Source organism: Petromyzon marinus, chromosome 55 (assembly GCF_048934315.1).
Source record: "Petromyzon marinus isolate PM22_M1 ecotype Great Lakes invasive population chromosome 55, UKy_Petmar_22M1.pri1.0, whole genome shotgun sequence".
NCBI classification, from domain to species: domain Eukaryota; kingdom Metazoa; phylum Chordata; class Hyperoartia; order Petromyzontiformes; family Petromyzontidae; genus Petromyzon; species Petromyzon marinus.
Window position 1 is genome coordinate 595627 of NC_133721.1, and position 72089 is coordinate 667715.

The 72089-nt window shown below is 44.2% G+C and overlaps 1 protein-coding gene across 1 annotated transcript; it reads left to right on the forward strand.

Annotated features, from left to right (window-relative positions):
* Nucleotides 1-22597: 22597 nt before the first annotated feature.
* Nucleotides 22598-44478, forward strand: LOC142905580 (exosome complex exonuclease RRP44-like). The gene is made up of 6 exons (XM_076052207.1): nt 22598-22703; nt 23055-23222; nt 29832-29959; nt 41950-42036; nt 42445-42601; nt 44257-44478. The coding sequence occupies exons 1-6, from the start codon at nt 22614-22616 to the stop codon at nt 44476-44478; spliced, it is 852 nt and encodes a 283-aa protein (XP_075908322.1). The 5' UTR covers nt 22598-22613.
* The last annotated feature ends 27611 nt before the right edge of the window (nt 44479-72089 follow it).

The following is a 72089-nucleotide window of genomic DNA, read 5'->3' on the forward strand; positions in this document are numbered from 1 at the left end:
GGTGATTGATTATACAGATGGTTGGGATGATGATAATGATACATTTGGTGATGATGGTGGTGATGATGGGACTGTAAGAGTGGTCCTTGAAGATATTTACTGTGTAATATTAAGACACACTAATCTAAAATGTAATCATTAAAGCACAATATATAACATTTGTAATTTCTGTTGAAAGCATGTGCTTATAATGGTCACATGTATTTGTACGTGGTTGTGCATGAATGCACGTGTTTTTTATTTTCTGTATTAGGTGCTTGACGACAGCACTTGGCCCAACATTCTATATTGGTTGTCCAGCAAATCTTTGTGTTTTGATTTGCGAATGTTCCATTCACGAAATTTAGTGAAAACGAAATTGACAAATTAAGGATACTTTTCGACTTACGAAATAGAATTTCAGCGGAAACAATATATCACATGGCACGTGCCATGAGATCATCAAGCAAGAAGCTGTCATCCATCCACGACAGTGTCACGGTATCCCCATAGTGCAAAAGTAACGCCTCGTCACCTCTCCAGTCACTCCAACATGCAGATCTTTTGGTGAGTTCCTTGAAGATGTTAATTATTTTTGTCTTAAATTGATTGTTATTCAACCGTTATAATATTTGTTCTTAATTATTTTTTGTATTGTGAAATATTGGTGTATATTTTGGGTGTAGGAGCATAGCAGAAATGACTGTCTGAAACACATCGCAAGTTTTTCGTATTCAATTAATGGGAAAGGCCATTCCGATTTACGATATTTTGTTTTGCGTGCGTTTTCAGAAGAACGCATCCCTTTCGTAAATAGAGGCATACATGTACAGGAATCCATTTCCAACCGCGAATTTACCAACCACGAGATTTTAGTAAACACGGATTGACTACTGGACACCTGTTTACTAAACACGAGCATCTCGCTTTGAGTATTCGCGAGTTGCGCCGAGTCGTGAAATCAAAACAACACGATGTACCTTATGGGGGGGGTTCTTGTATTTGTTCTTGTATTTGTACGAGCTGTTGTTTGTTTATGTTACCGATGTTTACGGGGAGCGTTAGTGCAGCGGGTTAGCGAGGTGTACTATGAAGCCATAAATCCTGGCATAATTCCTGCTCATGGCCAACACCAGTGGCAATTATCTGAACCATTCCTGGACCTACCCTCGGCCTCAAATGAGTACTTGGTGCATTGTGAAAACATCAGCACTGGCAGAGACAAACCCCATATGCTGTGCTGGCCTGCATAAGTGCTCATAACGGCACTTACCCAACAGTCTGTTACATGGGGGGATCTTAGTCTTGGCGTGTATGTGAGAGTTTGTGGACTTTGCATGTTCTTCCCCTGTTGTAATCTCAGCTCGTTACCTGTATCAAAGACATCTGGGAGCCAGAAATCTTTCTGATTGAGAGGGGGTCACATACTTATTTCCCTCATTAAAATGCAAATCAATTTAATAACATTTTTGACATGCGTTTTTCTGGATTTTTTTGTTGTTATTCTGTCTCTCACTGTTCAAATAAACCTACCATTAAAATTATAGACTGATCATTTCTTTGTCAGTGGGCAAACGTACAAAATCAGCAGGGGATCGAATTCTTTTTTCCCTCATTGTATGTGAGGAGTCTGTGGGTCGCAACAGCAAGTACGGCTGGAAGTAGGACATTCCAGACTAAGAGGGTTCATAATGGCCTTGTCAACGAGACTGAACCAGCCAGCACAACTCACTGCCAATAACACATCACGTAATTCACCCTTAAGCAATTGTTCAATCAATTAATTGAATCACTACAATTAAAATCAAAGAATATCCCAGAACAAACACTTCGCACTCTCCTCCGTCAGCCACCTGCATCCACAATAGAAACGCATCAGTCCAGCAGTGGATAAAACCTGGTGTGGGAGGTATGGGGGGGGCGGCTTACACTTGCGGTGGACAGCAGGGGGGTGGCTGCATGCAGTAGCCATCGCAGATCAAGCGGTAGAACTTGTCATCGACTGCCATGCGCCAGGGTAAGGGGCCTCTCCTACACCCACACACATCACACACCGAGCGGCACACACGTCACACCAAGGAGCACGCACATCACACACCGAGCAGGTTGCACAGGGCTCCTTTATCAAGACAAACGTGGAGCAGATTACAACTACAACTCTACGCCTGTCACAATGCCCCCCTCTCCCCCCCCCCCCCAGTTTATGGGGGGGCACGGGCCTCACTCCCCCCTTCGCGTCAGCCCCTACTAATAAATGGTCCGGTTGCATTGTGAATGCACCACTCGAATGACGTGCAGTCCCGTGGCGCACTGTAACGGGCTCGTGATTTACTCACTAAAATTCAACGTAAAAAAATAAAAACGATCCCAAGACATTTAAAATAAAGTATGGCCATCGTGTGTCAGCATCACAGGCGAAAATTGGCATGTAAAAATAAACTTCACTGCGACTCACTCAATTGGGATTGCTCGCAGCAAACAGCACTTGACCTGCTTACAGGTTAGGTGCTGAATAACCGTGTGTCACACAGAGAACAGTTGCCACTGAGGGTGCCCTTTTCAAATGCTTGAGATGTGATTATCGCGTGTAAATGTGCACACTAAAATAACGAAAAAATTCTAAGCGAACTATTATCGTTTCATGTGGCAGGGTGGTGCAGCGGTGATCTTTGACCCTGGCAACAAGAAGGGCCTTGGTTAATTATCCGACTGGCACTTTGCGGAGTTTTCTATGTTCTCCCCTTTGTTCTCTATGGGTTATCCAGTTTGCTCACATAGCTATAAAACACACAATCACAATGTAACTGGGTATTGGCCAAGCATCCCAATGCTAAAGTTACCTGGAAATTACTTCATTGGGATGACACTCGGCAGCAGAGCCGGATGATGGCATTGCTGGGGCCCTATGCCATTGTTAAGCTTAAGAGGCCCCTTCTATGAATGCCTGTATATTTTTGTCAGCAGAATGAAAATAACTGCTTTGGAGAGTCTTTTTTTCTCACCGATCTTAATTTTTTTAAACAATTATGTTAAAACTCGAAACATCGTGTCCATTTCTTGTTTCGTATTTAGAGACCCCCCCCTCTCTTAATGCGAGGCCCTAAGCTGTAAGTGTAGCCGGTGTGAGCTCGCCTGTGATGAATCACACGTATAATTGTGCACTCTTATTTTCTATGGGTGGCCAGGAGAATTTATTATTATTTAAGTGAATGCAATGGTGATCAGGGGATTGGATCCAGAGCCCCACGTACACAGTAGAGTACAAGGGAACGCCCACAATACAGATTTGAGCTGACCTCCGGATTGAGAAATTGACTGGCGGTGTTGTGACGTACAAGGTGTTTCTGATCGCTATTGCGACCGTCCTGTCCCGACGGGAGGAGAGAGGACAGGGTGGACCGGCTGCATGAGCTTACTCTCCGGCACTGCACAGCACAACATCGCCTCCCTACTGCAAAAATACTCGGCAGGACCCTCCTGAAAATAAAAGTCTTCGGAATCAGTGAGGCCTGTCCTTGGGAGGACAGGCGTAGTCTTGGTTGTCACAAGCGAACATTTGTTTCTCCACATTAATTTGTATCCCCGGGTTACCATCAGGGCTGGGCGCTGCAAGCTTAGCTTCTGAGATCTGATGAGACTGGTAGCCGTTTTGTAAAAGGTAATTTCGGCATCTGGAGCCCAAGCATGCAACAACTCTATGCAACTTCTTGGTTCTTTTGGTAAAGTCACGTAGAATGGAAATAAAATAATAAAAATAAAACATAATAAATTAAATTCTCACGACGTTTCGGCCACAACACAAGTAGCCTTCTTCAGGTGAAGGAACAGAACTCTAGGATGACAGCGCTTCAATAACTGCTGCTAAGATTCGCAGCGTCTTTTAAGCTAGGTGGGAGAGGTAAAGCGCCTTGACAAAGGAGTTTACATATCAAACAGGATAATTTAGCATTGAAATAGCTGTGTTAAAGTGTTGGATCAGCAGGGTGTTAAAGTCAGAAATTAGCATGTAACTGGGAGATTAGCATGATGTTAATGTGAGCGATTAGCATGCGACTGGTCACGGAAATAGCTATGTTAAGTCAAAGTTTCCATCTCAACAGAGGCATTTAGTATATGGACGCTAAAGGACTGCAACTACCCAACTATTATACAATTAACCGATGTGAAAAAAACTAAGTATAAACAACATCAATATAATAAATGTACTCAATATGTTCTTCAATACGTTGAGCTATAAACATAAAGTAACTGAGTATACACTACACTATATAATGAATACCATATAGTAAACGAATTAATAAAACTAAAATATAAACTACATCAATGTTATCAATAAACTCTATATACTCTCCAATCAGCTGAGCTACTAACAATAAGTCATTATACATTACAATGCCCTATGGCGAAAAAATGGGTGGCGGTTTTTTCCTTTCCAACGTTAGCACCACGGAGAGCGACGAGCCTCGTTCAGACGGACGAGTCCATCCATGCTCGGAACGGAGGAGGGGGGAGAAACAGCCACGATGTGCTGCTCTGTCCTGTGTTGCGTTACAACCATGCCATAAACTAGACTACTATACATTGTACCGTTATACCTTCCAATATAAACTACATTGTATAATATCGTATACGCAGCCCAATGTAAGCTCTAACATTATGCATTATATTGATATGTCTTCAACTAAACTTTTTCCTACATTACATTACTATACACCGTAATATACACTACCATAGACAAACCCACCCTTGAATTACACAATGCGTTACTTTACACTACCCTATACTTTAGACTGTAAAATGTTAGACTTGTAATATTACACTATGTATTATTCTACCAACCCTACTGTATACCACACTGCTGTATATTCACAATACAATTACGATACTATATATTGCCTTATGAATTATGTTAAACATTACAATGTTATACTATTTATTATATAACATGCTATAAACCATACCATTGACCGTCGTGTGAAGAGGCAGTGCCAGCGAATGGACTGCAGTCTGAATGTCACCATAAAATACAATCAATTAAAAACTGAAATTGTTTATAACGTCTTTCCAATGAAATTTTGATTTAAAGCTTTCGTGACTGCAGTAATTCATATGCTTAGTTCTTTCGGTAAAGTCACGTTGAAGGGAAACAACAAAATAATAAAATATATAAAACAATAAAAATTCTCACGACGTTTCGACCATAACACAAACCAATTCCTCGACCACATCAATTCCATACACCCAGCCATCAGATTCACCATGGAGGTCGAAAAAGATGGCAAGCTACCCTTTTTGGATGTCCTAATTAAAAGGAGACCTGATGGTTCAATGAGCCACTCTGTTGACAGGAAAGCTACGCATACGAATGCTTACTTAAAACCGGATTCCCACCACCATTCATGCCAGAAGAACTCCCTCATCAAGACTCTATACCATAGAGCCCAATGCATTTCCGACCAGGAAAACATTGCCAGTGAACTTAAGCACGTACACCAAGCTCTCAAGGCTAATGGTTACTCCGACTACACAATCCGCAAAGGCATCACTCCAGCCATGAAGAAGGATCCTCTTGAGGAGCCATTCAAAACCATCACCTTACCCTACATTGCGGGGGTCACAAAAAAGATCTCCAAAATCCTGAATAAACACAAGATCCAGGTCCGATTCAACACAGTACATAAAATCCGTGATCTGGTTCCGTCTGTAAAAGATGTGGTTCCAGACATACAGTACCCGGGCGTCTACAAACTAAGTTGCCTCTGTGGTAGCAGTTACATTGGAGAAACCAAACGACATATCTGGGACCGCATCCGTGAACATAAAGCAGACTTGAAACACGGTAGGACGAGCACCTCAGCCGTGGCAGATCACTTATAATTCAGTGGGCTCACATGACATTGACTTCTCCAAGACGGACGTTCTCTGCAAGCCATCCGGCTACCATGAGAGATTCGTTCATGAGGCCATCCACATATACAAACACAGAAACAATTTCAACCGAGAAGATGGATTCTGGCTTAGTAACCATTGGAAAGACGTTATAAACCATTTTGGTACTTAATTGATTGTATTTTATGGTGACTTTCAGATCGCAGTCCATTCGCTGCCACTGCCTCTTAATACCTTTCACACGACGGTCAATGGTATGGTTTATAGCAGGGGTGTCCAAACTTTTTTTCCCGAGGGCCACATACAGAAAAATATACGAAGGATTGGGCCACTCACTAGACGTGAGGTATACTGCCTCACTTCTCATGCACTAATATTGTCAAAATCAATCAAATGCAGGTAAATTACGTTTGATTATTGAACATGTTTGAAGAAAAAAAGCCTCCATCATAGCTCTTCATTAGTAGATATTAATTTTATTTTTTACAAAAAGGTTGGCAGGTAATTCTCTCAGTGACAGCCTCAGATTGGTTCTTAGGGTGCTGATCCCCCTTCATTGTCCATATGAAGGGAGAGACAAGAAGACAAATAGGGGATGTGGATATTTCAGCCTTATTACACAAATAAATTATTGGGCTTGTTAACACATCAACTAACGTTTGTTAAAACAATTGTCATCAACTTTAATTGACTGAATTTATGAAGTAATTGGGCTTATTAACAAATGAAAACGGTGTGTATATTTTTAACTCACCTGTAATGGGAATAATGTTACGCTCAGTGGGAGCAGTGATGCTGCACTTTGGTCTGAAAGATAGCTGGCAGGTCAGGAGTAAGTTTGGTGGTTGAGATGCGAAGGACGTCACGGAGATGGCTGTCGGTCGTTCTGGTTCTCAGCCTGCTTTTGTTCAGCGTTAACAGAGAGAATGTCTGCTCACTTATGTATGTTGAGCCGAACAGACTCATCATTCGTTTTGCATGGCGTCTCGTCGGAGGAAACTTGGCCTTTTCCAAACTCCGGTAGAAGTCAGGTAGGGAGAGAAGCTGATGCTGATTCTTCAGAGAATCATCACACTGAATTTCGATCAGTTCTAATTGCAGACTCTCCTCCACTTCTTTTGCATCCATTGAAAACGGAGCCGCAAACAGTGTGATTTCCTTCTCAATGACAGAAAAATCTTGGAAGCGCTGACTGAATTCTGTCATGAGAGATGTGATCACAGACACATATTCTCCCATTTTTGCAGAGAGCTTGGCATTTGGAAATGCGCATTGATTTCGGTCAGCGTGGGGAAGTGCGCTACATTGAAGTTGCGCAGTTGTGATTCGAAGAGACGGAGCTTCGCACGGAATGCTTTCATGTGCACATACAGCTGTGGTACCAGCTGCTCTTTGCCTTGTAGTCTCGTGAGATCAACTAAAAAAGCCAGGCCTGCCAACCATAAAGGGTCACTGATCTCATGGAGAGGTCTGCCCTTTTCTTTCAAAAACTTGTCGATATTTGATCTCAGGGAATAAAACCACTGCAGCACGGAGCCGCGACTGAGCCAGCGCACTTGGGAATGGTAGAGTAGGTCCCCGTATTCAGCATCGACATCAGAGAGGAACGCTTGCAATTCTCTGTGGTAAAGCCCTCGGGCCATAATTTTTTGACATTTTTCACAACTGTGTTCATCACATCGCCAAGCTGGATTATCTTGGCACAGAGGGCTTCTTGGTAGATGATACAGTGCATTTTAACAGTCTCACCTCCGCTCTCCTGCACCTTGGCACTCACCATAGAAGCCATTCCTTTGCGCTCGCCTGTCATTGCTGGAGCCCCATCCATTGTAATTCCACACAGCTTGTCCCATTTAAGTCCAGCCTGGTTAATTGAATCTGACACAGCTTCAAAACATATCCTTCCCAGTTGTTGTCCCCTTTAGACTCCGAAGATCAAGCAGTTCCTCCGTAATGCAAAAATTCTCATCAACTCCCCGCAAAAAAATTAACAGCCGTGCAGTGTCCGTGGCATCTGTGCTCTCATCACATGCAATCGAGTAAAAATCGAAAGCACAAGCTTTATCTGACACTTGCTGTTTTAAGTTAGCCGACAAGTCTTCAATTCGCCGCACAACCTTATTTCTGGACATACTAACATCGTTAAAATCCTGCATTTTCTCCAGGCACATTCCCACGACTTTAGTGAGGCACTGTTTGATGAAGTCACCGTCTGAGAAAGGTTTCCCGTGTAGGGCAATGAGTTGAGCTACTTCATTGCTGGCTATTGTTGCATTTTCTTGAGCTTTGTTAGCACGGAAAAAAAAACCCTGCTGCTGCGTTAGCAGGCTAGCTTGCCATTTGCTTTACCTTCTCTCTCCGCTCGGCGCCAGTGTAGGACGTGAAGGTCTGATGTTTCGTTTCATAATGCCGTCGTACATTGTACTCTTTCATCACGGCAACACTCTCATTACAAATCAAACAAACACACTTCCCCTTGGTTTCTATGAAAAAACATTCATTTTTCCACCGAGTCTGAAATTTTCTGCACTCGCTTGCAATCTTGCGTCTCTTCGGTTCCGGCATTTCTGGTGACCCTGAGCAAATGTTTTCTTCGATTGCTTGCTTTGTGGAGACGCTGCCTTGTTCAAGACAATAGCGCCATCTAGTGTTTAAATTAAGAAATGCAATACAGTGGGCCATAGTCCATTATATTTTTAAACTTTGATACGGGCCCATTAAAAATGGATGGCGGGCCGCAGTTGGCCCGCGGGCCGTAGTTTGGACACCCCTGGTTTATAGCATGTTATATAATAATAAATAGTATAACATTGTAATGTTTAACATAATTCATAAGGCAATATATAGTATTGTAATTTTATAGTGAATATACAGCTGTGTGGTATACAGTAGGGTTGGTAGAATAATACATAGTGTAATATTACAAGTCCAATATTTTACAGTCTAAAGTATAGGGTAGTCTAAAGTAACGCATTGTGTAATTCAAGGGTGGGTTTGTCTATGGTAGTGTATATTACGGTGTATAGTTGTGTAATGTAGGAAAAAGTTTATTTGGAGACATATAAATATAATGCATAATGTTAGAGCTTACATTGGGCTGTGTATACGGTATTATACAATGTAGTTTAGATTGGAAGGTATAACATTACAATGTATAGTAGTCTAGTTTATGGCATGGTTGTAATGCAACACAGGACAGAGCAGCACATCGTGGCTGTTTCTCCCCCCTCCTCCGTTCCGAGCATGGATGGACTCGTCCGTCTGAACGAGGCTCGTCGCTCTCCGTGGTGCTAACGTTGGAAAGAAGGAAAAAACCGCCACCCATTTTTTTCGCCATATGGCATTGTAATGTATAACGACTTATTGTTAATAGCTCAGCTGATGGAGAGTATATAGAGTTTATTGATAACATTGATGTAGTTTGTATTTTAGTTTTTAGTAGTTTACTATATGGTATGCATTAGATAGTGTAGTGTATTCCCAGTTACTTTATGTTTATAGCTCAATTTATTGAAGAATATATTGAGTACATTTATTATATTGATGAAGTTTCTACTTAGTTTTTTTTTCACATCGGTTTATTGTATGATAGTTGGGTAGTTGCAGTCCTTTAGCGTCCATATACTAAATGCCTCTGTTGAGATGGAAACTTTGACTTTAACATAGCTATTTCCGTGACCAGTCACATGCTAATCCCTCACATTAACATCATGCTAATCTCCCAGTTACATGCTAATTTCTGACTTTAACACCCTGCTGATCCAACACTTTAACGCAGCTATTTAAATGCTAAATTATCCTGTTTGATATGTAAACTCCTTTGTCAAGGCACTTTACCTCTCCCACCTAGTTTAAACGACACTGCGAATCTTAGCAGCAGTCATTGAAGTGCTGTCGTCCCGACAGTTCTGTTCCTTCACCTGAAGAAGGCTACTTATGTTGTGGCCGAAACGTCGTGAAAATTTTATTTTTTATTACGGTTTTTTTTTTCCATTCTACGTTACTTTACCGAAAGAACCAAGAAGATGAATCCCTGCAGTCACGAAAGCTTTAAATCTGAACTTTACGCAATTAAAAATCATAGTGTAAGATAAGACTACAATCGTTGTCTGCTGTGAGGATCTTCTGTACTCAGGGCCCCGAATGTTTGTGGCAAGTGAAAGTTTGTCTCAGCAAAATATAAGATTTCTCACAGTAGCATACCGTATGACCACACGTCGCTCTGCACCTTGTAGAGCCCATGGAACATGCTTTCTGAAGACATCCACTTTACAGGCAGAGGCACCTAATGGACATGACCGCATGGCCACAAGCACAACAACAATACGTTCAGTAAATTCAGTTCAGGCCGATGCATCGCGATTCGTCATACGTTTTTTGTGTCAGGCCATATTCATCTGGCCAAATTAGCGTCATCTAGCCCTCCACTACCCTGAAGGGTTAAATGTGTAGTGACATCACGGGATGGCACTGTGTAGTGCCGGGCCTAGAGAGGCACGGCGTGCGGTGTATTGACATCGCGGATACCACTCTGGTGTGGGTGTAGTACCGGCCCTAGAGGGGCTCGGTCAGCGCTGATTGATCCCGCTGGATGGCATCACGCTTGGCGTGCAGTGCCAGCCCGACAGGATAGGGTGTGGGAGTGCCGGCCGTAGGAAACGGGTTACTAAATGCCATGGCACTCTGGTTGACCCGAGAGGACACGTGACCGGTTAAGTCTACAAAGGGGCCCCAAGTGGGGGCTAGGGGTGGTCACGTGGTCAGGGTCCAGATCCTGCTGCTCGATGATTCTAGAAGGTGGTCGTGGCCAAGGGCGGAGCCAGCCACGCCACAGAGAATATAAGCTGGGTCCCCCAGAGGGACCGGCGTTGTTGTTCATCCTGAAGAAACCTTTGTCTACGTCTACGTTCTACCGAGTCTCCAACACATGGACTGGGACCCGAGCTGTGGTCCCGTTCTGTCGTAGCTAGTCATGTTGTAATTAGTGTAGTTAGCCTGGTGGTCACCACCACAGGTTGTTATTCTGGGCCAGTTACCCCGTGTACCACATTGGGGGGGGGAGGAGGAAGGGGATTTGTGAAATTGCCCCATATTTTGAACTGTCGGCAGAGCAGGGAGATTGAATCCAATTGCCGACCTCTGGATTGCAAGTCCAGGGTGGGAGAGCCATTGCACCACCGTGTGTGGCAGCACCCCCCACTCGCTTTTTCTTAGGGGCTGTGCAAAATAAAATAAAAACATTGAGTACAATTAAAGTGATGGGCCTTCCATTCCGATGATGGTGATGACATTGGCGATACTGATAATGATGCTGATGATGCTAAGTAAGGTGAAGGACTCACTTTGCCCTTCACCACGTAGTTGGGGTCAGTCTGGACGTTCCGTGCCAGCCCAAAGTCGCAAATCTTGGCGATGTGTCCATGCGTTACCAGCAAATTCCTCTCAGCCAGGTCGCGGTGGATGCACTAAAAAAAAGAAAAAAAATCCCTGTGTGGCCTTCAACAAACTTGGGGCAACTTCTGTGAAGGTCGGCCACGGTACACGACGGGGTGGGTGCCCAGCACCACGCCCGGCCGCCTTTGTCTCCCCAGTGTAGATGTTTACACACCGCACCAGGTACTCATTTGAGACTGAGTCCATCTGGGGAGGCCCAAGACCGGTTCAGATAATTGTCACTGGTGTTGGCCGTGAGCGTGAATCGAACTCTGGCCATTGGGTTCGTAGTGCAGTGAACTAACCACTGAGCGACCACTCGCCACCCAGACAGACATATTAAGGGCAACAAAGACGTGCACCACAGACACAGTCACATACAAAGACACAGTTAAACACGCACAGTCACAGAGATACAGTTAAACATACTCTTTGGTTCTTTCGGTAAAGTAACATAGGTATAAAATAAAACAAATCACGACGTTTCGGGCGCAACACAAGTGTCCCTCATCAGGTGGGAAAGCATGATCTGCTGCTGAGGCAGACTGTTTTAAAAGGTTTGAAATAGGTGTAGCCTAAGGGTCATAAAGAAGTGGGCGGGGCTAGTGATGTTAATGTGAGAAATTAGCATGTAAATGTAAGATCGGAGAGCGGCCTCCTCGACGAGGGCTTCAAATCAAGACAGTTAAACACGCGCAGTCACACATGGTCAAATTGAAACACAGAGGTGAATTTCCGCAGGTTCTTAAAGATGGTCATGGCCCTGTAGGGATAGAGACAGACAGGCACGGAGATACATACAGAGAGACACAGAGACAGGTTAAAATCATCACGTATTTTCATCATTATGTTCCACCACTCTTTTAACCGAGGAGAGAGGCTCACTGCTGATTCACTCCTCTCGCGACTCACGTTCTTGTGAGCGAGGAAGGCCATACCGCTCGCGACCTGCTCCGAGAAGCTCGGGAGGTTGTCCACCCCGGATGGAGTAGAGTCGCTCACGATCGCTTCTCTCTCCGACGACGACGCGTCCCAGCCTGCGGCGCACAAGGAAGCCCGGACGATTCAGAAATGCCCTAACTATAGAGTATCTATAGTAGATCATCGATTATTCGGCGGCTACGGGGGGGAAGGGGACGCCAAATTTTTTAACAACGCCGGATATTCACTACATAATAATTTTAAAAAGCTAATTTTTTGCACATTCTTGCATAGCATTGTTTTTAAATGTTGTGAATGTTTTGTTGTGTTTTAAATTAGTTTACTATATGAAATTGGTGTGAATAAACATACAAATACACAGAAATAAATATCCTACTGTAAAATGTAACCTATTTACTGTACCGTACTTACCAATCCAATCTCGAAGACTCTGAATGGAGTGATGTATATACGTGCAGTATTGTCATTTTTTAAAGTTGTATTTAGTGTATAATGTACCGTCCGTAATATTTAACACTGAAATGAAGTCGGTGGCCGCTCTGGTTAATAACGCGGTCTACTTCGCAGTAGACACAGTTAGAGCGAACACGTACATGATTAGAAAAAGAGAGTCGGCCAAGTGTTGTGTCGTGTAATTACCCAAATTTGAGAAATTTACTCGCAAATTATTCCATCGGGGAAGCTGCCTAATAACATCACAAACCCACGTGGCAGGGTAAAGCCCGCTTGCAAGGCTGTGGCTGCACAGGGGCAGCTGCCCCCAGTCCATGGAAACTGGTACTGATGTAGTTTACGAATCGCCATGGGCGGCATGGTGGCACATTGGTAAGTAACCCTTGCGCCTTGCAGCAAGAAAGCTGGGTTTGATTCCCGACTCGGGCGCGTTTCGGCGTGGAGTTGTCATCTTCTCTCCCCCTGTTCGTCAGAGTGTGTAAGTGCAATGAAGTGTTTGAGTGAGTGTGTGAGCGAGTGAGTTAGCGTGAATGTGTGAGTGTGTGAAGATTGTATGTTCTCCCCCTCTTCTGGGTCTCCTCCGTGTTCTCGAGTTTCCTCCCATAGTAAAAAAAATACCCAATACAACGAGTCTGGCATTGGGCAAAACATCCCAATACTGAAAAATCACCTGCAAATTACTCAATTGGGACTACACTGACAGCAAAAACTTCGCAGGACCCTCATGAAGAAGTCTTGAGTTTTTGCACAGTAAACAAATGTAATAATAAATCTTGACTTAAAGCTTTTGTAACTGCAGGAAGACATTCTTTGGGTCTTTCGGTAACGTCACGTAAATAGGTTCAAATGAAATAACCAAAAATAACAAAAAACTACGACGTTTCGATCACAACACAAGCTTTTGTCATCAGGAAGAAAAAAAGAGAGGGGGACACCTGCTGAGGCAGACAGTCTGCCTTATCTCAACCGGTGTTGTCCCTATCCTAGGTAAACTCTGTCTTAAATGAGTACCTGGTGCAGTGTGTAGACATGAGCACTGGGGAGACAGAGGTGGCTGCATGCGCGTGGTGCTGGCCACCCACCTCCTCGTGGGCCACGCCGCCTAACAGCAGCACAGTCTGTTAAGGCTTATTTGGATGATCTTCATCTTTGTTGTACGCTTGTGCCATCTTGTGTGTCCGCTGTCACAGATTCCAGGCTACAACCCTCCGGAGTCCACCCCATGGGGCTCCCCTTCTCCCCGGCCCAAAAAACCCAGACAGTACTCGTGCATCATGCATGCGGTGTCAGCAAGAGGTAAGAGGTGCATGAGTGGGCACACACTCTGGGTTTTACATCTGCAGAGTTAGTTAAGTGTACATTGTGCTCGCAAGCAGAGGTGAACAATACAAAAATCAGTGGCGGTTATGAGAAACGCTACCCTGAAGTAACGGGCGGTTTGCACTCTGAACTTGCAATCCAGAAGTTACTGGTTCGTTTTCCCATCGCAGCGTTTGAAACAGTGGCGCAATTTTCTTAAATTTACAATTTTTACCTTGCCAACCAGTACAAACAGCCAGGTGAGGTGTATAAGCGTCACTATATATGAATAGTTTAGGACATCTTATGCTCACAAACTCACCCGTTCACGCACTCAACCACCAACTCAATCTCACTCAAATCACCAACTCACTCTCACTCAAACCACCAACTCACTCAACCATCAACTCACTCAACCCACCATCTCACTCAAACCACCAACTCACTCAACCATCAACTCACTCAACCCACCATCTCACTCAAACCACCAACTCACTCAAACCACCACCATCTCACTCAAACCACCAACTCACTCAAACCACTATCTCAAACCACCATCTCAAACCACCAACTCACTCAAACCACCATCTCACTCAAACCACCATCTCACTCAAACCACCATCTCACTGAAACCACCAACTCACTCAAACCACCAACTCACTCAAACCACCACCATCTCACTCAAACCACCATCTCACTCAAACCACCACCATCTCACACAAACCACCAACTCACTCAAACCACCATCTCACTCAAACCACCATCTCACTCAAACCACCATCTCACTCTAAAAGGTTGAAGGTTAAGGTGCAGGCAGCCCTGAAAATATATTGGCTCGTGCCACTGCAAGCTCCCTTCTGGAGGATATGTTGTTGAGCCAGACGTTTGGAAGAGGTGGGAGTAACCCACATTTTACCCCACCACACACGACCTGCCGATGGACTACCCATTGACAGTGCTGAGTGGACAACGGCAGGGCCAGTGAGGGGGGATTTAAGAAACGGTTCAATCACCTGCCGCGCTTGGAGGATGAACCGGCGGCATTTGGGTTGCCAAGCCCAGTGTGATAACCGTCACATTATGGCAGCATCATAATCTGAATATTTTTCCTGGATCAATCCGATGAGCTATAAAGCTCTTTTTCACAGGTGTCCAGCACCACTTCATCATATGGATGAGGGGTTCCTGAATCAGGTGAGAGACAGATTTGTCCTCCTCTACCAGGTGAGGTCAGGCAATTTTACTTCTCACTTCACCTTCCTCACCTCAACTGGTAAGGTAGGAAAATCATTGCTCCTGAACTAGGTGAGAGCCCAATCAGGTGTGACCCGTGGTGCATAAGGGGACCACACCAATGATAAAAAAAAAATACTAAACTATTTTTTATTTTCTTGGTTCTTTCGGTAAAGTCTCGTAGAAGATAAATAATAAAAATATAAAACAATACAATTCTCACGACGTTTCGACTGCAACACAAGCAATCATCATTCCTTCTACGTGACTTTACCGAAAGAACCAAGAATATGAATGCCTGCAGTCACGAAAGCTTTAAATCAAAATGTATTTTTTATTTATTTACCAAGGTCACATCTATAACAGCAGCCACTATACCTGACCAGTGTTACTCATTTCTACTGTTACCTATTATTATGATTAGTGTGTGGACCCACCACAAAATTTCATACTTAACTTGCAGTTCATCAATCTTTGTAATAGCGTAATCAACCAGACTATGCGTTAATCGTGTTTTGACCGACCGTCTGTGTTGCTTTATATGGTTTCCAAATTTTGCTAAATACTGTTTGTTTGGTATGCTTCTCTCTCTGTGTCCCCTGTTGTATCTGTGTTAGTTTCCCCCTACTTGTGTGTCTGTATATACATATGGGGTTATGTGTTTCCTCTCTCTCGTAAATTTAGCTCTTCCGTACCTGATGATGGCTGCTTGTGTTGCAACCGAAACGTCGTATGCTATTATGTTATTTTATTATTTCTTATTTATACGTGACTTTACCGAAAAAAAACAAAGAGTAATTCCTGCAGTCACGAAAGCTTTTAATCAAGTCTGTAGTACCTCTTGTTAAACAGTGCTTCAGTTAAACAGGAAAATTAATAAATCCAGCAGGCATGACTTGAAAAGTAACACATTTACATTTTGGGTGGCACTCTAAATCGTCCGGTAAATCGTGTCGCCAATTATAATTTCTGCGTTTATCTGCGCGTGTCTGTGTACCCCCAGTGGAGGAATACGTGCGCAGCTTGCTGGACAACCCTGAGTTGATTGACCGTCTGGCACTGGCCTCGGAGCAGGTGAGACTCCGTATGCGTGCATCAGCTCTGCCCCCCCCCCTCATATTTATGGTGCGGGCCTGTACCCTTGTCCGACCCCTCACTTCCGCGTTGCATCCAGCTGCCTCACTGAAGAAAGGGACACTTGCCTTGCGCTGAGTACGACGTTTCGCTGGTTGTAATCGCCAGGGAAACGATATACTCGATTTGTAAGTGTTGTGGGTTTACTCTCCAATACACTGGCGTGCTGCAGTAGTAACTAATTGACACGTTTTGTTTTACGTAACAAACCTTACTAATTGTCTGTGCCGGGTTAACTACGCACATTTACGCGCTCTTACCCAAAAAATCTTTATTATGGATAATATTGGTCGCAAAAGAACACGTGTTAAACAGCTCCCGTTTAGAACGTCTCATCCTCACCATCAATGGTCAATCAATCAAATAAATCTTAGATTTATAACGTGGCATATTTACCAAAAAGCAGAGACGGAAGGGTGAAACTCTAGAGGTAGCTCTATGATATCCGCTTTTGTGGAACGTTCTCTAACACGGATGGCCGTACTGCTCTGAGATAAATCAGACTGGATCCTTCGTCTCGTTACGTGATGGCGGTTGCAAAATTGTTGTTGACGCGTGCATGTGCCGTGCGTGTGCTGTGTACGTGTGCAGGATGTGGTGGAGTCCCGGGTAATCTTCCCCGAACATCTCCCGCTGTCCCAGCTGCAGCAAGGTGTGCGCTCCGGCCGGTTTGTCCAGGGAACCTTCCTTGCGAGTCGTGAGAATTACCTGGAGGGGACTCTGAGGGTGCGAGGGGACGGTGACAGTGATAAAGAGGTACACGTTTCACAAGCCTGCGTCTGGAAGGAAAAATGCTGTCCGATCGTATCTGTGTGAGTTTTAAAAACACATTTAGCGTTCTTGGCATGAGCAGTAGCTCTTACTGCAAGGCTGCAGTAAAGGTTAAGAGCTACTGGGCTAAAATATTTGTATTTTGAACGTCTTTTGCACCCTACGTAGGTGTCATAGCCTGGCTCCTGCCCCCCCGGCCTGTGAGTCTTGGTGCAGTTGCACTGCCTGCACACTCGATAGCTACGCCACCACAACTACAGTATATACGTTAATTGTGACTACTTTAATAATAGGGTTTTTCCCTTTTTTTTCTGGCAACAAAACTGAAACCTTTTACAAGGAATCATGTGTGCATTAACCACAATACTTGTGGTCAAAATGCAAACAAAAAACACACTATGATAATATATGCATTGTCCTTGAGACTGATTGGTTCACACCAGGGACGGCTTTCTTTTGAGCCTCGACCCAATTGGTGCGAGACCAGAGGACGCCAAAAGGCGTACGCATATATTGCAAATATTATCAGTGTGTTTTTGTTTGCATTTTGACCACAAGTATTGTGGTTAATGCACACCTGATTCCTTGTAAGAGGTTTCAGTTTTGTTGCCAGAAAAAAGGGGAAAAACCCTATTATATTTTGGTACTGGCAAAGGAGGTCTAATGATGGTTGTGACTACTTTGTTAACAAAATGAATGGTCTATTTCCACCTCCAAAATGTAACGTTAAATAACAATTAGGTACATTGGCCCTTTGTTGGAAAAAAAAAACCCAGTCTAGAAATTGCCCTACTTGAACATATGTTACTGAAAAACATTGGTTTCAGAAGATTCATGGGCTCATAGTCCTACATTTTAAATTGTTTATTCGTGGTATTAAAACTCTTGTACAGTAAAACCTTGGATTGCGAGCATAATTCGTTCCGGAAACGTGTTTGTAATCCAAAGCACTCGTATATCAAAGCACTCGTATATCAGTTGTGATCACGTGACGCTCGGCAGTACAAAGCTGCTCGTATTGCAAGACCCTCGCTCGTTTATCAAATTAATATTTATTAAAAATTTTGCTTGTCTTGTAAAACACTCGCAGACCAAGTTACTCGCAATCCAAGGTTGTACTGTATATGCTGCTCTCTAACAGCACTTGGCCCAGCGGTCTGTTAAGACTATACGGGGGATCTTTTTTGTCTGCGTGCAGGTGTTGATCCAGGGGCTGCAGCATTTAAACCGCGCGATGCACGACGACATCGTGTGCGTGGAGATGTTCCCCGAGGAGCGCTGGGTTGCCCCCTCCTCGCTGGTCCTGCACGATGAGGGCGTCGCAGGGGACGTTGCAGAAGAGAATGAAGAGGATGTGGTGAGTGGAGCGTCAACACTGCCGAACCAAAATCAAAACCAGACACCTGCAGTGTGCGTGTCTCTCTCCCCGTGGTCGCATGGATTTTTCTCCAGGTCCTCCGGCTTTTCCCTCCACAGTTACAATCTGACATGCACTTAGAGTATGTGGCTGCTATCAATTTCAAATGTGATAAGATACTTCACTGAACGATCATTTGTGGCCAGGTCACTTAAAAAGAGCTATAGAGCTCTCAGGGTCCTTACCTGGTAAAGTTATTTAGTTTATAGTTTTTAAATAGTTTTAATCTAAATTTTGATTTAAAGCTTTCATGACTGCAGTAATTCATATTCTTAGTTTTTTTTCGGTAAAGTCACGTTGAAGGGAAACAACAAAATAATAAAATATATAAAACAATAAAAAAATTCTCACGACGTTTCGACCATAACTCAAACGGTCGTCTTCAGGTGTGTTGGTTTGCATAAATTTATTTTTAAACGGCGCATTTATTTACTTTATAAAAACGTTAGCGCCACGCGCAACGATTTGGCAGTTTATTTAGGACTAGCCCATCTATATTCTGAAAAGAGGAGGGGGGAGACGAAATTTTTTATAATGTATGCTGTCTGAAAGCCACTGTAAGCGTGAACAATCAATTAAGACCTGAAATGGTTTATCAAATCTTTCCAATGATTGCTAAGATAGAATCCATCTTCTCGGTTGAAATTGTCTCTGTGCTTGTATATGTGGATAGCCTCATGAACGAATCTCTCATGGAAGCCAGATGGCTTACAAAGAACCTCTGTCTTGGAAAAGTCAATGGCATGTGAGCCTACTGAATTAGAACAATGATCTGCCACGGCCGAGGTGTTGGTCCTACCGTGTTTAAGGTCTGCTTTGTGTTCACGAATGCGGTCCGAGACATGGCGTTTGGTTTCTCCAATGTAACTACTACCACAGAGGCAACTTAGTTTGTAGACACCAGGGTATTGTATGTCCGGAATCACATCTTTTACAGACGGAACCAGATCACGGATTTTATGTAATGTGTTGAAACGGACCTGGATCTTGTGTTTATTCAGGATTTTAGAGATCTTTTTTGTGACCCCCGCAATGTAGGGTAAAGTGATGGTTTTGAAAGGCTCCTCAAGAGGGTTCTTCTTCATGGTTTGAGTGATAGCTTTGCGGATTGTATAGTCGGAGTAACCATTAGCCCTAAGAGCTTGGTGTACGTGCTTGAGTTCACTGCTTATGTGTTCCTGGTCGGATATGCATTGGGCTCTATGATACAGAGTCTTGATGAGAGAATTCTTCTGTGATGGATGGTGGTGGGAATCCGGTTTCAGATAAGCATCCGTATGGGTAGCTTTCCTGTAGACAGAGTGGCTCATTGAACCATCAGGTCTCTTTTTAATTAGGACATCCAAAAAAGGTATCTTGCCATCTATTTCGACTTCCATGGTAAATCTGATGGCTGGGTGTATGGAATTGATGTGGTCGAAGAATTGGTCTAGAGCAAGCCGGCCATGTGGCCAGATGACAAAAGTGTCATCCACGTACCTCTTCCATAAGGTTGGGCGCAGAGTGGCAGTCTGGATGGCGTCAGTCTCAAATTTCTCCGTGAAAATGTTAGCTATAACTGGAGAAAGGGGGGAGCCCATTGGGGTGCCCTCAGTTTGTTTGTAGAAAGTTCCATTCCAAGTGAAGTATGTATTGGTTAAACAGTGTCTCACCAGGGGGGGTACCTCAGTGTTTAGTCCTTGATGAACCAAGTCTTCAATGATTGCAATGGTGTCAGGTACAGGAACCTTGGTGAATAAGGAAACTACATCAAAACTGATAAGCAGGTCGTCTGGGGACAGGGAAATACCCTTGATTGTCGATACCAGGTGAGTCGAATTTTGTACCACAGAGGTGGTCTTTCCAGTGAAAGGACGCAGGATTTCAGACAAAAAACGAGCTTGTTTGTAGGTGGGGGAGCCGATAGTAGAGACTATGGGACGAAGGGGTGTATCTACTTTATGTATTTTTGGTAAGCCGTATAATCTTGGTGGCCTGGCAGCAGAAGGTTTCAACGAAAACTGTTTAGATTGATCAATTAATGCGGTTGAATCAGAAATTTTTTTGTTGGTTTGTGTGACGAGGCTGTTGGTGGGATCTCTTTTTATTTTTGTATAACTACCATCGTCGAGTAATTCTTTAATTTTGTTGTTGTATTCTATTTTATCCATGATGACAGTAGCATTGCCTTTGTCAGCTGAGAGGACTACAATATCATTCCTCTTTTTTAATTTATATAATTCAAAACGCTCATCTTTGCTGAGGTTGCTAGCTGGCATCTTAGCGTTTTTGAGGGTTGCAGCGATTTCAGATCTTGCTACGTCTGCAGCGATGTGACCCAGGCCCCTGAGAGCAACGTCTACTTGGGCAATTATATCATTAACTGGTATGTGTTTAGGTGTGACTGCAAAGTTTAGACCTTTAGCTAAAACGGATTTCAGACTATCGGAAATAGAACTGTTACTGCGATTAATTACGACTTTGTTAGCGTCTAACTATAAATGCACCGTTTAAAAATAAATTTATGCAAACCAACACACCTGAAGACGACCGTTTGAGTTATGTTCGAAACGTCGTGAGAATTTTTTATTGTTTTATATATATTTTATTATTTTGTTGTTTCCCTTCAACGTGACTTTACCGGAAAAAAAAAACTAAGATTATAGTTTTAATATAGTTTAAACAAAGAATAACAACAAAAACTCAACCACTTCAAGAGAGACCTTAAACATAATGAACACCGTGTGACCAGACAACAATCCACATTAGAGATGCTGTTAGCTTGATTTTGCGTTTATTAAATGACTTTACATTACATTACTTCAAAATCAAGTCAGGAGTGCTAATCATTTCATACTATTTTTGTATGTACGTAGGGGTTATTTGACCATACTTCGATGCGGGTTGGTGAACGGGGGGGGGGCATAGATCAGGAGCATAGAAGGACAGGACAACAGTTCATTTTGCTGTACTGCGCTCTGCTGCCTGCCATTTTGGCGCAGAGCCTATACCACCTGTTATGCATATCCAGGCTCAACACGGTGGCGCTTCCACGGTCTGAGCTCCTTTTTAATGTTTATTTTAATTAACTTAATTAGAACTCAAGAGATCAGGACACGTATCATTTGCGAGAGTGACCTGGGTCACAGGGTGGCCTCTATATTGAAAACTAATTTCTTTAGAACTGCTTTTTGTATTTAGATTGTTGTCCTTTCCGCGCACCTCCGATTAGCATGGTTGGCTGTGTACGGTGCGAAATAAGTTCTACATGCATACATACCACAGTGACAAAATGCAAAACATATTAAAGTACAGCAATGAAGTTAATTGAAATTGGCACGAAAACAACTGTGGTTTATGAAAAGTCGACAATATTGCACAAACATAAACAAGTGTTAGATATTAAATCGCATGTAGTGCAAGTTGGCTTGGGCAGATTATTTATAGGCTGATCATTGCACAGTTATACTTATTAAAACGTTACGTAAACATTAAACACATATAGGGTGACTGATGTGCTAAGCAGGTAAGAGAAAATGTCAATCAGTGAAATCATAAAGAATCGAGAGATTAAGCATCAAATTGTGAATTAGATGGGAGGGTAACCTTTGTTGTAGATAATATTGGTCGCAAAAGCTTACGCGTTTTTTTTTAAACGTGTGGTATCTGATGGGCGTGTTCCGGTTGATTCTATCAATCGCCAGAACTGTTTTAACTTATAAATATTTACGGAGGACTCCTCACTGTGATCTTTTGTCATTTTAACAAAGCGTCAGTCTCATTATTGACATTGATGAGACACAGCATGAAACCACATCCGCAGGTTAAGCGCTATTGTTTTGGATTGCTCCTTCCCCTTCAAGCCAAATTGTATTGTGTTATGCAGTGAGTTGGTTAAAAAAATAGTTATTTCATTATTTCAGTGTGTGAGAGAGACGCTACTGTGGTGAGTGCTCATTTGAGTTTGCGTTGTCATCTCCCGGTGCTATCCCAGCTGCTGCTGCTGTCGTCGCTCTTGCTTAGATTACGCAACACGATGTTTGTCCTTTGTTTTGGTCTCCAGCTGAAAGCCGAAAGTGGGAAGATGCGTCGGCCCACTGGCAAAGTGGTCGGCATCATCAAGCGGAACTCGAGGCCGCTGTGCGGCATGCTCATGCCCAGCCCAATCAAGGAGGTGGGCTGATCTGCATGTGTGTGTGTACGTGTGGGGAGCGGTAATGTAGCGGTTAGCGCGCTGCGCTACGAATCCTGGGACCCGAGTTGGATTATATTTATCGCTCATAACCAATAAACAGCGCCAAATGTCTGAACCTGTCTTGGGCCCTTCCCTAGGTCGACTCGGCCATAAATGAGTCTCTGATGTGGCATGTAAACATCAGCGCTGTGGAGACAAAGGCGGTCGGGCATGGTGCTGGCCGTACCCACCCCGTCGTTTGCCGTACCAGCTTGAATAGGTGTGTGCTGACGGCACTTGCCCAAACAGTTTGTTGAATGCCTTACTGGGGGCTCATTGGGCGTGTTGCAGGCCACCCGCCACCTGTTCACGCCCGCGGACCGCCGCATGCCACGAGTGCGGGTGGAGACAAGACAAGCAGCGTCCCTGCAGGCCCACCGCATCGTGGTGGCCATCGGTGGCTGGCTGCGACACTCCCGCTACCCGAACGTACGACTGCACCGTGACGCCCCGGACGCCGTGACACCTCACCCGTCTGTCCCGTGGTCGGCATCGTCGGGCTCATCCTTCTGTCACTTGACGCGCGGCCAGGCGGCTCTGTATGCAATACAGCCGTCGAACCCAAAACACGAACGGTGACACGGTGAATTGGAAGTCAGGGTGGATGAAGTGGCACCACTGTGATATTTTTTTGTTTGAAAGCATGGCAAACTCACCTGTGATTCAACCTAGGTTATTAAGGTGTTGTAAGTTGATAGTCTCAGCCCAGTCACCAATAACTGCACCAAAAACGATATTAAATTTGGTCGTGCACTTCGATTGTTTGATTTCCATCTCTGAGAAAACTACTGCGTTTGACTGCCATGTGATGAACATTACTTTGATTGGCAGAGTGGTTGGAAAAGCACTGCCCCCCTACAATTTGGACTGCATTTCACTTCAATGGATCTTAGAAGTAGCTCTGTTATGTCTGCTCCTGTGGGTCGTCCTTGACCACGAAGGGTTTGTATAGATTGCTTGTCTTGTGCAATACCATTAACACAATGAGAAACAAAATTGGTGAAAAGTTAAATATATTGTTAAGATGTATTCTTTGGGTTGTATCTTTGTTTAAACAGATGTCGGTTAATATTCTGCATAATGTACGTTAGGTACAAGGTTGGCATTGTGGTTGTGCTTTTCATACCTATTTGCCACTGCACAACCGAGCGACACCATGGCTGGCACGGTTTAGTAGGCTGCAGGTTGTTTATCCACTGCAAAAGCGGATCCATGCCATGGACGGTCAATGCTTTGAACAAGGCTAGGCACGTGCAGATGATGCTGTAGTGCCACGTCCCCGCGGTGTACTGACTGCCGTCACACAATTAACATGTCGCTAGCCCCGCCCCTGGCCCTGCTCGGCCCCCGGATATATTTGGATGCCTTGTGGGGCCAGCATACTACGGTTTGGTTCTGGTTCGACACGGCAAAAAGCCAGTGGGTGACCACAGACACTTCGAGAGATCTGCACTGTCTGGGTTCCAATGTACCAGTGGAAAAGGGATACCGGTGACGATTGGCCACATATGTGCATATGCATGTTGAACTTCTTCCGTATCATACGTAGACAACCGTGCTAATCGTCGGTGTGCTTGTGCAGGGCCATTTTGTGCGCTCCCTGGGCGAATGTGGGGATAAGGAGACGGAGACGGAGGTGCTGCTGCTGGAGCACGACGTGCCACACCAGCCCTTCAGCCAGGCCGTACTTGCATGCCTGCCCCCTCCCACGTTCAGCATCACAGCAGAGGTACGCATGAGACGTGTGACGATATGTCAATTCATCGATTGAGTTCAATTCTTACGCCTGCGGTGTGTTGGTGTGCTTGGTCGTGCATGTGAGAATCCTTTACTTCAATGTTCTTTATTACAAGGCCCACGGGCCACTGGTGGCCCCTGGGTGGCCTTTGGTGTGGCCCATGACGTGTGGCCCCCGACGTATAGGCCCCCGACAATAGACAAATGCGAAAACAGCCCCCATCATCATCATCGTGCTGTCAAACCTCAATAGTTTCAAGATGTTTGGCCTGCGTAGAATACCTTCTAGAGGACCTCTCTGGAGCTCTCCCTCCAGTCGAGGTCCTTCCGCTGCACTGTCATGAACGAGAAGCCACGGGGCTCTACACCTTTACCGCAGACCGTATATAGAAAAGCCGTCGACCTGAAAGAAAGTCGATGGCTCGGACACATCATCGTAAGAAGAGAGGAAATTCACATCGGAGGAATGAAGGCGACGGACTTATGGAAGCACCAGGGCGGAGACCCGAGAGGCAGGCCTCGAGAGATGCGGATCAAAGTGGTGAGCCAGGATGTGGAGGACTCTGCAGTAGCTGTGGAGATGGTCCAGTACATAAATGAATGGAGCAAGGGGACTACAGACTTTTTTCCTATAACGCTGTACTTGCGTTCCTGAAGAACACCGAATTGTGGAAAAATCGCATGATAAATAATATAGGGTAAAGCACAGTCCGCGATAACACGTGAGATGCGTACGCAGGCTTAACAAAGACTTCGGGTACGTGAGTAGCATCTAGAAGCATCCAGAAACATCCCGCCTTGTGTGATGCTACACCGAGGCAACCGTACAACCGCTTATTCTGCCTCGCACAACGCAGTTCTGTTCACTCGATCGCCTTTTATCCAATTCGCATCCATGTTATGAAAAAATGTGTTCCCTAATGCATTCATCGTATTATATATAATTCACGATATGAAAACACGCAGAGTTATAGGAGAACGGACTGTACTTTCAGAATATTCAGTCGCCTATTGAGAAGATAGAACGCCATTAGAATGAAGTTGGTTTACCCATGTATGGCTCACCCTGTGTTTTGTTTGTTGTAAGGCAGCGTTTTGTTGAACCTGGTGCTGTGTGTGTCCCGTACAAGGACCAGGCTGGCAGGGAGGACCTTCGTGCGTTGTCCATCTGCAGTGTGGATCCTCCAGGCTGCACAGACATCGACGATGCCCTACACTGCAAACCGCTCGACAATGGGAACACCGAGGTATTCATTTGGTGGTGGTAATCGTGGTCACGGTCGCGGTAATTCGTGCCTATTCCTTTCATGGTTTTGTCAATGCTAGCGGAGGTTACAAGGGGAGTTTAAGTGGCACAATGATAAGTGCACTGCACATTCATCCTGTCAAGCTGGTTTAGTTCCAGTCATGGCTAACACCGGTACAGAGTGATATCTAAAAAAAACTGCCCAAGTTCTCCCCTTCACCACCTGCATTGACCATCGTAACAAAGCAAGGTCAAATGACAATCGCAACCCATTACGGCATGGAGAAGCCCTCATCCTGCAGTGGATTGACAAAGGGGTGGACAATATTCCTGTTATTAAGTTTCCAAACATTGTTGCCTTAGTGCCCGTATTCTTGGTCTCTGCTCGGCTCAGGACTGACTTCAACATGGCTTGGTTCTGGCTTGATCTGCTCCGTTGCCTCCAAAGAAGTATGAGTGGCTCAGCTGTGCCTTGGCTCAGGCTCAGCTCACGGAAATTCTGAGCGTGGCTGGGAGCATGCAGAGATATACGTGGAGGCACAAGGGACACGGAGGCTCAGGGCTGGAACCATGCTTAGAGGCAGCTTGGGTTTTAAGCGTTGCTTTGATGTGGCTTATTGAGAATTAGAATCAGAATATTTATACTGGAGGAATCCAATGAGCTATAAAGCTATTTTTCACATGTCCAGTAGAGGCGGGTAAGAACGTTACAACAGCAAACAGTACAAAAACATAATAGTAGTGCAAAGTACAAGAAAGATCAACAAATAACCCAAACACAAACAAATACAACTAAACCATCCCCATCTTACCATGAAAAGCCCACTGAGGTATTGATTTACTTTTGATTAGTGACCTGGCCACAACTGAATAGCTCAACAAAGTGGCCCATCATTTGGACATTTATAGCAGCCAAAATAATAGAAATAATCTCAATGCATGTTGCGCGAGAGCCAAGCCTGAGCCAAGCCATGGCTAAGACCCCACTGGCCTAAGTGTCCACGTCACTGGCCGAATGCCTGGTTCACAATGAATGCACCAGGTAGTAATGGGTGTGCATTTCATTTCACATTATTGTGCTTTGGTTGGAGTGGCTATGGTGGAGGTTATGCATGCATGTGGAGTGAGCGACTTCCGCCAGACGTCTAGTAGAAGGCGTCTTATTTATTAAAAGCACACAGGGCGATACACTTCGTAACGCGGCTACACCTAGGCTGTACAAACACGCAGCCCATTTGCGTCCTGCGTAGCTACGCTGGCTGGTTGACGAGCGTAGCGGCGGAGACAGAGCTGCTCTTGCAGAAGAACCAGCCACGTGGTCGGAGACGAAGAGATGACGACCGTAGCGACGCAACCAGGACCCAGACCCCACGCTAACAGCCCCGAAGTTCTGATTCGGTGCTCTTTATATCTGCCTGGAGTGGCCAAGCTCCACCTCTGGCCACGCCCCCTTTCTAGAACCTTCTAGGCCCTTCGGGATGGTTCCCGGAGCTTCTCGACTGACTCCGCCGTTGACCTTTACCCCAGATACGCCCCTTCATAATAAGGCATTATGTAATGCAGCTATAACCTTAATTACCCTTACAGGCCGGCAGGTATCACCCTGTCATTACACATCCATGCATGTGAGGGTGGTGACGGTGTATTAATGTGTGTTCTAGGTTGGGGTACACATCGCCGATGTGAGCTATTTTATCCGGCCGGGGAATGCCTTGGATGAGGAGGCATCTCTGCGTGGTACCACAGTTTACCTGTGTGAGAAGGTGAGATGTGGATTTCTTGTTGCCACAATATCAAGTGTTTTACGACCCGCCGATTTCATCCTTTCATTCTTAACTTTACGACATGATGTAAAATATTACGATGTAACGATCATCGCGGTACCAGTTTCCCCACAACTTTGTAATTGTATTTGACATTTTCACCACATTTTTTTGCGTGCTTTTCAGTACTTCCCGTATGAATAACGATAACTTAAAAATGAATTAGAATTTAAAAAATGTGCAACAACAATGCTAAATATCTCTCATGATGTTTTAAACGAGGTGATTTTTGTGGATTTCTTATAATATGATGTACCGTGACATCATGAGCGGCAGGCTATCGGCGCAGTGGTAACACTCGTGCCTTGCAGCAAGGAGACGCTGGGTTTGATTACTCAACTCTTGTGCCTTTTTGCTTGCAGCTTTGTTTGTTCTCCCCCCTGTTAGTGAATGGGTTTCCTCTGGATTCATCAGATTTCCTCTAAATAAAACCCATACAATCTTAACTGGCATTCGCGAAAATATCCCCTTGCTGAACAGTTACCTGCAGGTGACTTAATCATGTGTGGGTTTGCTTGCAAAACACTCGTTGAGTTGGTGCATATGTATTTGCCAGATTGTGTTTATTGACAGAGAAGTTGTTGCGTTTATGTGTTTGTGCGCCTGCAGAGGATTGATATGGTGCCAGAGTTATTGAGCTCAAACCTGTGTTCCTTGAGATCCAACGTCGACCGGTGAGATGCACCAACAACTGTGAACTCGCGAGTGTGCACATTGCAACCCATACTCAGCAGCTAACGTGCGTTGTTGCCAGGTGCACATGTAATCCCATGATGCGTGGCACTGTTTAAGTGTCATTGTACAGATCCACACAAGCATGTGTACATACATAAGCAGCCAAACCAGGATGGCACAATGGTAACACATGTCTCACAGCAAGAATGGCCTAAGATTGATGCCCGACTTGGTTGCCTTTCCATGTAGATTTTGTATGTTCTCCCCCTATTTAGCATGGGTTGACTCCAGGTTATCAGGTTTCCTCTCATCGCTAACATAAACGTGTTATTACTACTATGATCCTTAACCATGGAAAGCCTCACTGAATCTCATAACTTCGGGAGGGTACTGCAAAGCTTTTGCAGTCGAACAATGGTTGCTACATATATATTCCATTTGAGTAATTTGTAACAACCCAAACCGGTATTTGGCCAAACATCCCGCTGCTGAAAGAATGACTCGACTACCAAAAACTTGGCAAGACCCTCCTGAAAAAGAGTCTCGAGACTTTGCGAGGCTTTCCTGAGTGAACACCCTGCACCACTCCAATGTCGACGACTCTGCCACTCGACGGTGAATGGCGACGGTGCATGTGCTGTGCGCGTGCAGGCTGGCGTTCTCGTGCATATGGGAGATGACTCCAAAGGCTGAGATTGTGAGCACACGTTTTACCAAGAGCATCATCAATTCCAAGGTGATTCCCCCCCCCCCCCCCCCCCACAGACGTTCAGTTTTTGTAAAACTCTCGTTTGCTTTCACGTGTATTGTATCGGTGCCTTGCTATGTTAGTGCAGTTGAGGTTTCCGGATGGCTGAGAGGTCAGAGCGTTGAGCTTGCACCTCTGAGTTCACAAGTGTAGCGAGATGAAACGGGTTCACAAGTGGTAGTATGCATGTTGAACTTCTTTCGCACCGTACGTAGCCAACTGTGCTAATCGGAGGTGCGAGGTAGGACATGAAAGTAGTGAGTTGATGGTCTCTGTCCAGTCAACAATCACTGCACAAAACACAGGTTTGTTTTTTTAGGTTAGATCGTGTAAATATGTAAATGTGTCATTAAACCCACCCCCACCCGACACAGCCAACTAATAAGGGTTGTCACGTAAACAGAACATGCCAATTCGTCACGAGTACAGCACACCGGTGTGTTGTACCAGTGACGAATTGGCCACGTTCTGTTTATGTGACAACCCTTACTAGTCGGCTGTGTCGGGTGGTGGCGGGTTTAACGACACATTTATGTATTTACACAATCTAACCCAAACAACCTGTATTATGGATGATATTGGTCACGAAAGCCTACGTGTTAAACTCACTGCACGAAAGACCACCAAATTACATTGCACTAAATTTGGTTAAATTCCAGCTTTGAGAATTAATAAAATATATCAATTTTACTTTCTTTGGGTAAGCGTAACCCTCAGTGGTCATCGGGAGCCACGTAGACATCTGTTGAGTTCTGGCTTGGGCTTGGATCAGGCGTGGGCATTGTGTAATTGCGAGGACCCCATGGTTCACCCGTGGTGTGTTCATCGTATCCCCGCAGGCGTCTCTGACGTACGCAGAGGCTCAGCTAATGATGGACGACGCTGGGCGGAAGGATCCGGTCACCAGCAGCTTGCGTGGCCTCAACTCCCTGGCCAAGATCCTCAAGCAGAGGCGCATTCAAAACGGGTAACTCATTTTTTGATTTAAAGCTTTCGTGACTGCAGTAATTCATATTCTTAGTTTTTTCGGTAAAGTCACGTTGAAGAGAAACAACAAAATAACAAAATATATATAAAACAATAAAAAATTCTCACGACGTTTCGACCATAACTCAAACGGTCATCATCAGGTGTGTCGGTTTGCATAAATGTATTTTGAAAACGGCATATTTATTTATTTATTTATATTAAATATATATAACGTTTGCGTCACGCGCAACGATTGGCAGTTTGCCCAGGACTAGTCCATCTATTTTTTGAAAAGAGGAGGGGGGAGACGAAATTTGTTTTTATGTATGCTGTCTGAAAGCCACTGTAAGCGTGAACAATCAATCAAGAAGTGTAATGATTTATCAAATCTTTCCAATGATTGCTAAGATAGAATCCATCTTCTCGGTTGAAATTGTCTCTGTGTTTGTATATGTGGATAGCCTCATGAACGAATCTCTAATGGAAGCCAGATGGCTTACAAAGAACCTCCGTCTTGGAAAAGTCAATGGCATGTGAGCCTACTGAATTAGAACAATGATCTGCTACGGCCGAGGTGTTGGTCCTACCGTGTTTAAGGTCTGCTTATGTTCACGAATGCGGTCCGAGATATGGCGTTTGGTTTCTCCAATGTAACTACTACCACAGAGGCAACTTAGTTTGTAGACACCAGGGTATTGTATGTCCGGAATCACATCTTTTACAGACGGAACCAGATCACGGATTTTATGTAATGTGTTGAAATGGACCTGGATCTTGTGTTTATTCAAGATTTTGGAGATCTTTTTTGTGATCCCAGCAATGTAGGGTAAAGTGATGGTTTTGAAAGGCTCCTCAAGAGGGTTCTTCTTCATGGTTTGAGTGATAGCTTTGCGGATTGTATAGTCGGAGTAACCATTAGCCCTAAGAGCTTGGTGTACGTGCTTGAGTTCACTGCTTATGTGTTCCTGGTCGGATATGCATTGGGCTCTATGATACAGAGTCTTGATGAGAGATTTCTTCTGTGATGGATGGTGGTGGGAATCCGGTTTCAGATAAGCATCCGTATGGGTAGCTTTCCTGTAGACAGAGTGGCTCATTGAACCATCAGGTCTCTTTTTAATTAGGACATCCAAAAAAGGTATCTTGCCATCTATTTCGACTTCCATGGTAAATCTGATGGCTGGGTGTATGGAATTGATGTGGTCGAAGAATTGGTCTAGAGCAGGCCGGCCATGTGGCCAGATGACAAAAGTGTCATCCACGTACCTCTTCCATAAGGTTGGGCGCAGAGTGGCAGTCTGGATGGCGTCAGTCTCAAATTTCTCCATGAAAATGTTAGCTATAACTGGAGAAAGGGGGGAGCCCATTGGGGTGCCCTCAGTTTGTTTGTAGAAAGTTCCATTCCAAGTGAAGTATGTATTGGTTAAACAGTGTCTCACCAGGGGGGGTACCTCAGTGTTTAGTCCTTGATGAACCAAGTCTTCAATGATTGCAATGGTGTCAGGTACAGGAACCTTGGTGAATAAGGAAACTACATCAAAACTGACAAGCAGGTCGTCTGGGGACAGGGAAATACCCTTGATTGTTGATACCAGGTGAGTAGAATTTTGTACCGCAGAGGTGGTCTTTCCAGTGAAAGGACGCAGGATTTCAGACAAAAAACGAGCTAGTTTGTAGGTGGGGGAGCTGATAGTAGAGACTATGGGACGAAGAGGTGTGTCAACTTTATGTATTTTTTGGTAAGCCGTATAATCTTGGTGGCCTGGCAGCAGAAGGTTTCAACGAAAACTGTTTAGATTGATCAATTAATGCGGTTGAATCAGAAATTATTTTGTTGGTTTGTGTGACGAGGCTGTTGGTGGGATCTCTTTTTATTTTTGTATAACTACCATCGCCGAGTAATCCTTTAATTTTGTTGTTGTATTCTATTTTATCCATGATGACAGTAGCATTGCCTTTGTCAGCTGAGAGAACTACAATATCATTCCTCTTTTTTAATTTATATAATTCAAAACGCTCATCTTTGCTGAGGTTGCTAGCTGGCATCTTAGCGTTTTTGAGGGTTGCAGCGATTTCAGATCTTGCTACGTCTGCAGCGATGTGACCCAGGCCCCTGAGAGCAACGTCTACTTGGGCAATTATATCATTAACTGGTATGTGTTTAGGTGTGACTGCAAAGTTTAGACCTTTAGCTAAAACGGATTTCAGACCATCGGAAATAGAACTGTTACTGCGATTAATTACGACTTTATTAACGTCTAACTTTTTGGTGTGTGGGTCCGGTCTTTTGTTGAAGAGGAGGTTAAATTTGGAAATCAGGTTTTCCTTACATTTGGTCGACATAGTAGCAGCTGAAGAGGCAGTCATATTGTCTACATGTTCCCAATCCGATGTGGACATTATTGCCGTCAATGATAAGTGTGATTTGTAGAGTGTCTTGTCTAACTGATCTAGTTCTGTGCGTATAAGTCTGATTTTTTCTGAGATAAGAGCTAAGCTAGTTTTGAAAAGAATTCGTTTCGCATTAGAAGAAGTTACAGTAGCAGAGGTGAGTGTAAATGCGATTGGTATTACCCCAGAGTCGCGGCATCTCTTCAGGAAGGTGAGAGACTCGATCAGCTGAGCTTTCTTATCCCGGAGTTTGTTGAAGGATCTTAAAGTTATGTGAAAACCCTCCCCGTAGAGGCGATTAAATTTTGATTTAAAGCTTTCGTGACTGCAGTAATTCATATTCTTAGTTTTTTCGGTAAAGTCACGTTGAAGAGAAACAACAAAATAACAAAATATATATAAAACAATAAAAAATTCTCACGACGTTTCGACCATAACTCAAACGGTCATCATCAGGTGTGTCGGTTTGCATAAATGTATTTTGAAAACGGCATATTTATTTATTTATATTTAAAAAAAACGTTTGCGTCACGCGCAACGATTGGCAGTTTGCCCAGGACTAGTCCATCTATTTTTTGAAAAGAGGAGGGGGGAGACGAAATTTGTTTTTATGTATGCTGTCTGAAAGCCACTGTAAGCGTGAACAATCAATCAAGAAGTGAAATGATTTATCAAATCTTTCCAATGATTGCTAAGATAGAATCCATCTTCTCGGTTGAAATTGTCTCTGTGTTTGTATATGTGGATAGCCTCATGAACGAATCTCTCATGGAAGCCAGATGGCTTACAAAGAACCTCCGTCTTGGAAAAGTCAATGGCATGTGAGCCTACTGAATTAGAACAATGATCTGCTACGGCCGAGGTGTTGGTCCTACCGTGTTTAAGGTCTGCTTTATGTTCACGAATGCGGTCCGAGATATGGCGTTTGGTTTCTCCAATGTAACTACTACCACAGAGGCAACTTAGTTTGTAGACACCAGGGTATTGTATGTCCGGAATGACATCTTTTACAGACGGAACCAGATCACGGATTTTATGTAATGTGTTGAAACGGACCTGGATCTTGTGTTTATTCAAGATTTTGGAGATCTTTTTTGTGATCCCAGCAATGTAGGGTAAAGTGATGGTTTTGAAAGGCTCCTCAAGAGGGTTCTTCTTCATGGTTTGAGTGATAGCTTTGCGGATTGTATAGTCGGAGTAACCATTAGCCCTAAGAGCTTGGTGTACGTGCTTGAGTTCACTGCTTATGTGTTCCTGGTCGGATATGCATTGGGCTCTATGATACAGAGTCTTGATGAGAGAATTCTTCTGTGATGGATGGTGGTGGGAATCCGGTTTCAGATAAGCATCCGTATGGGTAGCTTTCCTGTAGACAGAGTGGCTCATTGAACCATCAGGTCTCTTTTTAATTAGGACATCCAAAAAAGGTATCTTGCCATCTATTTCGACTTCCATGGTAAATCTGATGGCTGGGTGTATGGAATTGATGTGGTCGAAGAATTGGTCTAGAGCAGGCCGGCCATGTGGCCAGATGACAAAAGTGTCATCCACGTACCTCTTCCATAAGGTTGGGCGCAGAGTGGCAGTCTGGATGGCGTCAGTCTCAAATTTCTCCATGAAAATGTTAGCTATAACTGGAGAAAGGGGGGAGCCCATTGGGGTGCCCTCAGTTTGTTTGTAGAAAGTTCCATTCCAAGTGAAGTATGTATTGGTTAAACAGTGTCTCACCAGGGGGGTACCTCAGTGTTTAGTCCTTGATGAACCAAGTCTTCAATGATTGCAATGGTGTCAGGTACAGGAACCTTGGTGAATAAGGAAACTACATCAAAACTGACAAGCAGGTCGTCTGGGGACAGGGAAATACCCTTGATTGTTGATACCAGGTGAGTAGAATTTTGTACCGCAGAGGTGGTCTTTCCAGTGAAAGGACGCAGGATTTCAGACAAAAAACGAGCTAGTTTGTAGGTGGGGGAGCTGATAGTAGAGACTATGGGACGAAGAGGTGTATCAACTTTATGTATTTTTGGTAAGCCGTATAATCTTGGTGGCCTGGCAGCAGAAGGTTTCAACGAAAACTGTTTAGATTGATCAATTAATGCGGTTGAATCAGAAATTATTTTGTTGGTTTGTGTGACGAGGCTGTTGGTGGGATCTCTTTTTATTTTTGTATAACTACCATCGTCGAGTAATCCTTTAATTTTGTTGTTGTATTCTATTTTATCCATGATGACAGTAGCATTGCCTTTGTCAGCTGAGAGAACTACAATATCATTCCTCTTTTTTAATTTATATAATTCAAAACGCTCATCTTTGCTGAGGTTGCTAGCTGGCATCTTAGCGTTTTTGAGGGTTGCAGCGATTTCAGATCTTGCTACGTCTGCAGCGATGTGACCCAGGCCCCTGAGAGCAACGTCTACTTGGGCAATTATATCATTAACTGGTATGTGTTTAGGTGTGACTGCAAAGTTTAGACCTTTAGCTAAAACGGATTTCAGACCATCGGAAATAGAACTGTTACTGCGATTAATTACGACTTTATTAACGTCTAACTTTTTGGTGTGTGGGTCCGGTCTTTTGTTGAAGAGGAGGTTAAATTTGGAAATCAGGTTTTCTTTACATTTGGTCGACATAGTAGCAGCTGAAGAGGCAGTCATATTGTCTAGATGTTCCCAATCCGATGTGGACATTATTGCCGTCAATGATAAGTGTGATTTGTAGAGTGTCTTGTCTAACTGATCTAGTTCTGTGCGTATAAGTCTGATTTTTTCTGAGATAAGAGCTAAGCTAGTTTTGAAAAGAATTCGTTTCGCATTAGAAGAAGTTACAGTAGCAGAGGTGAGTGTAAATGCGATTGGTATTACCCCAGAGTCGCGGCATCTCTTCAGGAAGGTGAGAGACTCGATCAGCTGAGCTTTCTTATCCTGGAGTTTGTTGAAGGATCTTAAAGTTATGTGAAAACCCTCCCCGTAGAGGCGATTAAATTTTGATTTAAAGCTTTCGTGACTGCAGTAATTCATATTCTTAGTTTTTTCGGTAAAGTCACGTTGAAGAGAAACAACAAAATAACAAAATATATATAAAACAATAAAACATTTTCACGACGTTTCGACCATAACTCAAACGGTCATCATCAGGTGTGTCGGTTTGCATAAATTTATTTTGAAAACGGCATATTTATTTATATATAATCGCCTCTACGGGGAGGGTTTTCACATAACTTTAAGATCCTTCAACAAACTCCGGGATAAGAAAGCTCAGCTGATCGAGTCTCTCACCTTCCTGAAGAGATGCCGCGACTCTGGGGTAATACCAATCGCATTTACACTCACCTCTGCTACTGTAACTTCTTCTAATGCGAAACGAATTCTTTTCAAAACTAGCTTAGCTCTTATCTCAGAAAAAATCAGACTTATACGCACAGAACTAGATCAGTTAGACAAGACACTCTACAAATCACACTTATCATTGACGGCAATAATGTCCACATCGGATTGGGAACATGTAGACAATATGACTGCCTCTTCAGCTGCTACTATGTCGACCAAATGTAAGGAAAACCTGATTTCCAAATTTAACCTCCTCTTCAACAAAAGACCGGACCCACACACCAAAAAGTTAGACGTTAATAAAGTCGTAATTAATCGCAGTAACAGTTCTATTTCCGATGGTCTGAAATCCGTTTTAGCTAAAGGTCTAAACTTTGCAGTCACACCTAAACACATACCAGTTAATGATATAATTGCCCAAGTAGACGTTGCTCTCAGGGGCCTGGGTCACATCGCTGCAGACGTAGCAAGATCTGAAATCGCTGCAACCCTCAAAAACGCTAAGATGCCAGCTAGCAACCTCAGCAAAGATGAGCGTTTTGAATTATATAAATTAAAAAAGAGGAATGATATTGTAGTTCTCTCAGCTGACAAAGGCAATGCTACTGTCATCATGGATAAAATAGAATACAACAACAAAATTAAAGGATTACTCGACGATGGTAGTTATACAAAAATAAAAAGAGATCCCACCAACAGCCTCGTCACACAAACCAACAAAATAATTTCTGATTCAACCGCATTAATTGATCAATCTAAACAGTTTTCGTTGAAACCTTCTGCTGCCAGGCCACCAAGATTATACGGCTTACCAAAAAATACATAAAGTTGACACACCTCTTCGTCCCATAGTCTCTACTATCAGCTCCCCCACCTACAAACTAGCTCGTTTTTTTGTCTGAAATCCTGCGTCCTTTCACTGGAAAGACCACCTCTGCGGTACAAAATTCTACTCACCTGGTATCAACAATCAAGGGTATTTCCCTGTCCCCAGACGACCTGCTTGTCAGTTTTGATGTAGTTTCCTTATTCACCAAGGTTCCTGTACCTGACACCATTGCAATCATTGAAGACTTGGTTCATCAAGGACTAAACACTGAGGTACCCCCCCTGGTGAGACACTGTTTAACCAATACATACTTCACTTGGAATGGAACTTTCTACAAACAAACTGAGGGCACCCCAATGGGCTCCCCCCTTTCTCCAGTTATAGCTAACATTTTCATGGAGAAATTTGAGACTGACGCCATCCAGACTGCCACTCTGCGCCCAACCTTATGGAAGAGGTACGTGGATGACACTTTTGTCATCTGGCCACATGGCCGGCCTGCTCTAGACCAATTCTTCGACCACATCAATTCCATACACCCAGCCATCAGATTTACCATGGAAGTCGAAATAGATGGCAAGATACCTTTTTTGGATGTCCTAATTAAAAAGAGACCTGATGGTTCAATGAGCCACTCTGTCTACAGGAAAGCTACCCATACGGATGCTTATCTGAAACCGGATTCCCACCACCATCCATCACAGAAGAATTCTCTCATCAAGACTCTGTATCATAGAGCCCAATGCATATCCGACCAGGAACACATAAGCAGTGAACTCAAGCACGTACACCAAGCTCTTAGGGCTAATGGTTACTCCGACTATACAATCCGCAAAGCTATCACTCAAACCATGAAGAAGAACCCTCTTGAGGAGCCTTTCAAAACCATCACTTTACCCTACATTGCTGGGATCACAAAAAAGATCTCCAAAATCTTGAATAAACACAAGATCCAGGTCCGTTTCAACACATTACATAAAATCCGTGATCTGGTTCCGTCTGTAAAAGATGTGATTCCGGACATACAATACCCTGGTGTCTACAAACTAAGTTGCCTCTGTGGTAGTAGTTACATTGGAGAAACCAAACGCCATATCTCGGACCGCATTCGTGAACATAAAGCAGACCTTAAACACGGTAGGACCAACACCTCGGCCGTAGCAGATCATTGTTCTAATTCAGTAGGCTCACATGCCATTGACTTTTCCAAGACGGAGGTTCTTTGTAAGCCATCTGGCTTCCATGAGAGATTCGTTCATGAGGCTATCCACATATACAAACACAGAGACAATTTCAACCGAGAAGATGGATTCTATCTTAGCAATCATTGGAAAGATTTGATAAATCATTTCACTTCTTGATTGATTGTTCACGCTTACAGTGGCTTTCAGACAGCATACATAAAAACAAATTTCGTCTCCCCCCTCCTCTTTTCAAAAAATAGATGGACTAGTCCTGGGCAAACTGCCAATCGTTGCGCGTGACGCAAACGTTATTTTTTTAAAATATATATAAATAAATAAATATGCAGTTTTCAAAATACATTTATGCAAACCGACACACCTGATGATGACCGTTTGAGTTATGGTCGAAACGTCGTGAGAATTTTTTATTGTTTTATATATATTTTGTTATTTTGTTGTTTCTCTTCAACGTGACTTTACCGAAAAAACTAAGAATATGAATTACTGCAGTCACGAAAGCTTTAAATCAAAATTTAATCGCCTCTACGGGGAGGGTTTTCACATAACTTTAAGATCCTTCAACAAACTCCGGGATAAGAAAGCTCAGCTGATCGAGTCTCTCACCTTCCTGAAGAGATGCCGCGACTCTGGGGTAATACCAATCGCATTTACACTCACCTCTGCTACTGTAACTTCTTCTAATGCGAAACGAATTCTTTTCAAAACTAGCTTAGCTCTTATCTCAGAAAAAATCAGACTTATACGCACAGAACTAGATCAGTTAGACAAGACACTCTACAAATCACACTTATCATTGACGGCAATAATGTCCACATCGGATTGGGAACATGTAGACAATATGACTGCCTCTTCAGCTGCTACTATGTCGACCAAATGTAAGGAAAACCTGATTTCCAAATTTAACCTCCTCTTCAACAAAAGACCGGACCCACACACCAAAAAGTTAGACGTTAATAAAGTCGTAATTAATCGCAGTAACAGTTCTATTTCCGATGGTCTGAAATCCGTTTTAGCTAAAGGTCTAAACTTTGCAGTCACACCTAAACACATACCAGTTAATGATATAATTGCCCAAGTAGACGTTGCTCTCAGGGGCCTGGGTCACATCGCTGCAGACGTAGCAAGATCTGAAATCGCTGCAACCCTCAAAAACGCTAAGATGCCAGCTAGCAACCTCAGCAAAGATGAGCGTTTTGAATTATATAAATTAAAAAAGAGGAATGATATTGTAGTTCTCTCAGCTGACAAAGGCAATGCTACTGTCATCATGGATAAAATAGAATACAACAACAAAATTAAAGGATTACTCGACGATGGTAGTTATACAAAAATAAAAAGAGATCCCACCAACAGCCTCGTCACACAAACCAACAAAATAATTTCTGATTCAACCGCATTAATTGATCAATCTAAACAGTTTTCGTTGAAACCTTCTGCTGCCAGGCCACCAAGATTATACGGCTTACCAAAAATACATAAAGTTGATACACCTCTTCGTCCCATAGTCTCTACTATCAGCTCCCCCACCTACAAACTAGCTCGTTTTTTGTCTGAAATCCTGCGTCCTTTCACTGGAAAGACCACCTCTGCGGTACAAAATTCTACTCACCTGGTATCAACAATCAAGGGTATTTCCCTGTCCCCAGACGACCTGCTTGTCAGTTTTGATGTAGTTTCCTTATTCACCAAGGTTCCTGTACCTGACACCATTGCAATCATTGAAGACTTGGTTCATCAAGGACTAAACACTGAGGTACCCCCCCTGGTGAGACACTGTTTAACCAATACATACTTCACTTGGAATGGAACTTTCTACAAACAAACTGAGGGCACCCCAATGGGCTCCCCCCTTTCTCCAGTTATAGCTAACATTTTCATGGAGAAATTTGAGACTGACGCCATCCAGACTGCCACTCTGCGCCCAACCTTATGGAAGAGGTACGTGGATGACACTTTTGTCATCTGGCCACATGGCCGGCCTGCTCTAGACCAATTCTTCGACCACATCAATTCCATACACCCAGCCATCAGATTTACCATGGAAGTCGAAATAGATGGCAAGATACCTTTTTTGGATGTCCTAATTAAAAAGAGACCTGATGGTTCAATGAGCCACTCTGTCTACAGGAAAGCTACCCATACGGATGCTTATCTGAAACCGGATTCCCACCACCATCCATCACAGAAGAATTCTCTCATCAAGACTCTGTATCATAGAGCCCAATGCATATCCGACCAGGAACACATAAGCAGTGAACTCAAGCACGTACACCAAGCTCTTAGGGCTAATGGTTACTCCGACTATACAATCCGCAAAGCTATCACTCAAACCATGAAGAAGAACCCTCTTGAGGAGCCTTTCAAAACCATCACTTTACCCTACATTGCTGGGATCACAAAAAAGATCTCCAAAATCTTGAATAAACACAAGATCCAGGTCCGTTTCAACACATTACATAAAATCCGTGATCTGGTTCTGTCTGTAAAAGATGTGATTCCGGACATACAATACCCTGGTGTCTACAAACTAAGTTGCCTCTGTGGTAGTAGTTACATTGGAGAAACCAAACGCCATATCTCGGACCGCATTCGTGAACATAAAGCAGACCTTAAACACGGTAGGACCAACACCTCGGCCGTAGCAGATCATTGTTCTAATTCAGTAGGCTCACATGCCATTGACTTTTCCAAGACGGAGGTTCTTTGTAAGCCATCTGGCTTCCATGAGAGATTCGTTCATGAGGCTATCCACATATACAAACACAGAGACAATTTCAACCGAGAAGATGGATTCTATCTTAGCAATCATTGGAAAGATTTGATAAATAATTTCACTTCTTGATTGATTGTTCACGCTTACAGTGGCTTTCAGACAGCATACATAAAAACAAATTTCGTCTCCCCCCTCCTCTTTTCAAAAAATAGATGGACTAGTCCTGGGCAAACTGCCAATCGTTGCGCGTGACGCAAACGTTATTTTTTTTTAATATATATATATAAATAAATAAATATGCCGTTTTTTTAATACATTTATGCAAACCGACACACCTGATGATGACCGTTTGAGTTATGGTCGAAACGTCGTGAGAATTTTTTATTGTTTTATATATATTTTGTTATTTTGTTGTTTCTCTTCAACGTGACTTTACCGAAAAAACTAAGAATATGGGTAACTCATTGTCAAGATCCTCATCCCCTCCACCGCCACTGGAGCGATGAGCTGTATTAATGTGTGCACCGCATTTAGTCGATCGGCAGGTCGCCTGTGGCGCAGTAAAGTGTGGTTACTCCCGTGTCTTCTAAGACATCCGGCCAGCGTGGAAGAGTAGGCTAAAATACATTGAGAGGGACTGTAAAAGGGTGTATCCCTAGAGGGGCCGCCTCTTATGGGAGCCCCCTTCTTCCAGCAGTGGCTTGAGCAAGCAATTGCAAGGCTGCACCTGTTGCTTTTTTGACCCCATGATGCATGAGGCTTGGGTGAATATCATGCACAAACAAGTGTTACAGGATTCATACTCTGGTTTTTTTCGGTAAAGTCACGTAGGTAAAACTGTAAAATAAAATAACAACTAAATTAAATCACGACGTTTCGGGCGCAACACAAGCGTCCTTCTTCAGGTGGGACAACCACAGCCAGAAACAATTGCTGAAGTGGGCAAAAAAGGGCTGTTGTAACAAGAGGCTATATAGGTAAGAGAGTGGGGGGGGCAAGGGGGGAGAGATAGAGATGGGGGGTGTGGGGTAGGGGAAGTGGGGTGCTGCTAGAGGGATTAAAGGGGCGAGCACGGCAAAATGCCGGGGGGGGGGGGGGGAAGTGAGTGGGGCTGGGAGTGGGAGGCTGAAGAAGCTGGAGATGCGGAAATGAAGGCAACAATAAAGAAGTTAAGGTTTTACCTGGTTAATAACATCCTTCTAGATTGGAGTGTTACAGGCTGCTGCGGGGCTACATTGTGGGCAATAGAGGACAATGCAGTGACATAAATTGTTTTACTCTTCTTAATGCTCCCATGTCTGTGCTCCCCCACCTTTGCCAACGCGTACTGACCACCACGGTTAAGTACGGTAAAACCACCCCACGACCCGTATGACATGGGGCGGCCCTCATCCAGCAGTGGATTGACTTAACGAGCTGTGCATGTTCAACTCAAATATCTGAGTTTGTGAAGTGTCTTATATTAAGATTCTGTGTTGTTTTGGCTGGACATGATAATCGCTCATGTCCCTTCTCCACCCGTAGGGCATTGACTCTGGCATCCCCTGAGGTCCGATTCCACATGGACAGCGAAACCCACGACCCGATCGACCTGCAGACCAAGGAACTCAAGTGAGTCTCGTCAACAAGACACCTCCCATGACTGCGATCCGACTGTTGTGCAGATCTCTCTATCAGAATCAAAATATATATATATTTCTACTGGAAGAATCCGATGAGCTATAAAGCTCTTTTTTCACAGATGTCCAGTTGGGGCAGGTCACAACGTTACAACAACAAACAATACAAGCACACGTTAGGATTGCAAAGTATTGGAAAGGTAAACAAATAACTTACACAAATATACAAATAAAACTAAACTATTTTTATCTTACCAAGTAAAACCCTGACCACAAATGATAGCTGAACAAAGTGGCTTATCACGTGGGAAATTTATTATCAGCAAAATAATCTAAGATAAAGAATCTTGACCCTTGTGGTTGATGTGTTGTGGTGGCGGAAACTGGTGCGTGTACACAGGGAGACCAACTCGATGGTGGAGGAGTTCATGTTGCTCGCCAACATCTCCGTGGCGGAGCGCATCGTAGGCGAATTCCCCGAGTGTGCGCTGCTCCGACGCCACCCGGCGCCTCCGCCTTCCAACTACGACATCTTGGTGAAGGCGGCGAAATCAAAGGTAGAGTTAGAACCCCTTTTAACGACCACCCTTGTTAACTAATCGCTTAACCAAGGGCCTACATAGAGCTCAATGTGTAGGCTTAACCGACCATTTCCCTGTTAACGACGGGCTCTTGTAGGTACAGTAAATATGAATTAATGCCACGTAGAAGGAAAACAATAAAATAAATATAAAACAATAAAATTATCACGACGTTTCGACTGCAACACAAGCAATCATCATCAGGTGTGAAAACCACAACAAGAAAATTTGAAAAAAGTGGCAGTTATTTTTAACGTTAGCACCACGGAGAGAGATTTGACAGTTTGTTCAGATGGACGAGTCCATCTATGTTCGGAAAAGAGGAGGGGGGAGACAAAAAATAATGGATGCGTTCTGACAGCCACCTTAAGCGTGATCAATCAATTAAGACCCGAAATGGCTTATCAAATCTCTCTCCGTGGTGCTAACGTTAAAATAACCGCCACTTTTTTCAAATTTTCTTGTTGTGGTTTTCACACCTGATGATGATTGCTTGTGTTGCAGTCGAAACGTCGTGAGAATTTTATTGTTGTATATTTTTATTATTTTATTGTTTCCCTTCTACGTGAATTTACCGAAAGAACCAAGAATATGAATCCCTGCAGTCACGAAAGTTTTAAATCAAAATGAATTAATGCATTTATTAACAGTGTTTATTTTAATATGATGTGTTTATAATGTTAGTATCTTTATGTATTAATATCCATTGTTTAAATATTATAAAGTACGTTTTTTGGGTGAACAAGGGAAACTTTCGATGCTATCGGAACGAATTAAGCTTTTAACACGTATTTCCTATACTCGCTTAATGACCAAATCCTTTAATGCTCGTGTTCGTGGAACCAATTACCGTCTTTAAGAGGGGTTCTACTGTCTCTAGATTGCTGTTAACCTTCCTTCAATATCATCCTCCTCGCAAGGAATTCAGAGGTCGTCGGGTGGCTCAAATTTTTGTTTGAGGTCTTGCAAGGGTCACCTGGGTCACCCTATGACCCAGAGATTACAGCTGGGACCCTGGCTTCAAAATCCAGCAGCCACATTGAACATACTGTGTTATCAAGTGTAGGGAGTTGAAGGACTCGGCTCGTTTCCCAGCTACTCCACAGAAATAAGCAACAAAAAACCATCACGATAAATGTAGTACTGTATTTAATTTTAGATAAATTCCAGCACTGAAATGTTGAAATATCAGGTCGACTTATTGTGATGAACATTATGCTCAAAATGGGTGGGAATGTGCTACCCCCTACTGTGAAGCAGAGGTGTCTTGAAACGATGTCAGTATTGGCCTGAGCGAGCAATTGCAGGGCTGCACCTTTTACCTTTATCTTGAGATGTAGCCGTATAGTTTCCACTCACCCTTAGAGGCAGAACAACTCAAAAGGTGTGACGAACCACAGACAACGCTGGAAGGCAGCCAGGCACTGTGCCAGATGTAGATTAATCCACTTGCTGTACTGCCTTCTCCTGGCAAGCCAGGTTATGGAAACCTGAATGCCCACAGGAAGTGCGCTGAATAACGTTTTCTTTCCAATACTCCACAACCCTTGCTGCTTCCCCAGCACTGAACTACAAGCCACGTGCGGGATAGTCACCTCACAAACGCCGGTGTGCCCGATTTTTTTGCGCAGAACATCGAGATCCAGGTGGACTCGGCTAAGGCGTTGGCCGAGTCCCTGGACCGGGCGGCGGTGCCGGGAGCGCCACCATACCTCAACACTCTGCTGCGCATCCTGGCCACGCGCTGCATGATGCAGGCCATCTACTTCTGCTCCGGCATGGAGCCCGACACCCACCACTACGGGCTCGCCACCGCCATCTACACCCACTTCACGTCACCCATTCGACGGTGACGTGCTCTGGCGTCAGGCACACGCGTGAAATCGACCTTCGCGATTATTGAGGGGACTATGTTGTTGTCTTGGTGTGGTCTGGGACTGTGCTGCCTTTCCCAAATTTAGGAATTTATTTATTAATTGATGTACTTATGCAATGTTAACTTGTGATTACGGCACACCTCCAATTAGCACGGTTGGCTACGTACGGTGCGAATTAAGTTTAACATACAACTTGTATATCTTTTTTCTATTATTTACTTTTACTGATTTGTTTACCTTTCCTCTTCTTAGCACTCCTATCATATACCTACTGGACATCTGTCAAAACGAGCTTTTATCGCGAATCGGATTTCTCCAGGATAAAGATTCAGATTTTGAGTTATTTTTCCAAAAGGTCCTATAAACGGGAAGTTTGGCCAATTCCTTAAATGGTTGTTTGGCTTGTGTTGGGGAAAAACTAGAGGATCCGGAGAACACCAACGCCTACAAGGAGGGTGACAGTGTTCCACGTGCAGAATCAAGAATCCATTGCCGTGTTGCAGCGGCGGCCAAAAGTGAAATACAATTCTGCCATGGATCGCTAACGATTTTGTTGTGGATCTTAAATAAGAACACAGATATGAGCAGGCAGCAATTTGCGCTACATCTGTTGACAAATAAAAAATCCTCAACAAATAATTAAATTCATACATTAACAAAGATAATTTCCACCAGCAGATGGTGCTAGAACGTGGTATGGCCAGAGTACAGTATTCTATCACAGCGTTAAATCCATCTGAGTCATTGTTTGCGTAGCTTTCTGGTGGATCGTGAAACCCGCTGAGATCCACCAGAATGAATCGCGGTGCTTGGTGGATTAATACCGCTGCTCCGTTGTCATCTCGTGGCCATACCGCAGCCTGTATCTACTGTAAATTTAATCTTCATATTAAATAGAGGCTTCAACAAATGTGAATATTGTTGTTGTTGTTGTCTCCCTGTACCGTTACAGATACTCGGATGTGATTGTGCACCGGCTGCTGGCCGTGTGCGTGGGCGCCGACCCCACGTACCCGGCGCTCACCGACAAGCAGAAGCAGCAGCAGCTCTGCAACAACCTCAACTACCGCCACAAGATGGCGCAGTACGCCCAACGCTCGTCTGTAGCTTTCCACATGCAGGTGGGAGGCGGAAGTGTGGGCCACGTGGAGCTTGCACGGCGTGTGCTTAGGCACCTGATAATGCGTCCATTCGTCTCTTGAAAACCATTTTTAAGGTCACGAAAGCAGGCATCGTATTGTGCGTGTAGTAAGAATCAATTGTTTTCTATTCGCACGCTTACGTGTGGTGGTGCCGTGGCTGTACTGGTTGGCTACACTTGACATTGCTTTTCAGCATTCTTCTGTGTTATGCTGAAAAACCTGGTTACTTGGCACATTTGCCCATGATGTGACAACTTTATTTGATTGGCTCTGTCAGGTGATGGAGGATTATAGTCAATACAATTGACATTGTACCTTCACGATTGAACTCAAAATAATCCCCATGACATGATGCCAATAGCACAACTGGAATTAATTAGCGGGGGGATGCAGAAAAATACCTTAAATTTTGTTAAATAATTGTGGGCCTGGTAAGTGATGCGCGTGTGTCTGCTCTTGGCAACGTAGCGGTGATTAACGGCTGCTGTTGTTGTGGTCTTAGTTGTTCTTCAAGAGCAAGGGAGTGGTGAGCGAAGAGGGCTTCGTGCTGTTTGTGCGCAAGAACGCTGTGGTGGTGCTCATTCCCAAGTACGGCTTGGAGGGGACGGTTTTCTTTGACTCCAAAGATCTCAAGCTCAACGTTACCTTCGACGAGGAGGTAGGGCATGTGTTCACTTAACCGGGAGGCATTGGCATTTCCCGAACGGCTGAATTCTGCATTTAAACCCAGGACTGGCTTAATGCACTGGGACCCAAGCCCCCTGACCATCTCTCTACGATTAGGTTTCTATCAGACACACAGACACTTGGTTTAAGGTGGAAGAACGCAGTGAGATACGAAGCTCTGTTTTTTTGCCATTTGGCAGTGTGGACTATTACAGAGGAAGTTACACCGGTGGATACATTAGAGCCGGATGGCTCACAGGGCTATACCAAAATAAACTGAAACTGAATTTAATGATGTAAATGCGTTTCAATTATAAAACGGTCACAATTAAATATGCTTTGGAAATAACTGCCATGACGGAGCCCGTATTGTCACGGAGAGGACATCAGATTAAAAATACAGTAAAATCCCTCAGATCCGGAAGAATTATAGAGAAAATCTAATGCTTTCTGTAAACAATGAGAAACTCAAAGGGCAGAAAAGTACTTGTAGAATAAAAACAAATGAGGGAAATAGTAGTAGATGCAAAAAGTGATCTCTAGATGGCAAAAAGCACATGTGTGACCAATGGATCCGGTCCTTTCCAGCATGCCTTGCATGCCGCATTACATTGTCACTCTGCGTGGATAATGCACACAGCCTAATTTGGACCAGAAGCTCAAAAGGGCTTCTCATGCCTGGTTTTCAGCTCGCGGTGAGGTGGCCCAAGCGGTATTGCATTCGCTGTGTGTTGTGGAGGTTTGCGTTTCAAACTCGGTGGCCACTCCGGTTAATACTGTGGTGTGTATTAAGCGTAAAATATTTACAGGCTATCCGCTTTAACAGTGTACGTTAAAAGATCCTGTAACGTTATTCGTGTGCCAGCATCATGGTCCAAGGTTGGCAAATTACATGCAAATTACTTATTTGGGGAGCACATATCAATCGTTCGCCTCCTTTTACAAAGACGTAGCAGTGACCTTGAATGCAAACGTTTTGAGAATCAGTGAGGCTTTTCTGAGTGACCCATGTAATAGTATGAATAATAACGTTGGGTTTACGTCAATCCGTGCTTGTGTGCAGGGCACTTGGCAGAGAGCAGTCAGCGGTAGTGTAGTGGTTAGCGCTCTGCGCTACGATCCCGGCGACTTGGGTTCAATTCCTTCGCACGGTCAACACCAGTGATGATTATCTAAACCGGTCCTGGGCCTCCCCTAGGTTGACTCGGAACTCAATTGAATGCCTGGTGCGGTGTGTAAACATCGCCACTGGGAAGACAAAGGCGGCCGGGCATGGCGCTGGCGACCCACCCCCTTGTGTGCCGTGCCGGCCTTCATCTGTCCTCCTCGCCAACAGCACTTGCCCCAACAGTCTGTTAAGGCTACATTGGAGATATGTCTTTGTGTTTTGTGTAGGGCCCCACGCTGTGCGTGGAGGGCATCGCGCTGAACATGTTCGACCGCGTGTGCGTGCGCGTGTCGCTGGATTCGTCCAACCTGCAGCACCAGCGGATCCGCATGCACCTCGTCCGCCCGGAGGTACTCACCGTGCGGCGCGACGCGCAACCTCGGAATACCACCGATTTGTATTGTGACCATGCTGCTGTTGCTGCTTGCTGCGCCAGCAGTAGTGCACAAAAAACAAACGCCCTCCGCATCGGAACGTCAGCGGGCCGAAAATTAATGACACAAGCCACAGCATAGCGCTTGTTGCCATGCAACCCAAACTGTGGGACCGTATAGTAAACCCATAGAGACACAGAGATACATAGGAGATACAGAGAGACCCATTATGATTCCTAGAGATTCATAGAGACTCATACAGATACATAGCAGTGCATTAAAAACAAGCTACTGTACGATTGTGGCCATGCAACCCAAACTATGGACCACATTTTACACCACTGTAGTCTGCGCTCCTTCAATGGAGGGGGTGGCAAGATGACACAAACTCTCTCCTGAGGCTCTCCCGTGGCTATCAGACCCATACATTGGCATTTAGCCCCTGAACGTAATACCCTTATAACACAGGAATAAAATATAAACTCCGGTCTTGGATGGAAAAAATATATGTTTAGCTAGCATTTTGAGCTGCAGTCTGTTGTCCTATACCTCCTGTAACTGGCAAATTGGATATAACGCGATGATGAATGTATGAAGGAACGCATTTTTTGTATAACGCGGATCCGAACTGGATTTAACTCGGTTGAATGAATGGAACTACGTCGCGCGAGTAGGAATAAGTGGTCGTAACGGCTGCCTCGGCGTAGCATCACACAAGGCGGGATGCTGCTGGATGCTTCTAGATGCTACCCACGTTCCTTAGTCTTTGTTCAGCCTGTGTTACGCATCTCACGCGTTATTGCGGACTGCGCTTTACCCCATATAATATATATTATTTATTATAACACGATTTTTCCAAAACGTGGTGTTCTTGAGGTACGCAACTACCGTATTATAGAACAGACTGTATATCCAAAGACTATGGGATACTATCCCTACCTATATCAGTTGTGACTGTCCGTGTGTTTAAATCCAGCTTGAAAACGTCGTTATTAATTGGCTTTTCCTGGATTCTGATTGGTTATTACTGTGAGGGGAATCATTATAATTAGCTTTTATTGCATTTTGCATGCTGTGTAAAGTGTCAGTATCACTATCATTGTTATTATCGGCTTTTACTTTATTTGTATTGGCTTGTATCTATACTTGAGTAGTTTTTTTAATGTCCAGTGCTTTTTTGAGATGTTTCGATATGCAAGGTGCTGTATAAAATAGATTTTTATTATGGCCCTAGTTCATTGCACAAGAAGGGCCATTATCTGAAACGTGACCTATTTAAATGATCGTTTGGGGCTGTTGTTGATGAATGCGAGTTCTCAAGATACCAAGCTAAGTCAGGGTGTGGGAGCCTTGGTAGATATCAGATTTCTTAACAAAACTCCATGAGTCTGTTCTGCATGGGTTTCCTCCGGGTTCTCTGGTTTCCTCCCATATCTAAAAATAAGCATGCGTTGAAACTGGTATTAAGGTAGTTTACGTATCGCCATGGGCGGCAGGGTGGCACATTGGTAAACCCTTGCGTCTTGCAGCAAGAAAACTGGGTTTGATTCCCAACTAGAGTGTTACTGTGTGGAGTTGTTAAGTTTTTCAGTGTTAATAAGTGTAATAATAACGTATCACTTGTGTTGGAAATACCCGCATGTGTGTGTATGAGAGCATTGGTGTAGTGGTTAGCACGCTGCGCTATGAACCCGGCAACCCAATTCCCACTCACCGCCAACACCAGTGAGGATTATCTGAACTGCTGTTTTGCCTACCCAAGGTCAACTCTTTCTTAAATGAGTACCTGGTGCAGTGTGTAAACATCAGCACTGGGGAGAGGTGTTGGCCACTTACCCCCTCGTGGGCCATGCCGTCTAACAGCAGCACAGTCTGTTAAAGGCTTATTTGGGTGACTATCTTCGTTGTACGTTTGTGCCATTTGTGTGTCCGCTGTCACAGATTCCAGGCTACAACCCTGCGGAGTCTACCCCATGGGGCTCGCCTTCTCCCCGGCCTAAGAAACCCAGACAGCACTAGTGTATCGTGGATGCGGTGTCAACAAGATGTCGGAGCAGGTGCATGAGTGGGCACACACTCTGGGTTTTACATCTGCAGAGTTAATTAAGTGTACATTGTGCTCGCAAGCAGAGGTGAACAATTGAAAAAAGCAGTGGCGGTTATGAGAATTGCTACCCTGAAGTAACAGACGGTTTGCACTCTGAACTTGCAATCCAGAGGTCACCGGTTCTTTGTTCTCCTGTCGCAGCGGTTCAAACGGTAGCGCAATTTTTTTTATTTAGAATTTTTACCTTGCCAACCAGTACAATCAGCCAATTAAGGTGTATACGCATCAAGATGTATGAAAGGTTTAGGATATATTCTTAGCTCTTTCGGTAAAGTCGCGTTGAAGGGAAACAATAAAATAATATATATTTTATTATTATTACGTTGAAGGGAAACAATAACATAATAAAATATATATTTTATTATTATTTTATTGTTTCCCTTCAACGTGACTTTACCGAAAGAACTAAGAATATGAATTACTGCAGTCACGAAAGCTTTAAATCAAAGGTTTAGGATATCTTATGCCCAACTTCTTTGCCAGCCAAGACACTGACCCCCTTGTGATGAAGGTGATTTCACAAAAATATTGGTTACTGAATCGGTGGTGTTTATTGACTAACGCAGCAGCGTCCAACCCACAAAGCACTGTGATCCATTCTGGTATATCTCAACATGTTCCGTGATCTACCAGCAATATATGACCAGCAGTTACCCGGATGGATTTAACCGACTAATAGAACACTGTAGACATGCCAAGTGCTAGTGCAATCTATTGGTTTAAAATATATATTATTAATCCATTAATTCTTAGTCGGGGATTTTGTTTTGCCATCTGCTATAACAAGAAATGCTTTATATTAGAGGTGTTTATTCCTATTTGTCCCGAGATCCACAATCAAAATCTTTTGCGATCATCCACCCATGGATCGTGATTCACATATCGGCTACCACTGATCTAACAGTTGAAAACCAGTTTAACACGTAGGCTTTCGCGACCAATATCCATAACACGGGTTTTTTGGGTTAGATCGCGTAATAAATATTTAAATGTGTCGGTAAACCCGCCACCACCCGACACAGCCAATTCGAAAGGTTTGTCACATTAACAGAACGTGCCAATTCGGTACTAGTAACATCACACCGGTGTCTTGGAGAGCAAAGCCACAACATTTACAATCTGAGTACAATGTTTCACCAGTATTTACAACCAGCTTCATCAGGCGACAGCCAGATTCGTGGAGAATCCTCGTCCCTTAATGCGCATGCATAATGTGTGTTGATTAACATATAAATGACCCAATCGGCAATGGATACCCATAGTCAATGCATTAATTGATTCCCCTCCCAATTCGCGAAAGAAGTGCTCACAAGTGATGGCTGTCGCCTGATGAAGCTAGTTAGTGGCTTTGCTCTCCAACACACTGGTGGACTGTACTAGTAACGAATTGACATGTTCTGTTTACGTGACAAACCTTACTAATTGGCTGTCGGGTGGTGGTGGGTTTAACAACACATTTATATATTTAAACGATCTAACCCATAAAATGTGTATTATAGTTGAAAACCTACAATTGTGCCAGGTTTGGCCTGTCGGAGTGGGCCATTAGGGTGGCCACTCGGAGGGCAAAGCTCTGGGGAATCCGAGCAAGAGCTTCGAAGTATGATTGTGCACGGTGATACCCGCAGGGGTCTCGTGATGGATGGCAAATTGAAGATTTTTTATCGCGAGAGGATTCCCTGCAAGGGATGTTAGGTTACTTATTCTTGTGAGGATGCCATTTACTGTATGAAGGGGCAGCGGTCAGCTGCATAGAACATAGTATAAAATTCCCCGAGCTGTTGCTGTTTAAATCGTCGGTTTAACGGAGAATTTCACCTCAGGTTTTTTTACACAGCTGCCCCACCCCTCATCGGACTCTGTGCAATCACACAAGGAATGTTTTTTGGAAAAAATGTCGGTGTCAGAAAATTTTAAGGTTTAATCGTTTACAAATGCGCATTTCGTTACAGCTTCTCTTGTCCTTTAGACGTGCAAAGATAATTTCTGACAAAATATTGACACGTTTTCAAATTGTTTCGTAAATGGTCATAACTTTGATCACGTATATACAGTACTTGTGCAATAATTCTGAGCTCCTGGAGTACTGGTAAAAATTTAAGCGAGTTGATGTCTTTGCGACTTTGTGTAAATGTGTTTAACATTTTTTAGCTGAATCGTATATTTACAAGCATGTACACATGAGTTATACGCGTTTATATACAAAATTAAACCGATTTATTTTCCATGCATCTTGTTATTTTGGTTACTTTAAGTTACGTTTTCCACTGCTGGATGAACATCTCGCCACGTGATGTTGGATGCCAGCTTTAGTTTGACCATACTTCACCATGCTGGTCACTGTTGAATGATAATAATGTCCACTTGCAATGCACCACCGCGCAGTATTCACTCACCTTCGAATCGAGTCCTGCACCGCCGTTTCACATGCAAATTTGATTCACAATCCCTGGGCCAACTTGCTCCTGATTAGCATGCGATTTGCCACATTTCGATCACGGAGGTGATTAAATGCGCCGGCTTCCAGGCTTGTTGAGCCGCTCGGAGCCCAATTAACGAAAATTGTTGCCAAAGCAAAAGCGTGAGCTCGAATGTTTGTCCGTGTTCTTTTCAAACCACCAGTCGAACGCCGGCCTCTGCCCACTCCGACCGTGCGGAGGCCCTGGCCGTCGGGGAGGCCCTCATGGTGCCTCACGGCAAACGTGGGGCCCGGGTGGGCGCGTCGACGGTTGATCGCGTACAGGCGGTGCAACTCCCACAAATGAAACATCACACCTTGCTGATCTCGTGTCCAGGAGCATAAACGGTCATCACGCAAACTCCGGTCATCCTCGCAGCAGCAGCTCTTGGCCATCGAACAAAGACGATCACCGCTTCCTTCCGATATTAGAAGCCACGAGCTATGAACGACTCGGAGGTTCGAGCAACCACAGCCGAGTGGGAAGGCAGCAGCAGCCCAGGCGGTGAGCCAGCTCCAAAATCCCCCAAGCACTGAAGTTCTCGATTTAGTACATTGAAAAACACGACAGTAAGTGAAACAACGTAAATCGAAACCAATTTTTGCCATTCACTTGAGGGGCCGTCCATAAATGACGTCACGCAATTTTTGACCTCGTCACTCGGCGTCACAAAAAGTCAGACCCCCCCCCCTCAAATATGGCGTCACAAAGCTCTGCCCCCCCCCCAAAACCATATTTCCATTTTGAAAATAAAACATGCTTCAACTATTGCCATTGTAGTGCGTGGCGCTGCACTGATGTTGTAGGAGTGTTATAACAATTAGTGTTATAACAATTCTATACTTAAAGTTGCGCATTTTGATGTGACGTCACATTTCTCAAACCCCCCCCCCTCCCCCACGTCACATATCGTCACAAATGTCTGACCCCTGACCCCCCCCCCCCCCCCCGAGGTGCATGACCGCGTTACCGTGTTCATTCTGTGGTGAAGGGATGAGGAAAAGGAAGAGGGAAAAGCATCCAGCGTCGCCGCACGCAGGCAACGTGTATATCACAGTGGTAAAAATAAAAAAATACACATGTAGTGGGTTCCACGGAGACTGGAGACGTCTTTAGAGGCAACACGGTTTATTTGTAACTATGAACAGAACTCCCCTTAACTCCCACTATCTAGGGAGGTACAGCCTCCGGGCTAGCGTGCCCTCGCACTGATCAAACCTGGCTCTCAGCCCTCTGGCTATCTGTGCCCTAGGGGAGGCTAACTAACCCGACCCAGCCAAGGTACGGGTCCTGACCACTGGTCCGAGCTCGGCGCGGCCCTTACAAGGACGTTGGGCTCGAGGTCCCAGGGTCCTAGCTAGGGAGGCTACTCTGACCCGACCCAGCCAAGGTGCGGGTCCTGACCACTGGTCTGTGCTCGGCCCCGACCCTTATAAGGATGTCGGGTCCCAGGGTCCTAGCTAGGATGGTCTTCTGTTCTTCGTCTTCGGAGCACTGCCCCGAGCTGTCCCAGAGGTGCCCCTTTAATACACCTCTCGGGGGCTCTCCGCCCCCGGTGCCGCCCCCTCTCTAGAACCTTCCAGGGGGCTCTGGAAGAACCCCCCAACCCCTCACCTGGGGCCTGGCTCTCTCTGTCCTTCCCCAGCTCAGGGTGGCACCCCCTATGGGCTTGTGCCCGCAACTGCAGGTAAGTATACCGACGGTATAGGATGTGCATTTATTACGCTACATCTATGCGAGAGAGGTTGTGGACAAGAGTCTGCTCTGCGGGAAGCAAGCATTGCCATACGAATGAGATGAGCTCGCGTTCGATGCGGGCAGTCTTGAGGACGACCGTCGACAGGCACGCGTGGAGGCACGCCGTGGTCACAGCGCAGCGCCAACTAGTGTAGGTGGTGATGGCCCAGTTGTAGAGAGGAATGCCGGAGCTTCGAGCAGATGTAGCCGAATGTAGGATAGAGCATCTTGAGGAGCGTTGCACTCGACCCCCTCCGGGAGGCCGTATGGTTTACTTGGCACTCCCGTCCCTTAGAGTCCAGTCTGATGTAAGCCTCCTCAGGTTCCAGCAGCCTGGCTTCGTAGGTCTTCATTGCACCGCTCTGCTCGTCTAGCATAGTCTGAAGGGTCATATGTGGCTGCCTCCTGAATCTTCACCCTCCTGCAAACCTTACTCGACATCTCGTTGAGGACCCGAAGAAGGGCAGTATTCTCTTTTTTTTTTTTTTTACAAAAGGGCTTGTAAGAGCTCTCGTTCCTCCCACCGGGATCTCTGGTGTCAACTTGAACGGGGTGGGGGGGGGAGACAAAGCTATGGCTTTTTTCCCAGGGGATCTGTCTTCCATGGAGCACAAAGATACAGTCGGAAGGTCCCCTTGGCCTAGCCATGAGGTCAGGCTCGAGTTGCTTACTGAGGACCCTACACCTAAGGAGGCTGTGGATCGCCCTAGGAAGCTCCAAAGTAAAAAAAAAACAGCTTTCCAAGGCCCCCTATAAAGTGCCTGAGGCCAGGTAGAAAAATAAGAAAACTATCAAACAGGAAAGCGAGTGGTTATGTTGGGTCGAAAAAGGTAATGTTCTAATGTTGGGGTTGGAGCGGTCATTGCTGCTTACTCGACCATGACGTCATTGCAACTCGTTTGATTAACACTTTTAAAAGAAAAAATCACAACGCGCACTGAACATATTATTCCGAATCGGTTTTACCACCACTACCACCATGACACAGTGGCAAGGCTGGCACATCGCAGTGCAGCTGCTAGGCTGAATCATATGAATAAATATAATCAAATCTAGAAATATCCTGTATGTACCCAGGAGAGCCACATTGAGTCTCGAGATTCATTATTAGCTCCGTGCTGCATTAAGATGTTTGGACAATTTCAAGCATCAGGGTTCGGCACGTAGGAGGAAACCGGAGAAACGCGCAGATGTTGTGAAGCTGGCTTGGTGGTAGAAGTCAGTCCAGAACATTTGGCCCCACACCTATCACTGTAACGAATCAGTGTTCTATGGAAGCATTCTAAGCGAGGACTGATTGTATTAAAATCTACTTTGATCTACGAATCGTAATGTATCAATAATGTTAACGTGTAACATGCCCCATGGTTTTTCTTAATCTGGAAGGAGGGAACAACGGATGATCTGTGTGCTGATGATGTTGGTGATGATCTCGTAATGGCTGTTCACTTCAAGGAGTGGGAGAGTCTGATGGTGAACCTGGATCGTGCCAATAAGAGGTAGGGCCTTACCATTCGCCCTACCAAACAAATCAAAGCAGTACCTGCCTTGATATTTTGTATGTCTTCAAGGACTCCACCCCCTCAACTCCGCATGATAGGTAGTTGTGGAAAGAGTGGAGGTATTCCCATATCTGGGCAGTTGTTTATGACCCGCTCCGATTTCAGAGCGGAGGTCTTACTCTGAATTAGTTCAGTGGCATATCCTTTTTTTCAGCTGCTTAGTGCTGTATAAAAGTTACATGGCCTATCACTTCATACAAAGCTCTGGTTCTTTTCTGCCACACTTGTCCTCTCCCTCCCAGCTATAACCTCCCGAAAGCAACATTTGACCTTTGTTTTGGCGTGACAAACACCAGTGAAAGCAAAACACCGAAAGTGTAATGACTACACGTAATGCAAGAATCTCAGTTGTATTTCTCAACGGGTATTGAATATGAAGTCCCAGGAGTGGTGAAGGTGCATCAACCTGCAGACCCACAGGTGGCAGCGGTGGATTGGCCTGCAGACGTTGAGGTGGTGGTGGATTGGCCTGCAGACCTTGGGGTGGTGGTGGATTGGCCTGCAGACGCTGGGGTGGCGGCGGTAGATCGGCCTGCAGATGTAGGGGTAGCGGCGGTGGATCTTCCAGCAGTAGCCGACCAGTGAAGTTCTCGAATAAATTTACGCAATTTGCCGAACCTGGTGGCTTTGGCACAGGCGGTGGTGGATCTCCCAGCAAAAGCTGGGGAGGCAGTGGTGCATCTGCCAGCATGAGCTGGGTTGGGATGACAACGTTGGATCTCCCGGCAGCAGCCGGGGCGGTGGTGGCGGTGTTGGAGATGCCAGCAGCAGCCGGGGTGGCAGCGCTGAATCTGCCAACATCAAGCGCCATGGCGGTGGGGGTGAATAATATGCCAGAAGCAGTCGGGGTGGGGGTGTCGATGCATCTCCCAACAGCATCCCTGGTGGTGGCGGCGGAACTGCATGTGGCTGCCAGGATGGCGTTGGAGGCAGTGGTGGTGTTGGTGGAGACCGTGGCCGTGGCTTTCTCCAGCTCCTTGAGCTATCGACGCATCATTTCCAACTGCAGATGGCGCTCCACATTCTCCCGTTTGTATACTTGAGTGCAGGGAAACATTCGACAGTTTGATCAACATTAGCCCCTACACGAGCCTTCTAATCATCGCAACTCTTCAAACTATATCGCTTATATAATGTACATCATTTCAGTCACAACAAAAATTACATAAACACATCGGGGCTGTGAAAATTACGGCTTCGTATTACCAATATCTTGCCTGTCGAGAGAAGCCCATGAACTAACGTTGTACATACAAACTCATAGACTCAGAGGCCCATAGACTGAGTCACAAATAGCAGTGGATAGGGCCCGGAACGGTGTGGTGTTAGTGAAAATATGAACCCAACTGCGTCCTTTTCAATGGAACCAGGGACCCAAGTGTCATCATAGGCTTTCCCTCGCAATCGAGGATTGCCTTCCAGAGAAAATTTGGATTTTCTGTGGGTCCAAAGATGGCTGAAGAGACCAATCTGGGATCGACAGATTCTGCCGCAACTCTGGCACATGTGTCCAGAAATAGTGGTGGGTGGAACTGCATTAGTCGGGCTGCAGGCTGTTGTTTCCGCCATTCCCACTTTTTCTGTTTCTGCTATTAAGTTTTAAAATGTTTGGCTTCTTGAAATAGACTGTCTCCATCTGAGGTGATCCTGGGAAAGATACTCCCTTGAGTTAGTGTCGATGGAGCACTTCTTCATGTTGGACTTGAGGACATCCTTGAAGCACTTTCTCTGACGAACTACATTCTCCCACTTTTGGTTAATCAAGTTTGACAGTTTTTCATTGAGGCATTGGTGGAAGAGGTCTTGCTTAATGGAGTCCTATAAAGCTTCAATGTTAATCTTCTGTAGACATCTCTTCTGATGAAGCCGTCACTTGCGAGCCAGTTTTATGAGCATGGTTGAGCAGATGAGTCAATGATCAGTCCAGCCACCAGCAGCTACTAGAACAGCCTGGATGATGCAGACATCTTTGGGATCCTGTTCATGGACAATGACGTAATCGATCAAGTGGCGGTGCTTAGATCACGGATGATGTTATGATGTTTTGTATTTGTTTTTTCTGGCGTAACAGGGTGTTGATGATGATGACTCCATTTTCCGTGCATTTAGTCAAGGGAAGGATGCCGTTGGAATTGACTTTACCCATTCCTTCTTTCCCGATGGTTCCATTACAGAGGTTTATGTTTCTTCCAACTCTGGCATGCATATCACCGAGCAGAATAAGTTTGTCTCCCACAGGAACAGTAGAAAGGACCTGATCAAGGTTGACGTAACATTCATAATCGGAGTGAAGAATCAGGGCATATACGCTGATGACAGTAGAATATTGGCTCCCCACCAGTTTGAGACATAGAGTCATGAGGCGCTCACTCATCAAGTAAATTCTTGATGGAGAAACCAACTCTGTGCAGCCGCCGCTGTTCTTCCTGTCTGCCTTTCCAGAAGAGGGTACAGCCAGCTCCTTGTTCCTTGAGCTGCCCCTTCTCTTCTCGTCGAGTATCATTGAGGGCAGCTACGTCAGTGTTGTGTCGTCTGAGTTTCCGGGCCACGATTAAGGTGCAGCATTCTGGGCGTTCACTTTTAGTCTTGTCCATAAGGGTCCTGACATTCCAGTTCCCAAAGGTAATTATCTGACTTTTAGTTTTGTTTCCACCACAGTAATGGGGATCCTTCTGAACGTGGTTATCCAGTCCGGAAGAAGTGAGACAGACTATGTTTAGGGCCACTTTCCTAGCTCCTTCCCCACGTGGGGTGAGCAGAGTGGATCATTTGAAAGGACTTCTTAGTCGCAGGTACAGCTGCAGAAACACACTCTTGTTTCTGCTGAGTGTTAGACGACCTTCTTGTAGCTGCCACTAGAAGCTTCCAGACTTCACAATCAAGCTCCCGTCGTCACTAGCTGGTCACCAAAAACACTGTATTGAATGGGCCAGAAGATGTTGTTCCTTTAATGAAACACGCCTGTGCATGATTTATTTTATTGTGGAGAAGCTAATAATTGTTTTTTTACCCTGTTATCTGGCAACAAAACTGACACCTGTTTTTTACAAGGAGTCATGTTTGCATTGACCACAATACCCGCGGTCGGAATGCAAACAAAAAACATAACTCTGATAATGTATGCACTGTCCTTGAAATTGATTGGTCCACACCCGAGACAGCGTTCCTTAGAGCCTAGTCTCACATGGTGTTGGACCAGATGACGCCAAAAAGCTGTTGTACAGTAGCTTCCACACAGTTCTTGAGAGAATGGGACCATGAATCCAATGGCAAGGAGACCAGTACGATTGGAGATATTGTTCTGCTGCAGTCTTGGTCCGCCTTCACAGCTGTTGAGATGTTAACATCTTCTTCCTCCTGCTCTGCTGTTGAGGACTTGTTAACCCATGGCTGGTGGCAGACATGCTTATTATAATGGCGGCCTATACTCGCCATGTGGAAGCATCGTTAAAGGGTATATGTCGCTTTTCAAGAGGAAAACCATTGGCATTTTCAGTCCTAACCACACCCTGATGGTGCTGTCACTGCTTGGTCCACAACTGCTTATCCGCCAGGGTTGCCGCTGCTTATTTTGCAGCTAAAGTTCACAGAAGGTCGTTCCACTATCCACCACCTGCGGATACGCTGGGTCCCTGATATACAATACCCTGGCGTCTACAAACTAAGCCGTGTCTGTGGCAGTAGTTACATTGGGGAAACTAACCGACATGTCTCGGACTGTGTTCATGAGCATAAGGAAGATTTGAAACACGGTAGGACCAACACGGTAGCCTTGGCTGATCATTGTTTTAATGCGGTTGGCTCACACGCCAATTGATTTCTCTAAGACGAAGGTACTTTGTAAGCCCACTGGCTATCAAAAAAATTCGTTCATGAAGCCATCCACATATACAGACACAGTCACATTTTCGACCGAGACGATGGGTACAAACTCAGCAATCATTGGAAGAACGTCATCAACCAGTTTAAGTCATAACTGGTGTTGTTCTCATCCTGCCACCTTCCGATGTTAGTTTTTATTTTCCCCGTAGGTTCGGCTCTCCGATCTTACATTAACAGGTGAAACAAATTTCACACCAACATAGCCCCTTCCGCATGCTGACCTAGACGTGGCGGCAGCTCTGCGATCTTACATTAACATGCCAATCTCTCACATTAACCTAACCACCTCCGCGCCCTCGTCATGAAGGCCGCTCTCCGATCTTACATTAATGTGCTAATTTCTCACATTAACATCACTAGCCACGTCGTTTATGACCCTTGGGCTACACCCATTTTCAACCTTTAAAACAGTCTGCCTCAGCAGCTTTCCCCCTCTTTCTTCTTCCTGATGACGATCACTTGTGTTGTGATTAAAACGTCAGAGCTTTTTTGTTTATTTTATTTTTATTAATTTGAACCTATCTACGTGACTTTACCGAAAGACCCAAATAATATGAATTCCTGCAGTCACGAAAGCTTTAAGTCAAGATTTATAGTAATAACTCTTCCTCAGATCTAATTAGATGAAATCATTACCGGATGTATTTGCACCATTCCTACAATGCAAGGCTCTCACGAAGGTGATATGTTTTACAGACGGGTAGAGTGTGCCATGGTTTCACATTAAGGGCAATGCTGCTCTGTGGTTTTAACCAATTGGATAATTGGAAAGTATTATTTAAAGTCTGGTAAATTTGGACTGTGGCACTGACGCAAATGGCCGACTCTTTTTTGAATAACAACCACCATTAAATTTCGATTTAAAGCTTTCGTGACTGCAATGATTCATCTTCTTTGGTTCTTTCGGTAAAGTCACGTAGAATGAGAATAAAATAATAAATTGATAAAATAAAATAACACAATAATATTCTCACGACGTTTCGGCCACAATGAAGGTGTTTAAAGTATCTGTTTATCTTCTTTGGTTCTTTCAGTAACCACCATTAGTTTAACAAGCCTAACTGATGAAACCCAAATGGGAGCCGGTATAATTATATTGCTTAAAACAAATGCTGCTGGGGAATGTTGGTGGGAAAAGCCATTAGGCTGATGTATTTAAACATCGTATTCTGATTTATGTGGAGACACAAAAAGCGAGTTATGCTTCTACAGTATTTGCTTGTGCAAAGCATGGACAATCATTGCCACAGAGACTGAATCAGCTCGGTGGCTAGGAGATGTTAACTACCTCACCTGGTATGGAGGAGGCCGAGGGTTTGATCCCGACCCTGATGCCTTTATAAGGAGTACCTTGGATATCGAGGTGGTTACATTTTTGGAAAGTGTAGCAAAAGCCAAAAGCGTGATATTCAATACTTAAGCTTGACCTAAATAATGAGCTTACATACACGCAACCAAAAATAGACACATCACAATGGAAATGTGCTGTACTGAATGCCAAATTTACTACTATAATGAGCCAATAATGTCTGTGTCCCGCACGTGACGTCACTCCACGTCGAGCAGGCCCCCTCATTAATACTCATGAATAGACTAATCTCTCACAATACAAAGGCCACTGCCACAGCCATTGACATGCTAATCTTACAATACAAAGGCCACTGCCCCAGCCTCTGTGGTTGGACCATCTCTAGCTCCACCCACCTACCTTGATGCACTCATCTCAGGCCTATATAAGACCTTGTCTCAGCAACTTTTGGGTGACGTCACTCCACATGGGGGGGGGCGAGGTGCCTCCTCCCCCCTCCTCAGCGTCAACTTAGAAACTCACTACAAAGGCAGAACCCTCACGTCACACGATCTCCCTAACGCTATTGAGACATCAAAGTAAAAAGGACGTCATGATGAACAAGGGATTATAACCTTTAAATGAAATAGGTCTGTCACCGCGGCCTTACAAATTGCACACAAATGGATGCAATGAATATCATTTCGCGGTCTGATTTACTGCAATAGATTTACTGCAATACACCCATCCTTGGACGGGCAAAAGGCTAGTAAACAAATAATCCCCTCGCCTGCTCCCCACCACAATATCACACAATGATATAGTACTTCCTTGTACAGTATACCCGCTAAAGACCAAAACTAATCCCCATGATAGGTAAATTGATATACATAGAGCTTGCCGGCGATAGGTCTAAACCACGAACTATGAACTCGTGATATTCAAGGGTCTCCCGTATTTGGAGTGTGCATGTTCTCCCCATGGTCACGTATCCTTTTCTCCAGGTCCTCCGGTTTTTTTCTCCACATCTAAAAACATGCGTTAAGATAATTACTGCTATAAATATTCACATAAGCCACTACGTTGAGCAATCATATGTGGCCAGGCTGCTTCTGGAAAAGAGCTATATATCTCGGTGGGCCTTACCTGGTCAAATAAAAATAGGTCGCTTACAGGAGCTGAATGGATTGCCACATCACAGGGACGCAAGGAATCGCAGCATGGAGAGGGCTTCATCCAGCAGTGGATTGATCCTGGTTTATGTTTTGCAAATAGTAAACGTAAGCGTGCACTTCCAAATGAAGGTGTTTAAAGTATCTGTTTATCTTCTTTGGTTCTTTCAGTAAAGTCACGTAGAATGAGAATAAAATAATGAAATAAAAATAAGACAATAAAATTCTCACGACGTTTCGGCCGCAACACAAGCGGCCTTCTTCAGGTGAAAGAACAGAACTGTCGGGACGACAGTGCTTCAATGAGTGCTGCTGAGATTCGTGGCGTCTTTTAAGCTCGGTGATAGGTGTTAATGACCTCGAAAGCAGGAGAATTTAGCATTGAAATAGCTAAGGATTAGCTTGTGACAAAAAATAGCTGTGTTAAAGTCAAAGTTTACATATCAACAGAGGCATTTAGTATATGGACGCTAAAGGGCCTCCAACTACCCAACTATCATACAGTAAACCAATGTGGGAAAAAACTAAGTCTATATTACATCAGTATAATAATTGTACTTGATATATTCTTCAATAAGCTGAGCTATTAATCACAAAGCAACTGGGTATACACTACACTATATAAACAGGTCCCTGCAGGGTGGGCTGGTAGGAACATTGGAATTTTGTCTATTGCAGGTTGGTACACTCAGTTTACAACTTCGTTCCTTCCAGTATTAATACCATATAGTAAAACCAATGAAAACCAAAATATAAACTACCTCAATGTTTTGATTTAAAGCTTTCGTGACTGCAGTAATTCATATTCTTAGTTTTTTTCGGTAAAGTCACGTTGAAGGGAAACAACAAAATAATAATATATATATAAAACAAAAAATTCTCAAGACGTTTCGACCATAACTCAAACGGTCGTCTTCAGGTGTGTTGGTTTGCATAAATGTATTTTTAAACGGCGCATTTATTTATTTATAAAAACGTTAGCGCCACGCGCAACGATTTGGCAGTTTATTTAGGACTAGTCCATCTATATTATGAAAAGAGGAGGGGGGAGACGAATTTTTTTATAATGTATGCTGTCTGAAAGCCACTGTAAGCGTGAACAATCAATTAAGACCTGAAATGGTTTATCAAATCTTTCCAATGATTGCTAAGATAGAATCCATCTTCTCGGTTGAAATTGTCTCTGCGCTTGTATATGTGGATAGCCTCATGAACGAATCTCTCATGGAAGCCAGATGGCTTACAAAGAACCTCTGTCTTGGAAAAGTCAATGGCATGTGAGCCTACTGAATTAGAACAATGATCTGCCACGGCCGAGGTGTTGGTCCTACCGTGTTTAAGGTCTGCTTTGTGTTCACGAATGCGGTCCGAGACATGGCGTTTGGTTTCTCCAATGTAACTACTACCACAGAGGCAACTTAGTTTGTAGACACCAGGGTATTGTATGTCCGGAATCACATCTTTTACAGACGGAACCAGATCACGGATTTTATGTAATGTGTTGAAACGGACCTGGATCTTGTGTTTATTCAAGATTTTGGAGATTTTTTTGTGATCCCCGCAATGTAGGGTAAAGTGATGGTTTTGAAAGGCTCCTCAAGAGGGTTCTTCTTCATGGTTTGAGTGATAGCTTTGCGGATTGTATAGTCGGAGTAACCATTAGCCCTAAGAGCTTGGTGTACGTGCTTGAGTTCACTGCTTATGTGTTCCTGGTCGGATATGCATTTATAAATAAATAAATGAGCCGTTTAAAAATAAATTTATGCAAACCAACACACCTGAAGACGACCGTTTGAGTTATGGTCGAAACGTCGTGAGAATTTTTTAGTGTTTTATATATATTTTATTATTTTGTTGTTTCCCTTCAACGTGACTTTACCGAAAAAACTAAGAATACCTCAATGTTATCAATAAACTCTATATACTCTCCAATCAGCTGAGCCACCAACAATAAGTCGTTATATATCACAATGCCATATTGCAAAAAATGGCGGGTTTTCTTCCCATCAACGACCAGCACCACGGACAACGAACGAGCTTCGTTCAGACGGACGACTCAATCCATGCTTGGGAACGGAAGAGGGAGAGAGACAGCCATAATGCGTTGTTATACTCCATGTTATAAACCATACCATTAACCGTGGTGTGAGAGGTATTAAGAGGCAATATCAGCGAAAGAGCTGTGGTCTGACGGTAACCGTAAAATACAATTAATTAAGAACCATTGTAAAGATGTTTTAAACCATTTCGGAACTTCATTAGATTTATTGGCTGGTTGGGGAGGCTATATTAAGTTTGCGAGGTCTGAAACTCCAGGCCAAACATAAACTTCCGTTATCTCCGAAAAAGTAAGATGGATTGATGACCAAGCTGTGGAGGTCTGCCTAAATTCATGAGATGTCCATTGTTTCACAAGAGATAGCATGACTCGGATAAGAAATACACTATTAATTCTTATACACTGGTCCATGCATACAATTAGTATATTAGTGGACTACGTTAGAGAAGGAGAAGATCAAGGGAGTAGAGGAGAAGAGGAGGGCCGGGGTGCCCGGAGCCCAGAGAGTGCCCAGAGGGGCCAGAGAGCCAGGGGCAACCCTCATGTTTATGTTGGCTGGATAGCATGTGCTCCCGTGCATGTGAGGTTGCTCTCAACAGAAGTCGTTCCTTGCACGAGAATGGCTGAAACGCTTAGAGGTATAGTGGTTAAGCAGTGGAGACGATATAGTGGAAAAACAGTGGAGATTTCTGAAATATAGAAGACTTAAAGTGTGTTGCTAAAAAAATCTTGGAGGAAAGAGAGGATACATGTGTGCCTCTTGGAGAAGGAAAGGCATTGCTCAAAACTGTGCTGCAAGGTCACGTGCCATGAATCACATGAGTTTAGAAAAAACGTGACTGTAAACCAACAAGCTTGTGAATAATTATCATGGTTAAGACACCTCTATACGTTGGATACTGAAGGAAAACCATCGTGCTACGCATCGTCAAAGCACAACAACACCTGACATTTGAGAAGTACAATTTCATCGTTCTACACATCGTCAATACCCTACAACACCTGGAAAGTCACCAGCTGCATCAAGCATCTGACTGTTGTATTGTTCGAAAGACACTGTGTGTAACGACTTTACATCCACCGGCACAGCGGATTTCTAAACGCCTGCCATGTCACCTTCTCAACACTAGCGTCAGAGACCGTCTGATACAGACTGAAAGCTGATTTCCTTTGTTGCACTGTTTGTCTTTTCATGAATGTCATATTGTGCACTGGGTTATGCCTTATTAACCTAAATTCTGAATTTAGCTATTCATGTATTTCTATTACAGTATCACATATTCTTTGGACCAAGTGTCAATTGCCTATTTGATGACTGGTACTCTGATTATTTTTTACAAATAAGGAACTTGTTTTATTTAAAATGTGTATGTGTGTGTGGTTGAACAGTGTAACAAATCCATGCGTTACATGTGTAGTGTTGCAGCGCCGACCTGGGCAAGGCCTATGATACAATCAGTAGGCCATGGCTCTGGATTGTTATTCGTGTTTTCAGAGTCCCTTACCATCTGCTCACAATGAGTGAGGACCTTCACGATGGTGGGCAGGCCCGGATAAAGTTGCGTGCCCGGGAGTCAGATCAATTGCCTGTTTACAGTGGGGTGTGACAGGGATCTACAGTGAGGAAAAAAGTATTTGATCCCCTGCTGATTTGTACGTTTGCCCACTGACAAATACATCATCAGTCTATAATTTTAATATTAGGTTTATTTGAACAGTGAGAGACAGAATAACAACAACAAAATCCAGTAAAACGCATGTCAAAGATGTTATAAATTGATTTGCATTTTAATGAGGGAAGTGAGTATTCGACCCCCTCTCAATCAGAAATATTTCTGGCTATCAGATGTATTTTATACAGGTAATGAGCTGAGATTAGGAGCACACTCTTTAAGGGAGTGCTCCTAATCTCAGCTTGTTACCTGTATAAAAAACACCTGTCCACAGAAGCAATCAATCAATCAGATTCCAAACTCTCCACCATGGCCAAGACCAAAGAGCTCTCCAAGGATGTCAGGGACAAGATTGTAGACCTACACAAGGCTGGAATGGGCTACAAGACCATTGCCAAGCAGCTTGGTGCGAAGGTGACAACAGTTGGTGTGATTATTCGCAAATGGAAGAAACACAAAAGAACTGTAAATCTCCCTCGGCCTGGGGCTCCATGCAAGATCTCACCTCGTGGAGTTGCAATGATCATGAGAACGGTGAGGAATCAGCCCAGAACTACACGGGAGGACCTTGTCAATGATCTCAAGGCAGCTGGGACCATAGTCACCAAGAAAACAATTGGCAACACACTACACCGTGAAGGACTGAAATCCTGCAGCGCCCGCAAGGCCCCCCTGCTCAAGAAAACTCATATACATGCCCGTCTGAAGTTTGCCAATGAACATCTGAATGATTCAGAGGACAACTGGGTGAAAGTGTTGTGGTCAGATGAGACCAAAATGGAGCTCTTTGGCATCAACTCAACTCACCGTGTTTGGAGGAGGAGGAATGCTGCCTATGACCCTAAGAACACCATCGCCACCGTCAAACATGGAGGTGGAAACATTATGCTTTGGGGGTGTTTTTATGCCAAGGGGACAGGACAACTTCACCGCATCAAAGGGACGATGGACGGGGCCATGTATAGTCAAATCTTGGGTGATAACCTCCTTCCCTCAGCCAGGGCATTGAAAATGGGTCATGGATGGGTATTCCAGCATGACAATGACCCAAAACACACGGCCAAGGCAACAAAGTGGTGGCTCAAGAAGAAGCACATTAAGGTCCTGGAGTGCCCTAGCCAGTCTCCAGACCTTAATCCCATAGAAAATCTGTGGAGGGAGCTGAAGTTTCGAGTTGCCAAACGTCAGCCTCGAAACCTTAATGACTTGGAGATGATCTGCAAAGAGCAGTGGGACAAAATCCCTCCTGAGATGTGTACAAACCTGGTGGTCCAACTACAAGAAACGTCGAACCTCTGTGATTGCCAACAAGGCTTTTGCCACCAAGTACTAAGTCATGTTTTGCACACGGGTCAAATGCTTATTTCCCTGATTAAAATGCAAATCAATTTATAACATTTTTTACATGCGTTTTTCTGGATTTTGTTGTTATTCTGTCTCTCACTGTTCAAATAAACCTACCATTAAAAATATAGACTGATCATTTCTTCGTCAGTGGTCAAACGTACTAAATCAGCAGGGGATCAAATACTTTTTCCTCTCAATGTATGTGAGGAGTCTGTGGGTCGCAACATCACGTACGGCTGGAAGTAGGACATTCCAGACTAAGAGGGTTAATGATGGCAATGTCAACGATACTGAACCAGCCAGCACAACTCACTGCCAATAACACATCACATAATTCACCCTTAAGCAATTGTTCAATCAATTAATTGAATCACTACAATTAAAACCAAAGAATCTCCCAGAACAAACACTTCGCACTCTCCTCCGTCAGCCACCTGCATCGACAATAGAAACGCATCAGTCCAGCAGTGGATAAAACCTGGCGTCGGAGGTATGGGGGGGGCGGCGGCTTACACTTGCGGTGGACAGCAGGGGGGTGGCTGGATGTAGTAGCCATCGCAGATCAAGCGGTAGAACTTGTCATCGACTGCCATGCGCCAGGGTAATGGGCCTCTCCTACACCCACACACATCACACTGAGCGGCACACACGTCACACCGAGGAGCACGCACGTCACACACCGAGGAGCACGCACATCACACACCGAGCAGGTTGCACAGGTCTCCTTTATCAAGACAAACGTGGAGCAGATTACAACTACAACTCTTCTACGCCTGTCACAATGCCCCCCTCTCCCCCCCCCCAGTTTATGGGGGGCCGAGGGCCTCACTCCACCCCTTCGCGTCAGCCCCCCCTAATAAATGGTCCGGTTGCATTGTGAATGCACCACTCGAATGACGTGCAGTCCCGTGGCGCACTGTAACGGGCTCGTGATTTACTCACTAAAATTCAATGTAAAAAAATAAAAACGATCCCAAGACATTATTTAAAATAAAGTATGGCCATCGTGTGTCAGCATCACAGGCGAAAATTGGCATGTAAAAAAAAACTTCACTCCGAATCACTCAATTGGGATTGCTCGCAGCAAAGAGCACTTGACCTGCTTGCAGGTTAGGTGCTGAATAACCATGTGTCACACAGAGAACAGTTGCCACTGAGGGTGCCCTTTTAAAATGCTTGAGATGAGATGTGATTATCGCGTGTAAATGTGCACACTAAAATAAAAAAAAATCATAATTATAAGCGAACTATTATCGTTTCAGGTGGCAGGGTGTTGCAGCGGTGATCTTTGACCCTCGCAACAAGAAGGGCCTTGGTTAATCATCTGACTGGCACTTTGCGGATGTATGGGTTATCCACTTTGCTCACGTAGCTAGAAAACACACAATCACAATGTAACTGGGTATTGGCCAATCATCCCAATGCTAAAGTTACCTGCAAATTACTTCACTGGGATGACACTCGGCAGCAGAGCCGGATGATGACATTGCTGGGGCCCTATGCCATTGTCAAGCTTAAGAGGCCCCTTCTATGAATGCCTGTATATTTTTGTCAGCAGAATGAAAATAACTGCTTTGGAGAGTCTTTTTATCTCACCGATCTTAATTTTTTTAAACAATTATGCTAAAACTCGAAACCTCGTGTCCATTTCTTGTTTCGTATTTAGAGCCCCCCCCCCCCTCTCTTAATGCGAGGCTCTAAGCTGTAAGTGTAGCCGGTGTGAGCTCGCCTGTGATGAATAACACGTATAATTGCGCACTCTTATTTTCTATGGGTGGCCAGGAGAATGTATTATTATTTAAGTGAATGCAATGGTGATCAGGGGATTGGACCCAGAGCCCCACGTACACAGTAGAATACAAGGGAACGCCCACAGTACAGATTTGAGCTGACCTCTGGATTGAGAAATTGAACTGTGTTGTGACGTGGAGGGTGTTTCTGAACGCTATTGTGACCGACCCGTCCCGACGGGAGGAGAGAGGACAGGGTGGACCGGCTGCATGAGCTTACTCTCCGGCACTGCACAGCACAACATCGCCACCCTACTGCAAACAAACTCGGCAGGACCCTCCTGAAAATAAAAGTCTTCGGAATCAGTGAGGCCTGTCCTTGGGAGGACAGGCGTAGTCTTGGTCGTCACAAGCGAACATTTGTTTCTCCATATTAATTTGTATCTCCGGGTTACCATCAGGGCTGGGCGCTGCAAGCTTAGCTTCTGAGATCTGATGAGACTGGTAGCCGTTTTTTAAAAAATAATTTCGGCACGTGGAGCCCAAGCATGCAACAACTTTATGCAACTTCTTGGTTCTTTCGGTAAAGTCACGTAGAATGGAAATAAAATAATAAAAAATAAAACATAAAAAAATTCTCACGACGTTTCGGCCACAACACAAGTAGCCTTCTTCAGGTGAAGGAACAGAACTGTCGGGACGACAGCGCTTCAATAACTGCTGCTAAGATTCGCAGCGTCTTTTAGGCTAGGTGTGAGAGGTAAAGCGCCTTGATAAAGGAGTTTACATATCAAACAGGAGAATTTAGCATTGAAATAGCTGTGTTAAAGTGTTGGATCAGCAGGGTGTTAAATTCAGAAATTAGCATGTAACTGGGAGATTAGCATGATGTTAATGTGAGGGTTTAGCATGTGACTGGTCACGGAAATAGCTATGTTAAAGTCAAAGTTTACATCTCAACAGAGGCATTTTGTATATGGACGCTAAAGGACTGCAACTACCCAACTATCATACAATAAACCGATGTGGAAAAAAAACTAAGTATAAACTACATCAATGTCATCAATAAACTCTATATACTCTCCAATCAGCAGAGCGCTTCATTGAACGGTGCTAAGATTCGCAGCGCCTTTTAGGCTAGGTGTGAGAGGTAAAGCGCCTTGACAAAGGAGTTTACATATCAAACAGGATAATTTAGCATTGAAATAGCTGTGTTAAAGTGTTGGATCAGCAGGGTGTTAAAGTCAGAAATTAGCATGTAACTGGGAGATTAGCATGATGTTAATGTGAGAGATTAGCATGCGACTGGTCACGGAAATAGCTATATTAAAGTCAAAGTTTACATATCAAGCGAGGCATTTAGTATATGGACGCTAAAGGACTGCAACTACCCAACTATCATACAATAAACCGATGTGAAAAAAAACTAAGTATAAACTACATCAATATATTTTTCAAAAAGTTGAGCTATAAACATAAAGTAACTAGGTATACACTACACTATGTAATGAATACCATATAGTAAACGAATTAATATAACTAAAATATAACTACATCAATGTTATCAATAAACTCTATATACTCTCCCATCAGCTGAGCTACTAACAATAAGTCATTATACATTACAATGCCCTATGGCGAAAAAATGGGTGGCGGTTTTTTCCTTCTTTCAAACGTTAGCACCATGGAGAGCGACGAGCCTCGTTCAGACGGACGAGTCCATCCATGCTCGGAACGGAGGAGGGGGGAGAAACAGCCACGATGCGCTGCTTTGTCCTGTGTTGCGTTACAACCATGCCATAAACTAGACTACTATACATTGTAATGTTATACCTTCCAATCTAAACTACATTGTATAATATCGTATACACAGCCCAATGTAAGCTCGAACATTATGCATGATATTGATATGTCTCCAACTAAAATTTTCCAACATTACACGACTATTTACCATAATATACACTACCATAGACAAACCCACCCTTGAATTATACAATGCGTTACTTTACACTACCCTATACTTTAGACTGTAAAATGTTAGACTTGTAATATTACACTATGTATTATTCTACCAACCCTACTGTATACCACACTGCTGTATATTCACTATACAATTACGATACTATATATTGCCTTATCAATTATGTTAAACATTACAATGTTATACTATTTATTATTATATAACATGCTATAAACCATACCATTGACCGTCGTGTGAAAGCTATTAAGAGGCAGTGCCAGCGAATGGACTGCGGTCTGTAAGTCACCATAAAATACAATCAATTAAGAACCGAAATGGTTTATAACATCTTTCCAATGGTTACTAAGCCAGAATCCATCTTCTCGGTTGAAATTGTTTTTGTGTTTGTATATGTGGATGGCCTCATGAACGAATCTCTCATGGTAGCCGGATGGCTTGCAGAGAACGTCCGTCTTGGAGAAGTCAATGTCATGTGAGCCCACTGAATTATAACAGTGATCTGCCATGGCTGAGGTGTTCGTCCTACCATGTTTCAAGTCTGCTTTATGTTCACGGATGCAGTCCGAGATATGTCGTTTGTTTTCTCCAATGTAACAGCTACCACAGAGGCAACTTAGTTTGTAGACGCCCGGGTACTGTATGTCTGGAACCACATCTTTTACAGACGGAACCAGATCACGGATTTTATGTACTGTGTTGAATCGGACCTGGATCTAGTGTTTATTCAGGATTTTGGAGATCTTTTTTGTGACCCCCGCAATGTAGGGTAAGGTGATGGTTTTGAATGGCTCCTCAAGAGGAGTCTTCTTCATTGCTGGAGTGATGGCTTTGCGGATTGTGTAGTCGGAGTAACCATTAGCCTTGAGAGCTTGGTGTACGTGCTTGAGTTCACTGGCAATGTGTTCCTGGTCGGAAATGCATTGGGCACTATGGTATAGAGTCTTGATGAGGGAGTTCTTCTGGGATGGATGGTGGTGGGAATCCGGTTTTAAGTAAGCATCCGTATGGGTAGCTTTCCTGTAGACAGAGTGGCTCATTGAACCATCAGGTCTCCTTTTAATAAGGACATACACAAAGGGTAGCTTGCCATCTTTTTCGACTTCCATGGTAAATCTGATGGCTGGGTGTATGGAATTGATGTGGTCGAGGAATTGGTCTAGAGCAGGCCGGCCATGTGGCCAGATGATAAAAGTGTCATCCACGTACCTCTTCCATAACGTCGGGCGTAGAGTGGCAGTCT

Coding starts and splice junctions, on each gene's coding strand:
- LOC142905580 (XM_076052207.1), top strand. CDS start 22,614: ATGCGTCGGCCCACTGGCAAAGTGGTCGGCATCATCAAGCGGAACTCG. Junction 22,704..23,054: donor TGCCCAGCCCAATCAAGGAG/GTGGGCTGATCT, acceptor GGCGTGTTGCAG/GCCACCCGCCACCTGTTCAC. Junction 42,602..44,256: donor TGAAGGCGGCGAAATCAAAG/GTAGAGTTAGAA, acceptor TTTTTTGCGCAG/AACATCGAGATCCAGGTGGA.